A 72089-nucleotide genomic window follows, 5' to 3' on the forward strand; every position below is an offset into this window, starting at 1 on the left:
GCCGGGGGGCTTGGCCAGCCTGAAAACGGCCCTCAGCCCCTCACCCAGACTGGCTAGGCACCCCAGTGGGGACCCCCACCCTAAAGGGGGTGTGACCAGCTGCAAACAGCCATCAGCCCCTCTCCCAGGCCGGCCAGGCACCCCAGTGGGGACCCCCACCCTGATCCAGGACACCCTTCAGGGAAAATCAGCTGGCCCCCACCCATGCACCAGGCCTCTATCCTATATAATAAAAGGGTAATATGCAAATTGACCCTAACAGCAGAACAGCTTGGAATGACTTGTCACTATGACACACACTGACCACTAGGGGGCAGATGCTCAATGCAGGAGCTGTCCCCTGGTGGTCAGTGCGCTCCCACAGGGGGAGCTCTGCTCAGCCACAAGCCAGGCTGATGGCTGCCAGTACAGTGTTGGTGGTGGGAGCCTCTCCTGCCTCCTCAGCAGCACTAAGGATGTCCGACTGCAGCTTAGGTCTGCTCCCTGCTGGTAAGTGGACATCCCCCGAGGGCTGCCAGACTTGCCAGTGGGATGTCTGACTGACAGCAGGTGGACATCCTCCGAGGGGTCCCAGACTGCAAGAGGGCATAGGCCGGGCTGAGGGACCTTCCCAAGGGCACAAATTTTTGTGCACCGGGCCTCTAGTATAATATAATATTAAGTACAAAACAAACATAGCAAATAAATATTTTTAGTAGATAACAAACTTCATGCTCCACAGAGGTCTATATAAATAAAATGCCCACTCAAAATAAACTCGTGTTTTTTTTTACAAAAGTGTGTGTAACTCAAATGCGAATTTAATGAGATTTAGTAGCCAGTTCTACCTTAAATAATTGAGTCCTGCATGTAATGAAATACTAGTATAATTCTATTTACATTGAAAGAGAAAGCCTTCAATATAAAAGTTTTAGATGAAAAATACTCTATAAATGAAACGACAAACTGATTTTCATACATGCCAGTACATTCCTTAGAATCACTTTATCTCAGAGAACTAAACAAGTCTTCAATGGTAGTTTGCCTGGCACTTAAAAAGCATATCAAAACCTTCCATACAATGTGTTTAGTTATACTTTATAAAGCTGTATTAAAGATGCAGATTACCTAGACACATGTAATACGGTGAAATATATTTCAATTAAAAACCTCCTCTAGGAACCAATGTAATAATCTGAACAATAAAGATTTAATTAAAAACAAACAAACAAAAAGAACCCCTCCTCTACACATAAGAACCACCGTGATGAGGTTCTCACCAGCCAAAGGGGATAATTTGAACAGAAGAATAATGACAGCAAATGACTGACAGGATAAATTAAGAAAAGAAGAAAGAAGTCCCAAGCTCACAGTGATAATGAAGGGGAGAAATTTTTTAATTACCAATGGACACCAATGGAGGTTGCTAGGGCACCAAAAATTACTCTGAAAACTAATAAAGAGAAAGGACTAAATATTTATCCTGCCATTCTGTCATATATGTGTTCCATGATAACCAAATAGTGCTATTCATGGATGGATCAAGATTCCTCTATATAAAAGAATTCCAGCTAATAAATACATCAGGAATGATATATTTGGGAAAATCATCATTCCAAACCTTAATGGAATAACCGATTCACACACATGTCATTAAATGCATGCTTTAAATATATTTTATTGATTTTTTACAGAGAGGAAGGAAAAGGGATAGAGAGTTAGAAACATCGATGAGAAAGAAACATCGATCAGCTGCCTCCTGCACACCCCCTACCGGGGATGTGCCCACAACCAAGGTACATGCCCTTGACCGGAATCAAAGCCGGGACCCGAGTCCGCAGGCTCTATCCACTGAGCCAAACCGGTTAGGGCTAAATACGTGCTTTAAAAAATTATGTAAAAATGTTACAGGGGACTTTCCAATGAAGGTGTAAAGGCTTCTTCTGCCATGTGGCCAGTGACCAACCTGAGCATCATTAAAAGGGGGAATATCAGAATTAGGTGTCTCTTGAATTCATCTGACAGAGTACATCATACTAATGTGAAATATTCTTGCTAAAAAACAAACAAAAAACAAAACCCCAGAATCTAATTAATCCTCTCCAGATCTAACTTCCAGCAAGCATGTCAAACTCGACAAGTTTGACATGCTTGTAGGGCAGTGATGGCGAACTTCTGACACACGTGTCAGAGGTGACATGCGAACTCATTTTTTTGGTTGATTTTTCTTTGTTAAATGGCATTTAAATATATAAAATAAATATCAAAAATATAAGTCTTTGTTTTACTATGGTTGCAAATATCAAAAAATTTCTATATGTGACACGGCACTAGAGTTAAGTTAGGGTTTTTCAAAATGCTGGCACGCCGAGCTCAAAAGATTCGCCATCACTGTTGTAGGGTATAGGATATATGATGAACAAGTTAAACAAGAAATAACCAAATTCAGTCCATGAGGCGCTATAGGAAACTCACACATGGTTCCTTCAACAAGTTACTGTGTGTTTGGGGGAAGGGGAACTAATTTAGATTTCAAGACACCCCAAAGACTAAACAACCAAATACATGTGTACACCAACCATAAATACATTTAAGTCACTTGGGAAATTTTTAAACAAATTGGATATTAGATATTAAGAAATCATTATTAATTCTGTACGTATAATACTAACATTGTAATCACATATGGAAATGTTCTTTTTTGATATAGCCTCAAGTATCTAGATAAACTGACATCACATTTGAGATATGCTTTCAACAAAATAAAAGAGGGAGAGGAAAAAAAGTATGACAACATACTGATGGTTACTAAAGCTGGATTACGGGTATATGGAGGTTTATGACAGATATGCTCTATTTCAGCAGGCACTTAGAACTTTTTGTAATAATAAAATAAATCATTCTTTCAAAAACATTCAATACATATAATTGGCAAAGTTTATTATCAAGAACATTAGGTCTTTTAAAAGACGGTTTTGGTTTAAGAATACTGAAAGATGACAATCCACGATAAGACATATACAAACAAGGATAATTAAAATATTAAATACTATCTAAATTAAAAGACCATAATTCAAATTGTTAACAATCTCTGTCTTGTTAGAAGCAGCTGTACAGTTCCCCTTCAAGAAATTCACCCACCAACTCATGACTACAAAGCCTCAATGCACTCAATTATATAATTTAGTTACCAATGCTGAATGTTTTGTGTTTACACATGCATTATTACAGAAAACACAAAATCCTATTTACAGAGTTTTTTTGTTTCTTTAAAACAGGTCTCAAGCATCTTTTAAAGTGCGAGATACAAATATGCTGTGTCCTTAAAGAAAAAGGCTTCTAAAAGAAGTATGAGATAGCTGTCCAACACTGCCAAGAGTGGTTATACAACTAACCGAAGAAAAACCGGCAGTGCCCTGCTGTTTTAGTGTAGCAGCCTCTTCCTTTGTAGTTGGTTGAGTTCTTAGCTCTCACTATACTACCAGCCAAACATGTACTCCATTGCTTTGGATACAAGACTTTCATCTTTTTTTGGCGTCTGTCTGTCAGAAATGACCTGTTTTGAAAAAACACAATTGTTAAGGTTATGTTTTCTTCAGTATCATAGTTAATTCTAGAGTTAATGGCTAATTTAATAGAGCCAAACATTAAAATGCATTTGTAGAAATTAACTGTATATTTAAAGGTTAAAACATGGCTTTGGTTAAACCGTCTGTATGTTTTTAAGAATGTTAAAATCTTATTCCTTTGGCAAAGCAAATTACATCTACTCCTTAAATTAGAAAACTGGAGAAACACAAAAGTTATTAGAGATGAGGGCTTTAAAATATTGGTTAAAAAAAAAAAAAGAAACTAAAGGGAAAAAATGTCACCAGTTCAAGAATTTTCTCCACATTTCAAGAGGAAGTGAAAAGACTAAATCGACAACTTTTTTATTTGCTCTTTTAGAGCCCAGGTCTGTTGCTAGGCAAGTTCAGAACTCCTGCCTTATTAGTTAGGGGATAACATACTGAGTGAGAGTCATAATACTCCTACCATTCTTTAATGAATATAAATAAATTTGTCCTTTAAACATTTTTGAAATGAGAAAATTTGAAATGGAAGCTGGTCAATGTTTTCTTTGGATAACCAAAGGCTATTCCAACAGAACTGAAGGCTCTTCATTTGTGATACCATCAGATTTAGTTATCAATTTAATAGGTTTTTAAATATTCCCTCATGCCACAAGAAAAACTTTTTATATATGCCAAGATAACTTAGAAAAAAACAAATTAGACTATCAAAATGTTTTTTAAAATAGCAAAGAAATTTTTTTAAAATTCAAGATGTTTCTAATTGAACAAAGTTCTCATTTTTAAAATAGGAAATTAAAGAATGTAAAGTGTTAGGTTTCATCAAGTCAATCACTTCAGTGGGAAATATTTAATGGCATACAAATCAATCCAATGAAAAAGTCAAATATGCTAAGTAAGCACTTCAACCTTTAAAGTACATTCTTTTTATCCAATCCTTAAAATACCTGATAGTCACTAGTAGAAGCTTTGTATGCTGTAGCAAGAGGTCTCATGGTAGAAATCCTAGGAGTACTCCCAGGCTGGGATGGTGTTCCTAAGGTTTTGATTGGTGGTGTAAAGGCTAGAGATGAAGATGATACAGCATACCTGTCACTGTTTTCCATAACGCTCTAGAGGGACAAAGATAAAGAACTTCTCTGGTTATAAAAACAATACATTATTACAATCTACTTACAAAGAAAACTTCATTAAAAGATATACTCTATTTGATCTAAGTAATATTTTAAATAATTTTGGGCTTGATTAAACAATGTATGCTTCTTGGCTAGCATTTGAGATCTAATGTTCAGGTATTTAACTTCAATGACTTCAAACATCCTCAAGACAACTACAGACTCACAGGAGTAAGAATCTCCTAACAAACACTATGGAAAATCAGCAAGAAAAAAAAAAAAGAGTCTTTGGGGAAATCTGCGGGGAGGGAAAATTAAAGTCCAGTGCTATTTAGTACCTGTAACCCCAAATTCTCATCTAACCTCTGCGAACATCTGGTACAGTGATCCTAGACTATAAGCACCAAGAACCATGTCAACTTTGTACATAAGTATGTATATAATCTCCAAGCAGTCCCTGGTAGGTAGTATATGTCACATTTATTTATTTAAAGAATGATCAGGATGACTTTAAGACACAAAAACTTTAAGTTGTGCTCAGTATTGTTTTATAAACATATAAATATATAATAAATTTTAAATATTTTAAAATAGAAATAAAAAGCTTCCACCTTTAAGTTAACCCTCATGTGAAATATTTAATTCTGAAATAGCACTATTCCTTTAAAGTAATTAAAGAATTCGAAGCTGCTTTGCGTAAGACAGAGAATGGGTTAGAAGAGACCTAGAATGGAACCGAGGCCTCATTTTTAACAACTCTGGATAAATTACTTAAGTCCTTTTCAACTCACCTTTATCTTTAAAATGAAATAGTTGGGATGGATTACCTCTAAATTTTAAAGTCTTGTGACTAATTATATTTGGCTTACCAAGAAAAGAGTACAATAATATCGTCACAGTTTACAAACTAAGAAAAAGAGGCCTACTGAAGCAAAGTGACGGAACCACCAATGTCAATATTTAGATTTGTGCTCTTCACATGGATTAAGGCAGCGGTTCTCAACCTGTGGGTCGAGACCCCTTTGGGGTTGAACGACCGTTCACAGGGGTCACCTAAGACCATCGGAAAACACATATATAATCACATATTGTTTTTGTGATTAATCACTATGCTTTAATTATGTTCAATTTGTAACAATGAAATTGGGGATCACCACAACATGAGGAACTGTATTAAAGGGTCGTGGCATTAGGAATGTTGAGAACCACTGGATTAAGGCATTTCCCTTACATCAGCAATAACTTACTTTATCTATACATGGTTTTACACCAATCATGATGGACTCGCCAAAAATCTTCCCATCTTTGCTTAAGGCTTTCCGAGCCTGCAGTTTAGATTGATAACGAATATGCATCCAATTTCCGGTATTAGACATCTGCAAAGAATAAAGTTGTCTCTTAAAATGTAGAATATATAAAATCTAAACTCAATGAATTACATTAGAAACTAGAAATATACGAAGATAAATCTGCTTCCACATTTTGATGCACTATAAAAAGCTATATAGTTTAAAACCCATTAACAATAAAACCCATTAAACAATTTCAATAATCTCTATCTAGCTCTCAATTCTCTAATATAAAGAATATGTGAAAAAGATTATCTGAAAGTAAAGTAATTCTCAAAAGATAAGTTTCTAGTAAAAAGTTCTTATCATGCCCTAACCGGTTTGGCTCAGTGGATAGAGCATCGGCCTGCGGACTGAAGGGTCCCAAGTTCGATTCCGGTCAAGGGCATGTACCTTGGTTGCGGGCACATCCCCAGTGGGGAGTGTGCAAGAGGCGGCTGATCGGTGTTTCTCTCTCATCGATGTTTCTAACTCCCTATCCCTCTCCCTTCCTCTCTGTAAAAAATCAATAAAATATATATTTTAAAAAAGTTCTTATCAATACTTGCTATGAAATTTTTAAAACTGTATTCATCACCTGATTTTGTGTAGAAGTTAAATGAAGTCAATCTCTAGTAATAGAAAAAACTTTGTTATTTATAACTTGTGTAAGGCTAAGATAATAACAACAGCAGCAGCAGCAACAACAACGCCCTGGCCAAGTGGCTGGAGCATCGCCCTGTACACCAAAAGGTTTTGAGTTCCATTCCTGGTCAGGACCCATACGGAGGCAACCAACTAATGCTTCTCTTTCTCTATTTAAAAAAAAAATTAATTAATTAAAAAAACACACATATCCTTGGATAAGGATTTTTTTTTTGTTAAAGCTCTCTATAAGCTAAAAAGCCTTGAGAACTCTAAGTCAGGAACACCTTTCTTTTCCTTTTATCCCCAATAAAACAAGCTCAAATTGGAAAACAGTAATATAATATTTGGCATAATTTATGTTTTTAAAAGACTGTAAACTAATTAAGAAAAGGGTAGAAGAGAAGCCTGAAATTCTAGTTCTCTGGCTTATTTTCTCTTTTTGTCCCTTTTTGACAATACTATACAATTTCCAGCCTTCCAGACTCTAACAGCAATAGTCCATGAAACTTAAAAAAAAGTAGGAGCAGACAAAATTCAGCAGCAAAGTTTCCTTCTATTCATAGCTTATCTGTCCTCAGCCTAAATCTTGAAAAGAATTAAGCCTTACCACATGTTTTAAGATATTCCCATATTGTGCAAATTGTAATAATATATAGGAAGCAGATGCCTGAGGAAACCTGAAAAAGAGAGTTGTCCAACAATAAATATGAATGGAAATCACCACACTTAACATGTGTTTCAAAATAAATTCCTTCCACCTGTCTAGAACAGCAATTTTCAACCTTTTTCACCTCATGGCACACATAAACTACTAAAATTCTGCGGCACACCAAGATATGTCTTTTGCTGATCTGACAAAAAAAAAAACCAACAGGCATAAATTTGATTCACAATGGATGGCTATTGTTGTACTGGCTGTTGTCATTTTTTTATTTGACAAAATAAGGGAAAAGAAGTCAGTACCCCTGACTAGTCAGGCATTGCATGCTTTAACAATTCTTGTGGCACACTAGTGTGCTGTGGCACACCTGTTGAAAATAGCTGGTCTAGAACCACAGGAAATCCTTGATCATCCCATTTCCCTCATCAGCTGAATCTATCACTGCCCATCGCCCAAAAGTAAATGTTAAAATTAGTTTTGACTCAGCCATTCTACTATATCTCCAGATACCTTCCCTGAAACCTCTGAAATTCTTTCAATGCCACTATCACAGCCCTCAGAATAAATTTATAAAGTTGCAGTTCTGTATATAATTTATTTTACAAGGGTGGTGTGTGTGTCAGAGAAAAAGAGAGAGAGGAGAGAGAAATACTTAGGTACACTACTGTTGTTATTATTATTTTTAAATATATATATATTTCTTTATTGATTTCAGAGAGAAAGGGAGAAGGAGAAAGAGATAGAAACATCAATGATGAGAATCATTTATCAGCTGCCTCTTGCACACCCCCTACTGGGGATCAAGCCTGCAACCCAGGCATGTGCCCTTGGCCGGAATTAAACCTGGGACCCTTTAGTCCGCAGGCTGACGCTCTATCCACTGAGCCAAGCCGGCTAGAGCTAGGTATACTACAGTTATTAAAACGGAAAGAATTTAAAATTATATAGTCATATCATTATAAACTGAGCACCTGAAAATTCATAAATTTAGTCCTGAAACAAAAATAATAGTCAGTGCCAGTATCAACCGCTTACAAACATTTAAAAGGATGGTTACCAAAATTTTAATAGCCACATACTCTGTATGGGAAAATTCTAAGTGACTTTTACTCTCTTCTTTATCAAGTTCTCTATGATTTGAATATTTTACAAGACATTAATACTTATATAGTCCAAAAAGCTATTTCAATTTGAAAATCTGGTGTTTCCTTAGCCAGGAATTCAGTTATCTGGAGCCAGGATTAGGAAAAAATAAAAAAAATCTGAGTCCCCCAAAATAAATGAGAAACACCACACATTAAAATCTATGTGAGTAAAATACTCACTGCACTCAGGACTGGAATTTTATGTTATACTAGAGGCCCGGTGCACAAAAATTTGTGCACTGGGGGCGGGGGGGGGTCCCTCAGCCCGGCCTGTGCCCTCTTGCAGTCTGGGACCCCTTGGAGGATGTCCACCTGCTGGCTTAGGCCTGCTCCCCAGGGGATCGGGCCTAAGCTGGCAGTCAGACATCCTCTGGCAGCCTAGGAGCCCTCGGGGGATGTCCACTTGCCAGCAGGGAGCAGGCCTAAGCTGCAGTTGGACATCCTTAGCGCTGCTGAGGAGATGGGAGAGGCTCCCGCCATCACTACTGTGCTGGCAGCCGGCAGCCTGGCTTGTGGCTGAGCAGAGCTCCCCCTGTGGGAGCGCACTGACCACCAAGGGGCAGCTCCTGCATTGAGTATCTGCCCCCTGGTGGTCAGTGTGTGTCATAGTGACCAGTCATTCCCAGTTGTTCTGCTGTTAGGGTCAATTTGCATATTACCCTTTTATTATATGCCTGGTGCATGGGTGGGGGCTCGCTGGTTTGCCCTGAAGGGTGTCCTGGATCAGGGTGGGGGTCCCACTGAGGTGCCTGGCCAGCCTGGGTGAGGGGCTGAGGGCTGTTTGCAGGCTGCCCACCCCCCCAGCGGGGACCCTCATCCCATGAGGGTGTGGCCAGCCTGGGTGAGGGGTTGATGGCTGTTTGCAGGCTGGCCATGGCCCCCAGCCACCCAAGCTCCCAGTGGACGCTGGCTGGAAGCAGGTATCTAGGATTTATTTATCTTCTATAATTGAAACTTTGTTGCCTTTAGTAGAGACCACAGCCAGTCAGGGCAGGCGGGAAGCTTGGCTTCCTCCATCGCTGGGGCAACCAAGCCTCTTGCTTACTCCAGCTCCATGGCTGCCTGCCGCCATCTTGGTTGGGTTAATTTGCATATAGTCGCTCTGATTGGCTGGTGGGCGTGGCTTGGGGCATAGCGAAGGTATGGTCAATTTGCATGTTTCTATTTTATTAGATTAGATAAGCCTGAATATGATTTCTAACCCTAAAGAAAAACAACAAATGAGACAGGGTGCCTAACAAATGAAGGAGGAAAATAATGGTTGCATGTGAGGAAGGTACTTCAGAAATAAAACATGATTCTAAGAGTCTAGGACCACTTTGAATAGGAACATTCCAATATCCTGTAAAAGAATCACCCTAAAGCAACGAATGGTATACCATACTGACCCTGATGTATTTCTCTATAAATGATCAAAATATTTTATCCATTAGAAGAAATGTTTTAATTCTTGCAACTAAACTCATAGAGGGTTACTAAAAAATAAAACCAACAGAAAATAAATAGCTGAGAAAGTGTATGTCTTTAAAAAAAAAAAAAGGACTAGAAGAAGTACTTAAAGTAATTTACACAATTACTGAGGAATCTTATAACTGACACCATTACTACTGAGCATAAAAAACAGACTTTGGAGTGGACGTCCAAATTAAAAAAACAGAATTCATGAGAGAACATAAAAATTTAAACAAACACACACAAAAATCAAGTAGCCAGCCCAAGTGTTATGAATAATGAGCTGAGTGCAGGTTTTCTGCAGAACAAGAAAAAGCAATGGTCCTGCTTTTAACTTTTTATATACACAGAATCAGTAAAACATAGAATCTCTCTGAAAGATATACAAAATATAGGTGGCAATTATTGCTTTAAAGGGAAAAAACTGTAGCTTGGGACCAAACTGGGAAGGAAAACTTTTCACTGTATATTCTTATTCTTTTGAATTTTAAATAAACTGAATAAAGTCCACGAACATTTACTGTGCATTGTTCTTCTTTCAAGGAGCTCATGTGATATTTTTATATATTTTTTTTGGCCCTCAAATGAAATATAATTAGGTCTGATATCAGTATGACATATAACACTTTCAGAAACAAATCTTATATAGTACAGTATAAACAATAACAGTTTAAAAATCAGAAGACCTGGGATTTTTGCTGAAGCTTTACTAATAACTAGATATAAACCTCTGAATAAATCAATCCATTTATATATCAGTTTCCTCATCAGTAAATGATGCAATATCTCAAGATGCTTTAAAGTACTTTTTTGATCTACAAATCTATTCAATCTGGAGAATATTATGTTAAGCGAAAGAAATCAGTCGGAGAAAGACCAGAATCACATGACCTCATTCATATGTGGAATCTAAAAAACAAATCCAGACATAGAAGCATAGACCAGACTGTCAAATCACAGAGTGAAGGCAGAGGCGGGTGGGTAGGTAGGTAGAGTTTAACCACAGAACTTATATGCATACTAGAGGCCCGGTGCACGAAATTCGTGCACAGGTGGAGTCCCTAAGCCTGGCCAGCGTTCAGGGCGGATCAGGTTCCCCGCCTCCCCGCCTTCTCCTTCACTCACTGCCCATGTCTGCTGCCACCGACCCCTGGTTCCCCGTCCCAGCCCGGGGCCAGACCGGATCGGGTGATCGGGACCTACTGGCTGGGGGGAGGGGCCAACCACCACCGCAGCAGGCTGGCAGCGGGCCGATAGAGGCCTGCTGGCTGAGGGGAGGGACGGAGGGAGGGACCTTCATCCCCCCTGGGAAAGGGGCCACATCCGCTGCCACCCACCCCCGGTTCCCCAGCTCAGCCCTGGGGCCTGCTAGCCGGGGGAAGGGACCTGGAGGTTGGCCGGCAGGCTCCTGCATTGAGCATCTGCCTCCTGGTGATCAGTGTGCATCACAGCAACCGGCTGTTCTGTTGTTAATGGTCGCTTAGGCTTTTATATATATAGATATGCATAACCCACAGATATAATGTGTGGTGAAGGCCTGGGGTGGGAAGGATGCAGGCAAGGAGGGGTCAATGGGAAAAAGCAGGATATCTGTAATACTTTCAACAATAAAGATAAAATTTTTAAAAATCTATTCAAAATGCATCTAGATGTGTCAGGCACAATTTCTATTAATATTCAATATTCCGTGACTAGAAAGTATATGTATACTTGTGACATAGCATTTATATGAAATTCAATTTGTCAGTTCCAAACTGATAAAGTCCACTATTAAGCAGAGAAACAGTCATTAACCAGAAAGATAGAAAGGAACTTCCTAAGTCTAATGGGGCAACCCTGTTCCAATGTCCAGCAAATACACAGAAGAGAAAATAATCTAAACTCTAGAAAACAATGTGCATGGTGAAGTGTCAGGGTGATCTGTACTGATGTCTGCACCTTACTCTGAAATGCACCAAAAAAAATAAATGTAGCAAAGTGTTAAGTGCAGAATCTAGGTGGTAGGTATCTGGGTGTCTGCTGTGCAATTCTTTTAATTTTTTGTATATTTGAGAAAACTCATTATAAAATGTTGACGAGGGGGTATTATTTTTTTAATGGTAAATGATCCAGAAACCTTACCCGAACACAGTTACCCATGTGTCATCGAGGTGATCTTCAGAAGTCAGAGAATCTCCTTGAGTATAAAAAGGATCCAACTGCGCAGGAGATAATGTTGTCTTTCGTGGTTGACCAATGTTTGCTGGACTAAACATACTTTGCCCTATATTAGTATATTTAGTAAGTTAGTTACCAATATAAACATTTTGGTTATTTTTTAAATCAAAGCTTTTAGTTTTGAAGGAAAAAATATATTAAAAATTGGCAATTGCATAAATAATTTAAAATACACAACTGTTCTGAAATGATAATTTTATACTACCATACAATTTGAGAAGTCATTAATAAGTGAGAATAACTTAAGATTTTGCAAATGTTTTATTAATCTTCGGTTAAGCCTACACCAGAAGGATCTTTAGTCAACCTCAAAGACTTCTGTTGGGTTCATCTTCCAAACCTTTTCTCATGGCTCCTCTGCCTTAAGAATATTCAGTAACAACTCATTACCCACCAGAACAAAATCCAAATGCCCAGGCCTCCACTCTAATGTTCTACCCTTATTTCTCCAATATACTACTAAATGGTCCCTACACTAACTCCTAAGATGTAAATGCAGTTTTCTTTTGTTCACATCATTTCCATCTGAAATGTCTGATTCTTTTCTTATCCTTCAATGACAGATAATTAATGCAAGCTAAATGCTGTCCATGTTCATTTTATCTCAGAGGTACTGTCCTATTGAGACCACACGTTTCTGAGCAGTAGAGAGAGACCATTTGTCTTTAGTCTTTGGAGCAGTAATAATGATTCACTCATAAAGAAATATTTTTTCAGAAAAGAAAAAATATTTTTTCAGTATTAAATATATACCAAGCATAATTCCAGGTATCTCAGATACAGTAGTAAACAGTTAGACTTAAAAACAATAGCCCGGCCGGCATGGCTCAGTGATTGAGTGTCGACCTATGAACCAGGAGGTCACGGCTCGATTCCCAGTCAGGGCACATGCCCAGGTTGCAGGCTCAATCTCCAGTGTGGGGTGTGCAGGAGGTAGCCAATCAATGATTCCCTCTCATCACTGATGTTTCTATCTCTCTTGCCCTCTCTGAAATGAATAAAAAAAAATTTTTTTTTAAAAGGAAGAAGTAAATAAATAAATTAAAAATCAAAACAAAACAAAAAAACAACAGCCCTGGCTGGGTGGCTCAGTTGGTTGGAACATCATCCCAGGCACCAAAAAGGATGTGGGTTAGATTCCCAATCAGGGCACATACCTAGGTTGCTGGTTTGATCCCCATATGGAAGGCAACCAATTGACGTTTCTCTTTCTATGTCTCTCTCTCTAAAATAAATAAAAAAGGTATAAATGGATGAGGACCAAACAACAACAAAAATCCCTATTTCTAATGGGGCTTATATGCTAGTGAAAGAGGCAAATAAGTAAATACCTAATATGCCAGAAAACAGAAAATCCTACAGAAAAAGAAAAAGCAGAAAAGGGAGACAAGGAGTATGTAGGTACATCTGTGAAAAGGTTTAATGAAAAAATTTTTCACTAAAATGCCATTCAAACAAAACCTGAAGGAGATGGGATGCAGAACATGCCAATTTGTGAAGATGTGAATATTAGTTGGGGAAAAAGTGAGCACAAAGGCCCTGATAAAGGACATGGACTGGTGTTTGATAAAGAGCAAGAAGGCCAGTCTTGCCTGGCTGGTTTGGCTCAGTGGATAGAATGTCCGCCTGCGGACTAAAGGGTCCCAGGTTTGATTCTGGCCAAGGGCTCATGCCTGAGTTGCAGGCTCAATCCCCAGTAGAGAGCATACAGGAAACAGCAGATCAATGATTCTCATCACTGATGTTTCTATCTCTCACTCCTTTTCCCTTCCTCTGAAATCAATAAAAATATATTTAAAAAAGAAAAAAAAAAATATATATATATATATATATTAAAAAAAGCCAGTCTTTGCACAGTAATGAGGGAGATTACACAATGAAGTCAGAACAACTATATGAGCACAGAGAGATAACAAGATACCAGGTCACGAAAAAAAACTTTGTAAGCCACTATAAAGACTTAGGCTTTTACCTGAGATGAGTTGGGATGCCACTAGTAAACTGTGAGAAAGGATGACATAACAGGACTAAAATTTTGAAGTGATGATGAATGGTAGATTCCTTTTCCTCAAAACTAAGTTTCATTATTTTTTTGTAATGCAGTAGCAGTTGGAACAAGAGGCTCTAGAATAAAATAATAATCTCCCAACAAAAATCTAATTAACTGTCTAATCTAATCCCCTTACAGTGAAGCCCAATAGAGATAAAGAGCCTCTCAGCCCCTCCTGCCGATGTTAATGCACAGAAATATACTAATTCCAAGTAGCTTTTTAGTGACTCATTCAATAAATATGCCTTCACCAAGAAAGATAGGAGGTGGGAAAAAGAACCAGAAGAAAATAGACAATATGAGCAGGAATAAAAAAGACCAACATTAATCTCACTGGTAAGTTATTACTACATCTATGAAACAAGAATAGAAAGCTACATTTTTAAGTACATTAAAAAAAATCAACAAAAGAAAAGGTTTGTGGGAATTAAAAGGACAAAAAAATAAGAGTTGGAAACTGAGATTGAAGACAGCTCTCAGAAAGTAGAATATACATAAAAAGACAATGTAAGGGAGAAAAAGTAGAAAATTAGAAAAATCTACAGTGCTCATAATTAGGAGGAACTCCAAGAAGAAAGAACAGAGAAAACAGAGGGAGGACAATTATCAAATACTGTACAAGGAAGTTTCCCAGAACTATGGGTGTCATTAAAGGATCCGTCAATTAATTCCCTAGTGAAACAAATGGAAAAGTCCTAAACCAAGGCACATTTGTGAGATTGGGAACACAAACCACAGAGAGATCTTAAATTTTTCAAAACCAGGCCACATACAAAGGCTCAGGAATCTACACTGTAAATAACTTCTATAGAACATTAGAAGCTAGAAGACAATGGAATGATGCCTCCAAAATTCTGATGTAAAATACAATACCTAGCCAAGTTCGCAATTCAGTGTAAAGACAGAAAAAAAGGATTTCAGAATAGGTCTTAAATTCACTTCCCATGCAAGCTTTCCTAGAAAGCTACTCAAATATGTTCTTCACCAAAACATATTATTTTTAGAAATAAACTAAGAATGCATGTCATCTAGGTAAAAGCTAAACTCTAGAAACTTGCTCAAGCAAGTCCTAGGATGATAGCTGTACACCATGCTGAAACAGAAAACAGCCAAGAGAGGCTACGAGAGAGATGGTCTTAGTCGAAAACAAATTTAAAAATGTGTTTGACAATATGAACATTTAAAAAAAGACAGATGTATAACAGCAAAAGAACATTTGCTTAAAAAAAGGGAGCAAATGGCACATAGAAAATTAGACAAATGGGGAAAAAGACAATTATTAACTAAAGAAAAAATTTCACAGAAAGGATAAATTATAATACTTGAATCAGCACTGACAATGCTTTAGATCAGCCGTGGGCAAACTACGGCCCGCAGCCAGATCCGGCCGTTTGAAATGAATAAAACTGAAAAAAAAAAAAAAAAAAAAAAAGACCGTACTCTTTTATGTAATGATGTTTACTTTGAATTTATATTTATCACACAAACACTCCATCCATGCTTTTGTTCCGGCCCTCCGGTCCAGTTTAAGAACCCATTGTGGCCTTGAGTCAAAAAGTTTGCCCACCCCTGCTTTAGATGGTCATAATAATGTAAAAATAACAAAGGAATAAAGTTTGATATAATTATATTGAGATAATGTGGGAGAGATAAGATGTAACATCTCCAAACACCTTAAATATAGCAATATTGAAAACAGAAAAGCAAGAATTAGCAGGAGCTGGCAAAAAAGTCAAGTCAAAGATCCACCAAGAAAGGTCAGAGAGATTCCAAGCACACAAAAGATTTAGCTACCACTCGCTATATTTAAAGATGGAAGGAGAGCCACGAGCCAAGGAATGAGCGTAGCCCCTAGAAGCTGAGCACAACCTCCAGGTGACAGCCAGCAAAACACCAGGGACCTCAGTCTTAACCACATGAAACTGAATTCAGCCAATACCCTGAATGAGTCTGGATGCAGCTCATTCCCAGGGCTTCCAGAAAGGAACATATCCCTATTGGCACCTGAGCTCTAAAGAAAGAACCAACCTGTTTCCAGACATCTGACCTATAGAAACACAATAATAAATGTGTATTGTTTTAAGTCAATAAGGCTTGTGGTAATTTGTCATGGCAGCAATTTAAAAGTAATACATATATTGGTACAAGTGGGGTACGGCTGTAACAACTAAAAATGTGGAAGTGGCTTTGGAATCGGGTGGTGAGTAGAAGTTGCAAGAAATTAGAGGAGCATAAGTCAAGAAAACAGATTCTCCCCTAGAGCCTCCATAAATTAACACAGCCTATGATTGCCTTAACTTCAGCCCATTGAGACCCATTTCAGACTTCCCACCTCCAGAACTGTAAAATAATTCATCTGTATTATTTAAGCCACCTTTAAGTTTGTGGCAAGTTTTTATGGCAACAATAAGAAAATTAATATACCACCCTATTAAAAACTGTAAGCCCTTACTCCCTACTCCCCTTTACTGACTGTCTTCCATAAAATGTATTAGCTTCTAGCAAACTGTATAATTTACTTACTTTATTTATAAATGTAAATTCTGTAAATAAATGCAAGCTCTATAAAGGCAAGGGTTATCTATTTTGTTCAGTTTCTCAGGACCTGGTACATGATCATGTGTTCAATTATTTGCTGAATGAACATGAGATAGACTATAAATATGTAAGAGTTGTGCTAATGATGATGTTGATGTGATAAAAAAATACCATTAATCTTAAACAAAAAACAAAAAACTAGGTATAACCAGTGGCTGTTAGTAGTTAATGACAGATTTATAAATATGCATTAATATCTCTCAAAACACCTTTTATTATTCACTCTTTTATGTATTCTTCTTCTTCCGAATTCCAATGGCCTTTTTTTTATTACAGTTTTTGTTTACTTAGTAGACACTATCAAGTATTTTTTTTAAATATATTTTATTGATTTTTTACAGAGAAGAAGGGAGAGGGATAGAGAGTTAGAAACATCGATGAGAGAGATCAATCAGCCGCCTCCTGCACGCCCCCCATTGGGGATGTGCCCGCAACCAAGGTACATGCCCTTGACCGGAATCGAACCTGGGACCCTTCAGTCCGCAGGCCGACGCTCTATCCACTGAGCCAAACCGGTTCGGCTCAAGTATATTTTTAAATTATTAATATTTTGAATATAATTCACATGTTACTTTTAAATTCAGAGAAGAATCAATATACAAAGTATTTTCTTTCTGAAAGAAATTACTTACATTTGGAAAAGTCTCCAAGTTTGAAATATAAAAGAAATAAAGTTGGCAATTATCAATAAAGGTCTTATATTATCTTCATTCAAAAAAGTAGAGAACGGTCTTTGGTGTTAAAAGGCACTCTTACCTGTTCCAGGAGTAGTTGTCATAACTCCAACAAGAGGACTCTGCATTACTGATATGTTTGGCTACATAAAAACAGAAGAAAAGTGTATAGTAAAAATGCAAAGTTCTAACCATAACATATACACAATAAGTGTTAAAGGGCTTCATTCAATAGACCACTGAATATCTACCTTACTGGAGATGCCTATAACTAGCTCACAATCAAACAGTATTCCCCCCCTTTTTTTTTTTAGTTGAGCAGTATTAATTGAAAATATGCTAGACCATTATCATACCATTTGTTTAAATTAAGTAAAGTCACATGTGGTAAAAAGATACTATTTTTAGTAGGAAGTAACACTGGTATTTGGTTTTAGTTCCTAAGGTATAATATTTGAACTAAACCAGGTAATGGTGATTCTTCAAATCACCGAGCTCACACAGAAAAACAGAAAGATGGCAAAATTTTATTTTTAAACAAACACAAACCATGAAGTATTATAGATTCAAATCAGTCTACACAATAAAAGACAGTATACCTCCGCTGCTACTGGTAGACAGTTACAAAATAATCAATAGTAGTTCTTTTAAATGTGAGAAAATTGAAGTAGCTAAAAGTCCTTCTATAAACAAAGACAACAATAACAAATCAAGAATGACAAGACTCTCTAGAAGTAAATATATACAGATTTTTTTTTTTTAATCTTCACCTGAGGTTATTTTTCCATTGGTTTTTAGAGAGAGTGGAAAGGTGGGAGAGAGACAGAGAAACATCGATGTGAGAGACACATCACTTGGTTGCCTTCTATATGCACCCCAACCAGGGGTGGGGATCGAGCCTGCAACCGAGGTACGTGCCCTTGACCCTTCAGTCTGTGGGCCAACGCTCTATCACTGAGCCAAACTGGGGCTATAAAGATTTTTTAAAAAACAGATTCTGATCGAACTAAGGAAATCTAAAATTTAGCAACCAGATTTTATCATCTAGCATTGAGAACCAAATGTTGAAAGAATTTTAGGAGAGATACAAAATGTACTGTTCAATTCGTAATAACAACATCTTTTATCATTAGAGAGAGGTTGAGCAAAGTCTCAGGAGGCAAATCTAATTTGGGTTTTAACCTAATTATAATATTCTAACCAACTTTCAAGTCAAAAACATTCTCTACAAATTATGATTCATAGCCTTTTAAACATTTTGAACATAGCAATTACTATAAACTACCTTTCTTTTCATGTATTGTCAGAGGAGCAATGAAAACATAAACTTTAAGCCAGTGGTTCTCACACCAAACTGAACATCATATTTACTTACTAACTTTTAGAAAAATATCCCCAAACATTATTTCGGATTTGTTAAGTCTGGAACACTACTGTCCAAATATAACATAAGTCATATAAGCAATTTAAAATTTTATAGTAGACAAGTATATCTCAATTAAATAAAGGACTAGTCACATTTCAAGTGTCAAGAGCCACACTTGGCTGGTGGTTACTGTACTGGAAAGTTGGGCAGGTCTAGAAGTGTTGGATAGAAAATGTAGTTGTCTAAACATAATGCATTATCTTTGCTTTGCTTGACAAGTAGGCCTAATATGCCAGAGATATCAAGCCTATAGTCAAAATTTACTGAAAGATGCTTTCTAATAAACTTTCTAACAACTATGCTATATTTTATGTAGGGAAAGGCATAAAACATTTCTCCAAAGGAAACAGCAGAAATGTCTTTATACAAAGAATGTGTCATTTTAATTGACACACTTTACTTTGTTTGCATGCCCTACTAAGCACAATAATGTGATAGGAGAGAACACATAACTGTAAAAGCTACTAAACTTCCTACTTAAAAGAAAAATCTATACTACCTTTCCAGTGACAGTCAAGAATTATCATGGTAGAATTACAAACACTGGCTCTAGATTTAAGACTGCCTAGGTTGAAAGCCTGGTTCTGCTAGACTAGCTAGCTGCCTTACACTTGACAAATCACTTAAGCTGCAAGATCAGAGCCTGTGTACCATATGTACTTCATCAGTATTAGACACTTTCTTGTAGTAATCAGTCCCATCAAACCAGAGACCTCTATCTTGCAAAATCTATGACTGAATACAACACCACAGAACACATATACCTACACCAAACAAAGCTTTACATCACCATCAGAATACCTACACCAGGAATATACTAAACCAGCAATTTTCTTTTCTCTTTTTAAAAAAATGTTTTCATTGATTTTGGAATGGGAGACAGGGGAGGGGAGAAAGAGAAGAGAGAGAGGAGAGAAACATCGATCAGCTACCTCCTGCACACTGCCCCCTAGGGATGGAGCCCAAACCAGCGACCTCTAGGTGCATGGGATGACATTCAACCAACTGAGCCGCACTGGCCAGAGAGAGCAATTTCAACCTTTTTCATCATATGGCACACATAACGAATTACTCAAATTCTGTGGCACACCAAAAAATATATTTTTGCCAATCTGACAAAAAATAGGTTTAATTTGTAAAAATAATAATAGTAATTAGCTACCCTTTTTGCTTCAAAGTGACTTTTTAAAAAATCAGATGCCTATACTTGTGTATAAGGATTTCTGGTACCAAGAATTAACCAATCAGATGTAACCTTATTATGAGACATGACCAATAAGATGAAACTCTTTTATATGACCTATGTATTTATGGTTCAAAACAGGGCATTCACACTAGATGGCTACTGTTGTGTTGGCTGTTGTCATTTTTTTTATTTGACAATCTAAGGGAAAAGAGGTCAGCCGAAACCGGTTTGGCTCAGTGGATGGAGCGTCGGCCTGCGGACTGAAGGGTCCCAGGTTCGATTCCGGTCAAGGGCATGTACCTGGGTTGCGGGCACATCCCCAGTGGGAGATGTGCAGGAGGCAGCTGATCGATGTTTCTCTCTCATTGATGTTTCTAACTCTCTATCTCTCTCCCTTCCTCTCTGTAAAAAATCAATAAAATATATTTAAAAAAAAAAAAAAAAAGAAAGAAAAGAGGTCAGTGCCCCTGACTAAATAGTCAGGTACTGCATGTTTTGAAAATTTGGCAGCACACTGATTGAAAAATCACTGTACTATACTATCAGCTCATAAATATGCAGGAGGCAGTGTTTTTAGTAAAATTCTTAAACAGTAAATATAGCTCTAAGAGGATAGTGGTCTTACGTTAATAAAATAATTCCTAAAACAAAGATCTCAAATCATTACAAAGTACCCTACATCTGGATAAAACCCTGAATCTTCATTTGTTCTTTCACAGAATTATGTATAAATATTAAACTTTTAAAAGAATTGGAATGACTTAAACCATAAACATTTCTACATGCATATTAAGTACGTTGGGGGCATGGACAGGCAAATGAAGGCATACCTATAAAAACCACAGAATTACCTACATGAAAAAATAATCTGGAGTTCTATTACATATTTAAGTGCATTTCATGATAAACACAATTTAAGTAGATTCTATGATAAATGTCCTTAATGCTTATTCTGTGCAACAAAGTTACACTACAACAGACTCAGAGAAAATTTCAAATTACTGGCCCTCACTGTATAGCCACCTAAAAACATGAAATTATCAATTGTGGATATGAGTGAGGGTATGTGTATTACCTGTCTTCTTGAGGTTAAAGGTGTTGATCCAAGTCCTGGGCTAGAAATGTCATCATATATACTTCTAACTGGTGGAGCTCCACTTTTATCTTTATGAGCTGGTACAACTGGTTGCGGTGGTGACCCACCTACAATGTACAAAAATAATAGGTGAGAAAACAAAGAAGCCTTCCATCTTTCTGATATGATTTTTTTAAATAATCATATTGCTATTACTATTTAACTTAATTTAATTTAATTCTCCTGACCACAATCCTGTGACTTAGTAATGATTGCTATTTAACAACTGAGGAAACTGAGAGACAGGGAGTTGCTTTGCAGAAATTGCTCAGGAGCACCTTGCTAGGAAATAAGATTTTTTAAAAATGTTTTTAAAATACTGACTTAAACTCTTGTCTCCTAGTGCTTCTCAAACTTTAATACACATGAAAGTCAGCAGGAGATCTTGTTAAAATTCAGATTCTGATTCAGGAGTTGTGGGGTGGAGCCTGAGATTATGAATTTCTAGTAAGTTCCTACTGATGCCAATGCTGGTGATCCACACACTGCACTTTGAATAAAAGGTTCCAGAATAACTAAATAGAAATTTTAGTTTTTAGTAAATACATGTAACTTTTGCTTTCTCTAGAAAATGCTTATTTAGCATTTCAGCACAGAACTTGGTCCTATTATTCACTTGAAAGTAGGTATTAAACAACTCTAGTCTGTACAGATTAAATATTATCCCATAATGTGGAAGTTGTCAAAATTAAACAGATCCCATTCATGTTTCTCATAGTAAAAAGAGATTTAAGTACATAATAAAGATATTTTAAAAAGAACCAGTTTTTAGAGACATAAAAATCTCTATAAGTCTTTATAGAGATGTCTTTATAAGTCAGACAATCAGCAATGCCAAGCAGTAAAGTAGCCCGTGTCCCTCTGTAAGACTAATAACGGAGCCTAGACAGTACAGCATAAGCTATTTAGAGGACAGACTACAGAACAGGACTGACCTGGACTTTACCCTCCTGCTCTGTCACTTAGTAACATGTGAGTTTCAGCAATTTCTTTATTGCATTTAGCCTCAGTTTCCTCTTGAAAAATTGAGATACTATCTACCCCTCAAGATTGATGAAAGAAAAAAATAACAAAATACTTAGCATACTTCCTAGCTCTTAAGTACCCAATATATGGTAGCTACAATATTAACACATTTGAAAAATATATACCAAAAAATATATATACCCAAAATCTGTCCAGAATGTTTTTAAGTTAATTACTTCAAATATAATTTATAATTCCCTCTGATCTTTTACATATATATAAATAATATAATCACTTTAAACAAAATAATACCTTAAAGACAATTAAAGTAAGAAGAGTTTATCTTTAAACATCTATGAAAAGAATATTAGCTCACATTTGGAATTCAATGATTTTTGTAGCTAATTCTCACTACTCATAGTCAAAACTTCAGTTATCTTTTAAAATATTTCTTTGTTAAAGGCATCCTATGAAAGATATACGTGGTATTTAGGCAATAACGTTTTGCGCTGACGATTTACATAGCCTGTGTAAAGTTTCCCCAGTTTGTGAAGTAAGTCCTTTCACTAAACATACTATAAATGAGAACCTTAAATAACTCTGACTAGAAGTAGAATTCATATTTACCAATTTTCAAATTACACTTGGTTTGACTGAATATTTGCTATTATTATATTTAAGATTAAGTTGAATTCAGTTGAAGTTAAACGACCATATTCCCTCCTACCCACACACACACACTTTACCATATCTGAAAAAGGGATGACTGATAAAAAAATTGATCTTGGCATTTTATCATATTTGTTCTTTTTTCTTAGTGGTACTTAAAATAATGGTAAGTTTTACAATCAATGGCATCTTAGAACGGATAAAATGTAATATGCATATTTTTTAATGGGTGGTTCTTAGAATTATAATACAGTGGTTCCCCCCCCCTTATTGAGATTTTGGTACTTGTACTTTTAGTTACCTGCAGTCTGGAAATATTAAATGGAAAATTCTAAAAATAAGCAATTCATAAGTTTTAAACTGCGCCCTGAGTGACATGATAAAATCTCACATTATCCAGACTGAAACGTGGACCATCCCTTTGTCCAATGTATCCCAGCTGTACGAAGTTAATAAGATATTTTGAGAGAGAGAACCACATGCAGCATTTATTATAATTGTTCTATTTTATTGTGTTATTGTTAATTTCTTACTTTACCAAATTTACAAACTTTATCATAGATATGTATTTATAGGAAAAAAACATAGTATATACAGGGTTTGATACTATCTGTGTTTTCAGGCATCCACTGGGGACTTGGAACTTAACCCCTGAGGATAAGAGTAGGGGCTACTGTAGTTTATACTGCTTACACCTCTATTCTTAGAATCCTATATTAAAAAATAGAGCTATTTACTTAATGCTTTAAATTAATAAATGGGTTGACAAAAGTGAATGCTGCACCATTACTCTTTTTAAAATTCTAGTACATATACTGACATTACTATGAAACTATTTTAGGCAATTTACTTACCTGCTATTAAAGGTGATCTCATTTCCATTACTCCTACTGAAGGGCCACTAATTGATCGAGGTTGTGGAGTCACTGGCGCTGGCAAATCCCCCATTAAAAATCCAGGTAAGAACTGGGCATTAACCCCTGGTTTTGGAGACGTGGGTGAACCCAGCATCATTGGTTCAGATCCTAAATGAATCAGAAATAAAATAAGGACTTTAATGTTATAATAGCTAACAAAAAGATGCAAGTATCTAGCATAAGTTTGAAAATCTAATCAATATTGTTAATTACTAAAAAACCATAGTTGAATTTATTATTTTAAAAACCAATAAAATTATTTCTAGAAAACTGTAAGAGTATTTTGTATTAACAATATTAATCTTTGACAACTGTTTTCATTAACATTTCACAGGTTTAAGAATCAACACTTATTTTTAAATTTAAGAATTTAAGTTTTTTAAAGTAAAATGTTTATTGAAGGTTCATTCCAAATAAGGAGTGGGCCAGTCAAGAGAGAGAGAGAGAGAGAAAGAATGGCCCCAAATTTCTGCGTTAAAAAAAAAAAAAAGAATTTTAGTTTAAAATATTTATTTTTAAAAATCCCTAATACATACAGGAAATCTTTCCATTTCTGGGTCAGCTACTATGCAACAACCAAAACAAGGACAAGGTACACAAGTTACTTACACAAATCAAACACAATGTTTAGTTTACTATATGTCCCATTTTTTTCTTCCTTATACACAAAAACTGTAAATATTTTTTGTAATAAAAGTATAATCATGTATACATTAGAGCACATATGAAATAATAGTAATGATTAGCATCCCAACTAAGAAACATATTTAAGATATTTGGAAAGGTATTTTTTGGATTTTAAAAAATAATTTATTTTAAAAATATGAATGATCAATAAGTATCCCTGATATAAATCCAATTTAAAAAGAGAACAGATACTTCACAATCATCATTTCAAAATTATTTTTCACAATTTACAGGGCAGGTATTATTATTCCCATTATGGAGATAAGGAAGCTATAACTTAATTCTAATTTCAAAGCAAAATAGCACAATAAGAAAAACATGGGCTCTGGAGTCAGAGATCTGCCTTCAAGTGTCTCAGCAAAATGGGCATAATCGTATCACCCACTCACAGAGTTTTGATTAGAATTGTAGCAAGTGAAGTGCTTGGCCCAGTACTGAATATATAGCAAATGTTCAGCAAATATTAGTTATTATTAACAGTATTTTATAATAGCCAAAACTGAGTGACAAATGTATAAGTGAAGAATATGCAATTTCTACTTATGAAAATTTAATTTTCAACTATGTGACAAGCCTAAATGTGATTCATGGCACTTAGAAATAGCGAACGTTTTGTATGTTATTTATATGATCTTTATTAACTATTACTTAACTTCTAAACAGCCTCAAAAATGTGTTTCTTGCTATCCAAATGCTGTCACGTTTATGCTTCCTCTTATATCTTGTTATAACAGACCTAGATATTAGCAATGCAAGTGCATAAGAGAGGAAAAAGGCAAAGTAATTCAGGAAAAAGATAAAGCAAATACTGAAATAAGGCAGAAAGAACTATAATTACATTGTAATTATTTTCAAATGCTAGTTACTATGTTACTATGATACTATTACATATTTCCAAAGAACAAACACTAAAGTCAAACCAAAAGCATTTTCTGAACAGATATTCAGTAATAAAAGTTTTAAGTAGCACCATCTACCTTCACTCTCCCATTTAACAAAAGAAAAAATATATAGCAATTGTAACAAGTCAAGAAAAAGTTCTGTTATTATGTGGATCTATATGGTGATACAGTAGAAAGCACTAGAGTAAGGGCAAAAAGAACTCTATCAGACTGTCACTAACCACCCTTCAGGCTAAATTTCACTTAAGGAGAGAGCTAGCTTCCATTTCACAGTCTGTATTGCTAAAATAAGTACTGTCGTCTTATTCAGTAGCACTGTTGGTTAAAGTAACGCTTATTTTTTAAAATACATTTTTATTCATTTCAGAGAGGAAGGGGAGGAAGAGAGAGATAGAAATATCAATGATGAGAATCATTGATCCGCTGCCTCCTGCACGCCCCCAACTGGGGGTCGAGCCCACAACCAGGCATGTGCCCTTGACGGGAATTGAACCCGGAACCCTTCAGTCCGCAGGCTGACGCTCTATCCACGGAGGCAAACCAGCTAGGGCATAACGCTTACTTTTAATATGCCATTAGGTTCTGGGAAAATGTTTATTCCTCACCTAGAATATCTGCAATATGAGGACTTGAACGTGTAATATCAGCTAATGTCAGATCTCTGATTAGACAATAAACAGGGAAGGGTTTGGTTTACTCACATTTGTAACTCCAAAAAATATGCACTCCAAAAGTTTTTTGAGTAGAAAACTGTAGAACTAGAGCAGTTTTCTGATCTCTAACATAATGCAAAACACAAACACGTAGGCCAACACCTGTACATAAATTTAAATGTAGCAGAGTACGTATTTGCACTATTATACACTTAGTTTTTTATGACTAATACTGAAACAGTTCACGTTACTCTATTCTAAAAAGAAACTTATTTTGCAATAACATGCAAAGCATTATATACCATTCCAATCGAAAACAACAAAAAAACAAAAACACCCCCACAAAAACTCATTCTGCAGATGCATAACACACTCTTTCCAAACTCAGAAAGTTTGTAACCTAATTTTCGAATATGTCTCTATAGTAAACGGTTTGTTTAAAAAACTTCCACAGGTCTCACAAGTCCCCAAACTCGGCAGACAAAAAGGAAATAGACATCCTGTGGGGGGGTTTTTAGGCTTTTTTAAACGACATATTTCCGCAATGGGAATGAACTTTTAAAAATTCATTACTTGATTGACCTGAGGAAAAGACCTACAACACTGGGCCCCTTTCCCAAGACGAAGGCCGGGAATAAGGTGCGAACTCCGGGCTTCCTTTATTCAGGCCACATCTCGATGGGTGCCATCGTCTGGTTTATTACCGTCGCACGACTCAAGCTCCTTCAATCAAACAGATTCCCCGGCAAAGGCCAGGAGAGGGGTGAAATCCAGCAGGAACCACAAGCGCAGGCGACCCAGGAGCGGTGCTAGGCAACCACACCGCGGGGCACCGCCCACCCCCACCCACGTGTAGGCGGGTAGGTCCCTTCCTACCGACAATGCCCGGATCCTGTCTAGGACGCGGGGGGTGGGTGGCTCAGGTACCTGCACGTCCGGCGGGCTGCCGTTAAGGGGGCACAAAACGGGCGGCCCGAGGGCTCCCACTTCGAGACGGAAACTAGCAGGCGAGAGCCTGATGGCTCCGGCCTTTCAGTTCTGCCCGCTTCCCGGCCTGCGGCGGGGATCGCAGTGCCAGCGAGGAAGGGCAGCTTTTCACTTACCCAACGTGGTTGCCTGGGGTTCCACGGCAAAGGCTGCCATCGCGGCGGCGGCGGCGGCTACACTTCGCTCCGGACCCTCCCGATTTTCAAAAAATGGCGGAAAGTCTCCCGCGGGTAGGGGCGCGCTGCCGGACGGAGTGACGTCACTTCCGGATATGCGCCGTCCTGACGCTCCGGGCGCCGGAGCCGTCCTTTTGGAATGGGGCAAAGGTCTCTGCGCAGACTCAGCAGCTCCCAGGAGCTCCCTGGGAAGGTGGGAACCTGCGTGGAACTATGGATCTCGGGATGCTTCTGCTCGCGCCCTGAGTCTCCTGATGTTTGGTGTTTGAGTTTCAGTGACGCGCGAGTCCTGTTATTCGTGGTTTCTTAACTAGCGTGAGCTTCCCCAAGACTCTGTCATCGGCCAGCTTTTCCGAGTAACACCTGGAAAAGTTGGCTTGGAGAAGCAGTTGGTGCCCTTCCCAATGTCGTTTTCTGGGTTTAGTGCGTGAAGCTCATTCTCCGCGCATATTTGCTACCGTCGCTATGCCATTTTTTAAAATGTTGTGTTATATAGACACAATTTTACAATAGAGCATAATTGGTGCTTGCTGTTTTCTTACATACAAAATATGGTAAATAATGCAAAAGATAGTAAATAATGGGAGCTAACAGTCAACAAACACCCGTGCACCCACCGTACCGCGGAATCCTCCCCATAGGATCCCGACTGTCCTCCTGACCTCCCCGCCCCAACTTTCTGCTTTTCTTTAGAGCGTATTCGACTATCACACACACACACACACACACACACACACATTCTATGTATGTGCGCGCAAAAATAAATTGCTTAGTTTTACTCACTTGCTAACTTTATAAAAGTGATGTGCTACATGTATATATTGTGGGATGTTCTCTGGTTCACACCAAACTGATTATCCTCAAAATAACCCACCCATCCTCCCTCACTGTTTCCTCTGGGATTTCCTGAAATCCAAGACCTGCAAGAATTTTGTAATTTCAGTGAGGCAATAACAGTTCCAGCGATAAATGGAAAGTTCCCAAAGATCAAAATTTAAAACCACTTAGATGAATTGACTCTCTTTTTTTACAGGTGTATGGGTTGAACTGTGTCCCCAAAAGATATGTTCAAGTCCTAACCTTCAGTACCTGTAAATGTGACCTTATTTGGAAATAGAGTGTTGGCAGATGTAATCAAGTTCAGATGAGGTCATACTGAATTACCTCAAAGTTGGCAGCTTAAACCAACACAAATTTATCTTTTACAATTCTGGGTGCCAGAAATCTGAAATGAGTTTTATGGGGCTAATTTCAAGGTGTCAGCAAGACTGGTTTCTTCTGGTGGCTCCAGGAGAGAATGTTTTCTTGCCTTTTCTAATTTCTGGAGGCTAACCATATTTCCTGGCTCTTAGAGGCTCTGTCCTCCTGCTTCAAAGCCAGCTGAGTAGCATCTATGTCTCTGACACTGCTTCTCTCTATTTCTCTCATCACATGGCCTCCTTGTGAGTAAAATCTTCCTCCGCCTCCCTCTTAGGACATTATTAGTAATTACATTTAGAGCCTACTCATACAATCCAGGATAATCTTACCATTCCAATGTCTAGTGGTGGTGATTAAGTTAATAATTACATCATAAACAAGCCTTTGCTGTGTAAGAGAACATTCATAAAGGACCCAGAGGTTAGCGTGGGAACATCTTTTGAGGGCTATCATTCAGCCCACCACACCCAGCAATTCCCTTTTTAGAATTAAGGTCGCAAGAAAGGTTCACCAATGAAGGAGTTTCTATATAAATGTTTATCTAGCCAAGCAAAAGAACATTATGTACCTGTTAAAAAAGTTCAGTTGCTTAGAGTGTTGTCTCATGCACCAAGAAGGTTGTGGGTTCGATCCCTGGGCGGGGCACCCCCTCAGCTATGTGAGGACACAGCAACAAGACTACCATATGTGAACCAGGAAGCCAGCTCTCGCCAGACACCAAATCTGCTGGTGCCTTGATGTTGGACTTCCCAACCTCCAGACTCTGAGAAATAAATTTCTGTTGTTTATAAGTCACCCAGTCTGTAGTATTCCATTATAACAGCCCAAACAGACTGAGGCAGGAGGGTAGGAATGTCCAAAATATACAAATCCACTAATTGTAATTTGCATTATCTGATCTCTATAAATAATGACCAAAGCTATGTCTTTATAAATTAAAATAAATATTACATTTAGAAACATGTTTTTTCCTAATCATTTCATTACAGTAAACAACTGGCAGAAAAGGGGCAGCCAGATACCAAAAGAAGCATCAGTTTAGCTGCTGATTCGCCTGTTATCTTTTACTCAATTAAATGGTTATTACCCATTGAAAGTGAAAAGTAACATCAAAACTTATATAACCTGGGGAGGAATGCATCAGTTTTTTTTTCTTTCATCCTCCCTCCTTTCTAATAAGCAATTTTTTGAATGCCTACTATGGGATACACCTGGTATAGATAAACATCACAGTAAATGATGTTTATCTATACCAAAATCCTCATGGGAGCCCAAGTTTTGGAAAACAATAAAATAAGTATATAGAATTTTGGTGATAATTAGGGCTATGCCATATATAAAACAAGAAAGCTGGATAAAAATGTTAGAGATGGGAACAATTTTAAACAAGGTGATTAGAGAAGGCTTTACCAAGAAGGTAACACTTGATGTTTCTGGGGGAAAGTGTCCTAGGTGGAGGTAACAGCAGATAATGAAGTGGAACCTTAATTATGCATTTTCAAGGAATGCACAGCCAAGAGGCCAGTTTGGTTAAAACAGGGAGAGTGAGGGAGAAAGCAGTGGGCAATGAGTATGTCAGAGAAGTAATGATGTGTGAAGTGGTAGGTGGGTGCTGGATGATGTCTGACTTATCTCAATGATGTCATGGTTAGAATTTTCAAGTAGTTTAACTTGAGAATAATTCAGCATCTTCTCCTGACTTAAAACACAAGGATGTTCTATTGTATTTTCAATGCCAATTTATCCACTGTAATGCCAATTATAATATCTTACTTTAGCTTTTCATTTCTTAAAGTGGCTGGAGCAAATAAATCTTTATAGAACTTAAACATTTATATTGCAAAGTGTATAATTTTGTATCCTGTCAACAGATATTTGAACCCAGAATTTGACAACAGTTGTTAAATCTTTTAAAACAAATAACCTCAAAGAAATAAAGGTATTAAGGGGAAATAATACAATTTATTATTTTATTAAAGTATTTCAATACTTGGAAACAATAAAGAGTACATTATAAATACAGCTACAAAATAAGTCAAGCTTCACTTGAAATAGAAAAGTTTACGTTACTTTAAAAGTATATCAATGGAAACAACCACAAATTTGTTAACTGCAAATGCCATTGTATGTATTGCAAGAATATAAAACTTTAAAATCTTCTGGTTTAAATTCTTAAATAACTACTGAGTAACTAAATATGTTCAGGATCCTTTGGGCAGAAAAATCAACTTTTTAAAATATGTTGCTTTCAGAGAGAGGAAGGGAGATAGAGAGAGAAACATCAATGAGAGAGAATCATTGATTGGCTGCTTCCTGCACTGGGGACCAAGCCCACAACCCAGGCATGAGTCCTGACCGGAATCCAACCATGACCTCCTGGTTCATGGGTCCATGCTCAACCACTGAGCCACACAGGCCAGGCTGCAATAACAATTTTCAAATACTATACTCCATATCCTCTGAAATCTTTAAGTTAATATAATGGTCTAAATTTTGTCCAAAGGAACTTAAGAAAAAGATTTCTTCAGTTTTCCAAAAATTTAAATATTTAGTGGTTTTCAGTTCAAACTATATGACATCACAAACTTATATTAAAGCACAGAGTCAGCAAAACATTAAAAAAATATTAACTTAAAATAAAAAGAATTTATCATATATCCCAGTACCATTTTTCTGCTCATCTTTCTCAAGTTGCTAGGAAGGCTCTATTATTTCTTTCCAATGTTTAAAAACAAATGATACTTTCATTTCCTCTTTCCTTTAAAAAATGGTAGAAAATTCTATTTTAAAATAGAGGTTAAAACTCCTTAAAATGCCGTAACCGGTTTGGCTCAGTGGATAGAGCGTCGGCCTGCGGACTGAAGGGTCCCAGGTTCGATTCCGGTCAAGGGCATGTACTTGGTTGCGGGCACATCTCCAGTGGGGGGTGTGCAGGAGGCAGCTGATCGATGTTTCTCTCTCATTGATGTTTCTAGCTCTCTATCTCTCTCCCTTCCTCTCTGTGAAAAATCAATAAAATATAAAAAAAAAAACTCCTTAAAATATTATTCCCTTTCCTTCAAAACAGATCTATATTTGGTATACATTTTTAAATGTATAATACATGAGATAAAGAATTATAATGATAACATTCCTTTTTATAAATAATCAGGTGTGACAGAGTGACATATCCATGGAAAACATAATAAACATACTATATACATATTTCCCATCATTGCCTTCCATAGTACCCCTAATTTAAAAGAGTGAGTTACATTTGTTGATCTATTTTAGATGTCGCAAACTGCTATCATTTAAGATAAAATAAAACAGATGCTCAAAGCACTTCTGTAGATGATACAGAAGATATGCGCTTGCACCATAACCAGATCACTATAGGCAACAGCTAAGCACACAAAATACAGACATAAGTAACACACTACCCATTATGAACCAGTTCTATTCAGGCTTCAGGTTACAACATTTAATGGCTGAAAACGAAATAGCACCTAACAAAAGAAAATGTGTTTAAATAAATGTTTTCATGTGAATGGAAAAGGTTCACCCTGCAAACCCTCAGCAATACTGACTACAGAGACAACATCAGTCTAATATTTAAGAGGATTCTGTCTGCCTTGGTTGGCTTCAGACAACTCACAGTAGGTTGATTACATTTACACTGCTTCTCAACAGAAGCAGAGTTCATAGTTTTGCACGTGATAGCATCTTATCAAGCTATAAGCAATCTCGAGACATAATTTGCATTTATCACGCCTGTTTGCTCCTGGCAGCACAGGAAGGCCTACTTTCTCAAATGCACAGCTGGGCTCAATGAGCACTTTCCAACTTACATATGGCAGTATACTAGCTCTCTAGAATATGTATTTAAGAAGAGTTGACTTTCTTAATAAAATCTTAATGGCTATGATATTTTCTAAGTCATGAAAGGTTGCTTGAAAGCTATTGAATAAATCATTTTATAATTATATTAATTTTAAGTACATTTTATTTTGAATAAGTCAAAGAATATCTTTAAGCAAATTTATAATGTGGAGGTGAGCCTTGCCAATATGGAGACTTTATTTTTAAAAAACAAACCATTCAAAGCCTCTGGCCAGAGGTAACATTATAAATAATTTTAGGCTTTCTAGCAATATATTTAAAATTTCTTATAAAGCCATAATCCTTGTTTCCTTAAAATATGTTATCTAGTAGGATATTGAACTAGAAAACAGATCATTGAACAAATGACAACTAAAAAACAAATTTTCAGTACAAAATGTTTTTCCACAGATCTAAGAAGATAAAAAAATTATGCCTGGGACCCAAAAAACAGAATGCTAGGGACCCAAGATGAAAAAACACACAATGCAAGAGACTAGATCACCTAATTAAAGAACCATAAGCTCACAATAATGTAAGAGAAAAAATCTACACAAAAACATATAAATTAATGCAGAGTATATAATTAAATTTCAAAAATCAAAATAGAAAGTGGGTACAAAAGGACATAAAAATTTTGTGAATACTGTAACCACTATGTAAATATTGTGTAAACCTTCACATTTTGGTTACTTCTTTTGGAAGGTTTACAGTATTGATTGCTGTTTTTTTTAGTATATATATTTTTATTGATTTCAGAGAAGAAGGAAGAGATAGAAACATCAATGGTGAGAGAGAATCATTGATTGGCTGCCTCCTGCACGCCCCCTACTGGGTATCGAGCCAGCAACCCGGGCATGTGCCCTTAACTGGAATCGAACCTGGAACCCTTCAGTCTGCAGGCCGACGCTCTATCTACTGAGCCAAACCAGCTAGGGCACGATATTGGTTTTTAATCTTAAATTATTTATGAAGAAATTTATCTCCTTCTGAAATGGTAAGTCAAGTAGCATTTCAAGTTTTTTCCTTCCTGGATACAGTTGCTGGAATAGAAAAGTCTTAATCACTGATTTAACCTTTCCATGCTCTAACACAGATTTTTAAATTTAAGCATTTTTTCTTCTACAGAAATCAATTATTGGTAATACATTGTTATTCTCCCTTAGCAAATCAAAGAAGCATTTAATCACACATTATAATACCAAAGAAAACATTATAATTTTAAAAATTATTTATATGCTATCTCAGGACAATCAATTGACCTTCATTTTCACTAAAAAAAAAAAAAAAGGCAAGAGAAAAGGAAGTTTTTATTAGTCTACAAAAAGGGGAAAGGTGGTTATAGAAGCCAATTCAGAAACTAGTTGTCCATCATCTGCTAGAATGTAACTCATGAACTGTTGTCTCCTTCTAACTCCTGTATTTTGTCAGACTTATTGCTTTCTTTGCCCTCTTGATATGTACGGAGCTGTTCCATGAAACCAGCATTTGGACATATGGAAGGCCTTGCATTTTTCACCAAAGAAAAAGCAGTGGCAAATGAGATTTCTTCAGAATTCATCAGGAAGCCTATCACAATTGCAGCTGCCCTGGAAACCCCTGCATTGCAATGGACTAGAACCACTCCATCCTGCAATAAAAATCAAACAAAACTCTTCATTATTAATTTAAGAAAGGTTATTAAATCAATAGTACATTCTTATACTATTAAAAATTATAAAAAACCAGAGGCCCAGTGTGTTGAGCATCTGCCCCGTGGTGGTCAATGCGCATCATACCTACTGGCCAGTTGGCCAGTTGGCCAGTCGCTTAGCCTTTTATATATATAGATATTCATCCAATCAATTTATTCAATTATCAAAATACAATTCATTGCAAGGAAAGAATGGAAAAACTAATCAATCGATCAACCAACACCTCCTCTTTCCAACTGCTAGGATTGAAGTGCTTTGATGAGGTCTTTGGAATTCTGAAACAGTATCCTTTGTTAAACTGAAATAACCCAGTAAAGTACACATATAAGCTTAATGAAGAAAACATAACCATAAACTAAACAGAAAGCCTGAGCTATTCCATGTACACAGAGTGTTCCCATAAAGATAGTGGCATTAGTTTGGAAATCTCTGTGTAAAATGATCAGCAAGGAAAACAATTTTCTACCTTTAGATATATTCTGGAGGGAAGTTGGACAGCAGTCTGGTGATTGGGGGGGCTGAGGTGTAGGAGGATATAGGGGGGATAAATGGTAATGGAAAATATTAAAAATTTAAAAAATAAGCTAAACTTATGATGTAGTAAAATGACACAAATAGCTCATGACAATGTGAAGTAGAAAAGGTAACTAGACGCCAGCACGAGGTCAATAAATGAATAACGTTTCAAGTAGCTTGAAAATGATACTTTGTAAGTGAAAAGAGACACAGTGTAAGACCAGTGCTGATGGGGGTAATATTGCATTAATAATGAATGTGATAGATCTGATGGAACAGCACTGATACAGGTTGGCTTGTTTCAGGCTTTTAAAAAGTTAATGTTCTGAATGAAATGTAGTGAACTGTGGGACACACTACAGAACTAGACATTTTAGTTACTTAATTTCCTGATTCTTCTTGTGGTAAAAGATTGAAACAGAGGAAGGGGGAAAAAACAAAACTTAGAACTAAAAACTCTCTACCCAAAGCATGTATTAGCAATACTATGTTTATAGTTCATTGACTTATTTTACTTTTGCAAGGCAGTTTTCTCAGATTCATAAATCTGTTGCATTGCCTAGATCTGTTGTAACAAATTTGCAAGTGCATCTCATTTCAAGAAATCCATGTGATCCACAACAAAATTAGTTAATATTTTGAAAATCCTCATATCAAAAAGACAATTTCAATTGTTTTCTTATCCTATATAATAAAAGGCTAATATGCAAATTGACTGAACGGTGGAACGACTGGTCGCTATGATGCACACTGACACCAGGGGGCAGACGCTCCATGCAGGAGCTGCCCCCTGGTGGTCAGTGCGCTCCCACAGCGGGAGCACTGCTTGGCCAGAACCTGAGCTCACAGGCTGGTTAGTGCAGCGGCAGTGGTGGGAGCTTCTCTCACCTCTGCGGCAGCACTAAGGATGTCCAACTGACCACTTAGGCCTGCTCCCCAAGGGCTCCTGGACTGTGAGAGGGCACAGGCCGGGCTGAGGGACCCGCCCTCCAGTGCATGAATTTCGTGCACCAGGCCTCTAGTGTGTATATATATTTAAGTCATTTCCAGATATTAACTTTTTGTACAAGAAAAGCAAAACACAAATATTCACTATACACATATGAAACTTTTGTCACTTTGTACAATAGTTCATTTTGATGAGACTAAAGATATTTTAAAATCATAGTGTAATATCTGATAAAAACTTTCAAATGAACTTTTTAAAAAATATGTTTTTATTGATTTGAGAGAGAGAGAGAGAGAGAAAGGGATGGAAAAGGCAGAAAGGAGATCATTAGACAAAATTCAATTAAACTGGAGTCTAATGTTAACTGTCATTAATAATCAGGTGTTCCTGGAGAGTTAGCTTTTCTCTGTAAGTGCTTCTACATTCCCATCTACTCATCTCACATAAAGTTTGTAAGAATTACATGCTGATTAAAAATGATGTCATTTCAGTCGAATTATGGGTAACAGCCAAAGCAGAAGCCCGGCCTGTCAGCGTGTTGACTTGGATCCAGTACCAAGATCGAAGTATTATACCATCAGTTGGTCTTCTATAGCCAGAGACCCAGCATTTTCATACAATCTCAGAAAAGCAATACCCATTCAGTCCTTGGAGCACCCTAAAATTCTATTGTTAAAATGCACAGATTCACAATCCCTACTGTGGCCACAAAAATAAATGCATATTAATTTTCATAAATACACTAACAGGACTAGAGCTACCTCTATCCTACAGTCCACTTGAGTAGCTTACAAATTGATCAGTGGCAGGTGGGTTATAAACTGTCAGAGGAAATCTAAGTACATGGGCATAGGAAGAGGAGAAATTAATTTTGAAAATGAATATATCATTGAGAAAAGAGCAATTAGAGCACTAAATAGTTGTAGGAATTCATGAAATATTGTTTCATAATGGTTCTTTACATATTCACTACAAATAGAATAAAAACTAAGTAATGGACCCATATTTTAAAATTCCTGCTTCTGAAGAACTTTGGATCAAAACCAAACTTACCTTCATTTTTGCTTGTTCAATAAATTCAAAACATTCTGGAAAATAAGACAGGATATTGGTTTCGGGCAGATCCAGTATAGAAATGCTCTTATATATAAAGTCACTGAGGAAAGCATTTTCAACTCCATATGCAACATTGAGAATATGAGTCACCTTAAAGAGGAAAAAAAAAAAGGATGATTTTAAAAAATTCTCATGAAGTAGGTTAATTGAAAAGAGGCTGGGATGTTGAGATTGTAACAAGAATACACAATTTAAGCATGAAGCGTACTTAAATAATAGTTCCTCAAGAAAGCCTGATCTGATGCTTCATCCCTCACCGAGGTGCTATTTCTATATATTTTCATAGCACTCTCTACTTTTCCCATTATAACCCTTACCTCTTAGAGATTGTTTGTCTCCTTCACTGTATTGGAAACTCCACCAGGGTAGGGAGTATGTGTAGCTTAGTCACTATTATTATTATTTCTTTAAATTTAAATTCTTTATTGTTTAAAGTATTACATGAGTCTCCTATTTCCCCCACTGACCTCTCCCCGGCCACCCTCACCCTCAAATATATTTTTATTGATTTCAGAGAGGAAAGGAGAGAGATAGAAACATCAATGATGCGAAAGAATCATTGATCGGCTGCCTCCTGCAAGCCCCCCCGCTAGGGATTGAGCCCGCAACCCAGGCATGTGCTCTTGACCGGAACCAAACGCAGCATCCTTCCATCCTGTGGACGATGCTCTACCCACTGAGCCAAACTGGCAAGGGTACTTACTCACTATTATAAGTAAGCATTGTGAATGAGCAGTGACCTTGGCACAGAGAGTACTTAAAATGTTTGTTTCATAAGTCAATGGATGTCCATATAAAAAACTTAAGAGATGTGTGTCAGCAGCACAAACTTCCCTTTTGATAATTATTTCCTCTTCGTAAGTACATGGTTCTCCAGTATGGATGCACATTCGAATCACCTGGTGAGCTTTTAAAAAATATCAAACCCAAAGGCTCTGATGAATTAGTGTGGGTGAAACATGGGATGGCTATGACAGATTTTCTTTCAGATGGTTCACATAAGCAACCTCCTACTCCATATATACATTCAAGCCCCTTTCCTAGCGCCCGCCAAGCATATGGAAGGAGCCATGGAAAGTCCTTTAAGAGAATCCAAAGGCTACACAGACAAGACAAATGAGTCACTGTTTCTTGTCCTAACATGCTTGTCATTGTATTTATTATTTCTTAGCATATGTCTTAGTTTCTAAAAAAAAAATTTAAAAATAAGAAAATCTTTTTATTGATTTCAGAAAGGAAGGGAGAGGAAGAGAGAGGTAGAAATATCAATGATGAGAATCTTTGATTAGCTGCCTCCTCCATACCCCCTACTGGGGATCAAGCCCAAAACCCAGGCATGTGCCCTGAATGGGAATCGAAACCATGACTTCCTTGTTCATAGGTTGACACTCAACCACTGAGCCACACCAGCCAGGCTGCATCTTAGTTTCACAGAGGAAAGGAGAGGGAGAGGTAGAAACATCAATGATGAGAATCATTGATCAGCTGCCTCCTGCAATCCCCCTACTGGGAAATTGAATCTGAAACCCAGGCACGGGCTCTGACCAAGAATCCAACCATGACCTCCTGGTTAATAGGTGGATGCTCAACCACTGAGCAACACCGGCCAGGCAAGAGCAACGATTCTTACTGGAGGGTGGAACAAAGTGATTTGGGAGAGGCAGGGAGTATCGAAAAGAATGCAACCCTGCCTCTCACCCATGAAGCAAATGAGTGCTAGGCCCCTTTCTAGGTTCAGGAGATACAGAAATGAGCAAGGAGTAAGACCTTTGCTCTTAAAAGAAGATTTTGAGATGAGAATACATTCTCTGAAAGAATTCAAATGAGGCAATGCGGCGAGTTGGGAGGCGGCAACATGAGTCAGGGTAGGCCTTTCTGAAGGTATTACTTTTCAACTGAGACCTTATGACAGAGTAGGCCATACTTAGTTCAGGGCAAGGGGACTGCAAGTTCAGTAATCTATTCCTTCTGGTCCCATAACACTTTGTTCTCCTATAGCTCTTCACACCTCTGCTTTGTATTATTATCCTCAGTAAACATAGATATATATTTTTTTTACCTTGTGCTTTTTCAGTGTATCCAGGTCATGAGCAGCATCTTGTGATCCTATAAGAAATAAAGTCATATCACCTTGAACATGAACATAATCATCCTGACTTTTTATCCAATTTTTGCAACAATTCTGTTATTTATTTATTTGTTTATTTATTTTAAAAACAACGACTTGGGAGGACCTCATTACAACTTTCTGAAAGACAAGTTGGTGATAGCTATAAAAATATTCATCTGTGTATATGATTTCCCACTTCTAGGAATTTGTTCTAAAAGTTCTGGATGTTATAAAGATCGGCTATCAGGATGTTCATCATAGTATTGTTTGTGATACCACAAAAATAAAGCAAAAACCCAATAATAGGCTGTTTTAATCTATGTTTTTTTTTTAAAAAATCCAATAATAGGGGTTGGGTTAAATAAAAGATGGTTCAATTGTGTAGTGAAATATAAACAGATATTAGATAGGGCATGGAAATATATTCCCAGGATATTAGGTAATAAAAGCAGGTTATAGTATACCATCATCCATTTTTGTAATAACAAAAAATGTGTATGCTTAAAATGGGACAGGATGTATATAGAACAAAATGTTAAAAGTGGGGTTACAGGTGATTTTTCTTCTTCTTTCTGCTTATTTGTATTTTTTACAAAAAGATATTTGTTTAGAAATTTAAAAAAAGAGTATCTTTAAAAAGACTTAGTACCAGCTGGTTTGGGAACATCCAGTAGATTAAGCAAGCACTGCTGATCTATAGAATGCCACCCACATTCTATGCACTGCTAGCACTGTACCCTTTTACAGTTTCTTCCTGTCAAAGTTGCTTTCCAGATTTCCCACACTTGGAAAAGGACTCTAGTTAATAAGCAAATTCTTACAAGTGAATAACTCGTTAAAATTAAGTGAAAAAGTATATACAATGAAAAAATAGGATATTTATTATTCAAGTATTTACTTTCCTGAATTAGGTTTTATTTCCATAAACAATGTTTTTCTTACCTTACCTAACGGGGAAATCTGCCAGCTTCTCTGACATGGTTTTAGGTAGCGGAAAGGCCAGTAAGTGGGCTGGTTGGTCAATATTCTCTTGGTAATACAAAGCTCAAAGGCTCCTCAATGAGCTTTATTTTGCTTAAAAGTTAGCCTATCAAAATATTAACATTTGTTAAAGCTGAATGGTGGATACACAATTGCCTGTTATAGTATTGTCTGAAATTTTCTGTGCATTTGAAATAGTCCATAATTTTAAAAAATTCTCAGCTCTCTATCAGAAATCCTTACCATCTCCAGAGTGGGGGGAAATGGGATCAAAAAAATTAATTGAAATGTGATGGTTTAACATGTATTCATTTTTTAAATAATAATTCTACTTTGACAAGTCCCTACAAAAAAAAAGAAAGAAACATGCACTAGAAATTCTTTCCTATTTTCACCCTAAACTGTCATTATTACATTTATCAAAGCTGGATACTTTGATCACTTCCATTACACACAAACACACACACACCCCAAAAGGAACATGTCTATTATATTTCAGAGTTGTCTGCCATATTTTGAAAGTGACTTCCAGAATATGAGTGTGTTGATACAAATTTAGTATCCTTTTAAAAAATATATTTTTTATTGATTTCAGAGAGAAAGTGAATATGGATGAGAGAGAAACATCAATGATGAGAGAGAATCATTGATTGGCTGCCTCCTGCATGCCCCCCACTGGGGATCGAACCTGGGCATATACCCTGATCGGGAACTGAACCAGTGACTCTTCAGTGCCCGACTAACTGAGCCATACCAGCTAGGACAAAATTTTCGACTTTTACAAATGAAGTTCAATTGAAGAAAAGTCCTTTAAAAAGTTGTAAAAATATAATCTGCAAAGCCTTGGACAAAAATTCTCACTAACATCTTTTGGCAACCTGTCAGATAGTCCAAGGGCCTATGTGAGATTTTTGAAAGGTAGAAGCTTGTTTGAATTTATCAACTAACTGAAAAAGACAGGTTATATTTTTAAAAGACAGAATATACTTTAAACTTATATTTTAGAAAGACAGATTATATTTTATATAAATATATGCACTATATTTAGCTCTCCATTGTCTTTATTCTCCACCAAAAACAAAAGTTAATTGGCAGGTAGTGCTGGGTTGGTGTTGTGTAGTTTTGAAGAGGTGAAGGAAGCTTTTGGAGGCAACCTAGAAACAACCCCCATCTCCAGAAAGAAACCTGGTCTGGTCAGAAACAACCCCTGCATCATTCATGTGGAAGAACTTTAGATGTAACCGTCCAAGGTCCCTCAGGAATGAGGCACTTGTAACTAAGCAGGAAAAGGTCCCGCTTCCTCTCAGAAGACAGGAGGTTGTGCCTGATGAAAAGATCCCATTTCCTGGTCCAGAGAGGGGACCACATAAAGTACCAGTTTCTCAAGGCCCTCCAGAACTCTCCCAGGATCCTGGGAAGAATCCCAATGCCATTATGAGAACACTACCTTGATCAGCTCCCTTTGGATACGTCTAGATAAAAAAAGTAATAATAAGAAAAATTTAAAATTTTCCAATAATGTTAAACCATTATTACTGCAATGGAAGCCAAATAACTGAAAAATGTGCCTGGATATATATCCTTTCCTAGGTGTGCAAGTCCTGGGTGAAGTTTCTAGACTATAAACCCACTTAATTTTTCACTGCTGCACAAACTAGTTGGAGATATTTATTTGGTGAATTTAAAGATAGCTCATGTAACAATTCATACAATACACAACACAATCACAACTCGTATGTATACTGCAATTGGTTTGCTTCAAAAATCTTGAACACACAAACAGATACACGTACAACACAAAAGCCCTTTTACAACAACCTCAGAACAACCCTATGAGATAAGCAGATACTGTTACTTCAGCTTTACAGATGGCTTTTAGGGGGACCAGAGAGGATAAATGACTTGCGCCAGTTCATCTAGTTAAGTTAGAGGCACAGCAGGGCTGCAAACCTGGATTCCCTGAGGCAGTCGATATGTTCACAGAGAGCAGGAGTCAATCAGACTTGAGCTTGATGTCCAGCTATTAAATACCAGTGTTTTAACCTTGTGCAGGTTACTTAACTGATCTTAAACCCAGAACCCATCTGTAAAATGGAGCTGATGATCACTACTTCAGAGTTTTTAAAAGGAGTGAGATGCTGTGTGTATCTGGCTATTTCTGACTCCCAGTCCAGTGCTTTCACTCAGCAATGGCTTGGCTGCATAAATATTGACAAATTATTAATCTTTCCAATTCTTAATCTCTCTAGTCATAAATGAAAAAAAATTCAAACCTGAAAAAATTGTTGACTATTTTATTAAGACTACTGTACCATATTCTTGCCAAGCTAACAAGTTTATACATTTATAACTGTGCTTCGTTTGCTATTTGTGGACTAATCTTTGTATAGAAAAATCAGTATTTTCCATAATGCTAAAAGTCATAAAACCATCAGACTCATAGCTATAAAATAAAGTCCACCTTTTCCTTCACATTCTATAAACAGCCACCATGGACAGATGTGGTCACAGGAAGCATGCCTTCCTCATGGTTTGTAACAGCAGAACAGGCAAGCAAGCATTTGACTATTTCAAGTACTATTCTATAACTTTAAATTCAAACTTGAAGTTTTTCCTAATAAAAGCATTTTTTTCATTTGATTTTTAAAAACTATATCCTTTTATAATAATACGCCCCCCTCTACATTAATGTGTTATTCTCCAGAGTTAGAAAAACAGGAAGAAAGTTTTTCCTAAAATTCAAATACCAGGTGCTATGTGCTACTAGAATCTATACTTTCTATGGGCGCAGAAACTCCTCTAGCTAGCTGAGGGAAGTCCCGTGTCCAAAAAAGGAAACCTTTTAACTTTTTCGGCAGGACAGCTGATAATACAAACTATCAATATATTAAGGTAAATAATGATAAAATAATATGATCAAAGGACTCAATGACAAATCGATATACTCACCCAGGAGCAACCATGGCTTAATAACGCCAACTTGCAGGTCCAAGCTAAGATCCTGCACATAACCACAACCACCCCCACTGCTCGGCTCTACTTCTTCCACAACATGAATTCTGGCGTCTTTCCACGTTTCTATAATTTTCTTTCCAGTTAGCGTTGTCACCCTGGTGCATTGCTTCCTGAGATTATTCCGGGAGAACGCTTTAATTTCCTGGTTCAGGGAGTGCATTACATGAGCGGTGACTAGGAACAAATACAAGCAAACCCAGCCAGCACAGAAAAGGGCTGAACTGCTTGTCCCTTCGAGCTCAGGTATGAATGCAGCCCCGGGAGTGCACGGCCCTCCAGGTGCCCGCGGCAGCATCACCCGGGAGACTGACACTTCCGGCTCCTTGCTCCCCGGCGCCTCGATGTAAGACAAACTGTGATTGGCCGTTGAGAAGCGGGCGCCGATTGGATGCCCGTGTCAACCGACAGCCTGCGTGTTTCCTCGTCGGTTCAAGGAATCCGCTAGTGTTCTCTTACTGCCGCTGTTTAAAGCTAGCGTTATTAGTCACGAAGAATGGCAAAATATAAGACTTCATTGGAGAGAGGGCTGGTATTTCGAGCTCTTTAAAAGCAGTGATTTTCGATCTAGGTGGGCGGGTGTCACTTGTAGTGAATGATAGGGGTGACCTGGGTATTGCGCCCGCTTTACAGTGCAAACCTCCCTGTTTCTAGGCTAATCCAGCGGGGGTGGGAGGTGGGCTACAGCAGACATTCAAAGTTATTTTTCACTCTCTGCCCTTCATACTTCCTCTTGTTGCTGTTACTGCCCAGAAGAACGTTTACTACATTAAAAACTATTCGTGAAATAACAATTTAAATCTGCGAAGATATTTTTATTTAAAGTTTTTAAATTGTTTCTGTATGCAGATTGACAAGAGCTTAAACATGTATTTTCTGACTTCCCTCCTACATTTTCACCATCAGTAAAACTGCCGAAGAGCCTTTTATGCAGTAAATATATACACACACTGTAAGAAGCATTGCAGCAAGTCCTTCCACAGAGTTGCAGAAATTCAAGCTTGCATACATCCACATTTACAAAAACAATTATAGAATGATGATTCTGGTTGCAAAAGGATGATTTTTTTTTTCTGCAAAAGAAATCACAAGATTCCTTTGGAATTTTCCTTTCCCCACATTGGATTTAATGAAAACATTCTCCAACACCACACATGAAAATTTTTGTTGGGTTGAAATGCTCTAATGTAAAAATAAAATAAAACAAATTTCTCCCAATTGAAAAGAATGATATATCAATCAGCCCAGGCTATCTACAAGGCACACGCTAAAATGATGAATTGAACAATTTATTTGCATAATTTAAACAATCACAGGTTCATAAAAAACAACTCTAACCACAAATCACTCCATATGTTTATCATAAATGAAAAAAAGATGACCAACTATTGAGCTAGGCATTGTGCTTATAAGTAATTTTTAGATTGTCAGTGTTATCCATCTGGTGTTTAATGATGCTTTATATACATTATTCCATTACATCTCACACAAGCCTATTATGTATTTACTATTATAATCATCTACATTTTACAACTGAGAAAATTCAGATGCAGAGAGAGCAAATAACATATCCTACAGTACCCTGCTCATAAGTTTATAGCCACAAATAATGCCTAGGTTTGTTTCAGTCCAATGCCTTAGCTCTTATTTACTGTGGAATACTGTTCTGCTCCCAAAATAATTGTAGTTAACAAATACTTATTGAGCACATACTAAATGCCAGGCACTGTTATAGTCACTGGGGATATGGCAGTGAGTAAAAACAAAATCTTGTCTTTTGTGGAGTTTATATCCAAGTGGAGGTGGTAGATGGACAGACGGAGAGAGTGTGAGTGTGTGTGTGTGTGTGTGTGTGTGTGCGCGCGCTCACCCACATTGTCATGATTTAAGTGCTAAAAAAGAAAAACTGTGAAATAAGGGAACAGACTGAAAGGGCAGTGTGCTATTTGCTACGGGTTAGTGAGAGAAGACCCTCTGATGAAACTAATTTTGAGCAGATACCTGAATAAAGTGAAGGAGCCAGCCCTGTAGATATCTGTGGGGAAGAACTTTGCAGACGGAAGAAATAGCAAGTGTTGGAGATAGGAGTATACTGGTGAGAGGTAGGAGAAGGGGAAGTTCAAGAAACTTCCAGGTCCCTAATGTGGCTTGTGGGGGTGAGTGAAGGGAAGGGTGGTAGGAGATGAGGTCAGAGAGAAATGATAAAGACTTTGGGTTTATTCTGAGTGAGATGGGAAACAACTGGAAGGAAATGGGTAGCATGGATCCTGTGTTGTACCACCCAGATACTCCCTGTTGTCTGGGAGTGCTTTCGGCTCGCAGAGGGATGTCTTGCGTGAGGTTGTGCCCTTCGCAGGAGAGGCCACATGCATGAATGATTGATGAGGGAGCATAAAGGCCTGGCCATCTTAGCCCAACTTGAAGCAGCTCTGAAGGGCCATTCTGAACCTCGTCCAGCACAGCTAGGAATGAACCTGAGGAGGGGAGGTGAAGGATTAAAGAAAACAGACAAGAGAATACAGTCGGGACCAGGTGGATCACTGTGCCTGGATGAGGAAACAGTGACACAGCCTGTAAGAGGAAGCTTTATTTTATACTCAGATCACACAAAGCAAAACAAGGGCAAGATGTTTACAATATTCTTGCCAGTTTCAAATCTGCTTCTTTCCTGTTGTTGCCATTCTCTGAACTTTATCAAGCCTTGTTTTGGCAGCACTTGCTGCACAAACCCCCCTCCCTCCCCCGGGCAGCCCACATCCCTTAGCTACCTAGGCCTCAGGGTCCGACTATAAGGTAAAGCTTACAACCATAGCAGCTTGGCTAGAATTGTGCTGGGAGGGCTTTGCCCTCCAAGCTGGGACTTGTATGTGGCTTTGCCACAAGTTAGTCTAAGGCTTGATCCTGTCTGAACACTGTAGCCACTCTCCACACCATTCTAGTTCTAAAGGCCAACATGTGGTTGGCCAAGCCTGTCATTGGGCCCGTATAACCTCCTGAATTCTCCATTTGACCAATCCAGACCCTCTCCTCCTTTCCACATATATTGATCCCAAGGACACTCCTTAAAATAGTTCTACATGCTAAATTCTACTTCAGTCTGCTCCTAGGGAAATCCAATTGATGACAAGTGACATGATACTATGCTTATGCTGCAGAAAGATCTTTTTGGCTGCTGTGAGGAGATGGGGTAAAATGGAAGCAGAGAGATTTGTTAAAAGGTACTACAATGGCCAAGATGGAAAATGACAGTGACTTGAGCTAGAAAGGCAGCAGAGGGGAGGTAACCGGTAATCATATTCCAGATACCTGAGAACCAAGACAATAGGATTTATTAGTAGACTGATGAGGGAGATTAGGATAATTCCAAAGTTTTTTGGCCTAAGCAACTAAAGAGTAGATTTGTCATTTACCAAGAAAGGGATGATGTGGAGATGAAAAGTTCAGTTTGGGACATGTTGAGTTTAATATGCCTATTATTCAACCAAAAGGAGATGCCAAGTGGGCAGCTGCACATATGAAACTGGACTTCATAGTAGAGATCTCTGCTGGAGATAAAAATTTTGTCGTAATCAGCTTAAAGCTTCCATTTAAAACCATGAGTCTGAATGAGATGATCTAGTTCTGAAGGTTGATAGAGAAGCCCAATGTGTGCTCTCATTCAGGGGTGAGGAAGATGAGGAGGATTCAGCAAAGAAGACTAAGAAGAAGTCCAGGAGATAGGAAAGAGAAGTCTAAGAGCACAAATAAAGAAATCGTTTCAAGGAGGACAGTGTGATCAGCTGTGTCATATGCTGCTGATAGTGTTGAGTAAGATGAAAACTGAACCTCCCCAGTAAGAACTGATTCTATGTCCCAGCATTATACAAACACTATCGGATTCAATCCTCATGACAACCCCATGAAGGAGGTAATATCTTCTACCTTTTTGAAGAGAAGGACATTTTATTTGAAACTTAAGGACCTAGCATTTGGTCACAGAGTTTGCATTTGTTTGTTAGATTCTACTAATAAGGATAGTTGAACAGAGTTCCTCTTACTCAAAACCCCATGCTTTTAGTACCACATCCTTCTATAGAAGATGTTGCATATTGATCACTGCAGTCCTTGCTGGTAATACTAACATGCCTGCAGTAGCATCAGGCACTAATACACTGATTCTATTCATGGATTCTATCCAACTCAACTCTTCATTTTACAGAAGAGGAACCAAGGTCCAGAGAAGTAAACTGATTTGCCTAAGTCACATCGCTCATTACACATAGTGAAGTACAACAAGTGCTAAATATTGGATCAAGTTGACTTGTATGCTTTTCCAAAAAGCCCTTTAAGGGCAGAACTTCTTTACACATAGCTTGCCTGGATGCAGAGGGGCTGGGAGAAGCATCACTCTCAGGCCTGGAGTCCTGATAGAGAAGAAAGAAGAGGCTAAAGTTATGAGACCCAGGCCAGAGGGAGCAGGCAGCATTCCATCCGTGGAGGAAGCATTGCTTATGCTGGGACATTATTGATAAAGGGTTGTCCTGAAAGAGGGGGCACATCCTTACAAGGGCTAAGGGACCCTAGATCTGGGGAAAATGGGAAGTGAAGTGAATACAGCCAGGAATATGTTCCCATGCCACCACTCTCACACATTTTTCTAACAGATTTAGAGTGTCTATGCCAAGTGCTATGCTAGTCATTTTCCCAAGTGCCACTTCTAATCCTTGCAAAAATCCCACTTTGAGATTAACTGATTGAAATGCAAAAGCTAGTAAACAGTGGGTCCTGGGTTGAACCTCAGGCTAGTTGGATCCCAATGCTTACTTTTATCCCATTATGATACACATTCTGACATCTTACATAATAAAATCATCATAGGAGAGAGTAATCTTCATTAATTCAGATATGGCTTATATGGGTAAAAACATAAATAACCAAGCATATACTTTACATTAAAAATTTTGGCTTAAGTTAACAGTTTCAATTCTGTACCTCACTGAAAATATGCAGACACAGCCTGAAATGAATACAGAAAAAACCAAACTCCTCTCATGATTATAGTACGGCTGCTGTGTGAACGTTTTAAAGACATTTTCAAAAAATTAGTTCAATTAAAGCAAATGTGAATGCAAATTTATGAATACAATGCCCATATGAATTTGTTACTGAAAAGTTTTGATTATACAACATTTTTTGTTTATATATGCATGGTTATGGGAATAATAAAAAAGTAAAAAAAAAAACAGAAGCAGAAACTTTCTATATTTCCTTCCAAATGTTAATTATTTGCATGTCTGTAAGTGATATTTAAGAATCTCACATGGCCCAAAACAAGTGAGATCTTTTCAAAACCTGGAGAAAAACAGCTTAGGACATAATTCAGAAATTTTGAGTTCTATCCTTAATAATACACATTTTTTAAAATAAGTAGGTTCCATATATTTGTCTAATTCTTTTTTCATCTTTTCTACCTTCTCTCAAAAAGCAAATCATTTTTGCTTTATTTTCTTAAATTAGTAACGTGCTAGATAGGTGGGTTACCTTTATTGCAGTCACTTCTGTGGTTCAAAACCATATAACTAGGAAATAAATCAACCAACAAGCACTTATGGAGTATCTACAGTGAGCTTCATACTTGATTAAAGACTGCAACGATGCCCCTCAGAATGGTATTTTATGGAATTTAAGAATATAAGGCATACCATTATTTTATGTACCACCAAGAAAGAAGAAATACTGCCAATTAAACTATTACAATGTTTAAGACATCATTGATTATAAGATGCATCTTGACTTCAAGGAAGTTAATCATATTGAAAAATGCATTTCAGAATTAATAAAATTTAATAATAAATAAAAATAGATTCTGATTTCCAAGAGCTTACAATTCCATTTGGGAGTGGGGAAAATCAACCAAGAAAAAATAAATCAGAGAATAAGAAAAACAGTATGAGCAAAAGCATAGAAATAAAAAAAAATCATATTTGGGGAAACTTCTTAGCTGTAAAGAAAGTACATGTAGGGAATAAAATTTACACAGCCGAAACCGGTTTGGCTCAGTGGATAGAGCGTCGGCCTGCGGACTGAAAGGTCCCAGGTTCGATTCCGGTCAAGGGCATGTACCTGGGTTGCGGACACATCCCCAGTAGGAGATGTGCAGGAGGCAGCTGATCGATGTTTCTAGCTCTCTATCTCTCACCCTTCCTCTCTGTAAAAAAAAAAAAAAAAATCAATTAAAAAAAATTTACACAGTATACTTTCTCCTCTTGTTTGAAAAATTGAAAAAGTCCACTATTGAAAAGTGAACAAAAAAAGTAAAACCAAATTAACTTTATCAGAATATATACCTTCGTGATCATCTGAAAGTGGCCAGTCTTTTGGGAATTTAAGCAACTTAAAATGTTTATTTATTGAAGGAAAGGAAAAAGGCAAAGAAAGGAAAGGAAACAAAATAAAGAAAAAGAAATTATCTAGCTAGCTCGACTGAAAGAGGAAGGGGGAGAAAGACTAGCCAAATAATTATGCCCAATATTATTGAACTAGAGGCCCAGTGCACAAAATTTGTGCATGGGTAGGGTCCCTAGGTCTGGCCGGCAATCAGGACCAATTGGGGCCTTCCTGCTTCTGGTCAGGGCCTTCCTGTGTTCTGCGCCACCCCCTGCTAGTCAGTGCACGTCATAGCGAGCGATCGAACTCCTGGTCTCTTGGTTGAACTCCTGAGGAGACACTTTGCATATTTGCCTTTTATATATATAGATACTTTGGGAAAAATAACTCAAGAACTTTTTTTGTGATATACTCTAGATTTTTTTCTTTTTTACTTTCTTATTTTTATATTTCTACTTTAAAGAGCAGTGATGTCTAAGATGTTCTTGTCATTTATTTTTCAAGGTCAAATATATTATTGGTTTTTAAGCTTGATTCAGACTACTTTACAATGTTTTTTTTATATCACTGTACAGTATTACTTTATTTTATTTTTTTATTTTTATTTTTTAAAATATATTTTATTGATTTTTTACAGAGAGGAAGGGAGAGGGATAGGGAGTTAGAAACATTGATCAGCTGCCTCCTGCACACTCCCCACTGGGGATGTGCCCACAACCAAGGTACATGCCCTTGACTGGAATCGAACCCGGGACCCTTGAGTCCGCAGGCTGACACTCTATCCACTGAGCCAAACCGGTCAGGGCGATACAGTATTACTTTAAAAATGTCTAGAAGTTTCAGGTTCTACCACCATCAAAGATCAGCACTGCATGGAATTTTATTATTATTTTACAAAAAGAGAAGAACAATATAACTTCAGTGTGCATGTGTGCATAGACTCATGTTCATCTATGTGTGTATATGGCTATTTATGTCTTGGTAGCATAAATGACTCTAATTCAAAAGCTGTAGAGTCACACAACATGTGCTCATCTCCATGGTAACCATTTCTAAGATAAATGCATTTCTGAACAATGATCCCAAAATAGTCTGTTACCCATTTTTGTAGATTTCCATTCTAGCAGCAAAAAATAAATTTGAAAACCTTAATCCATTTCTTAACCAACAAAATTAGAGATAACAAACATATATCCAAACCTGCAGAGAAACTATGGTTAAGTGCAATGAAAATTTCTTTAATACACTAAAGATTTTATTCCATCTGATTTTTATCTGATTGGATTATCTATATTTATTGCTTCTCCTGCAACTTTTTGGCTTCCTACATTTTAGCCATTTATCCCTTATGTGATTTCTTTCCTATAAAATGAAGAGGAAGAAATGATCTCCCAGGTCTTTCTTAGCTCTAAAATTTTATGATTTTATGATCTCTCTACTCAACTTGAACCATTATGAGAACATGAGCTTGGGGAATTAAAAACAATTGAAACCTCAGTCAGGCAATCTTTCCCCTTACTAAGTTAGATAAAAGAGAATTTAAAAACTATTTACCACTCCTATAAATTGAAAAGATTTTAGTCTTTTTGTTTTCTTTATTAATGTTGGCTATGAGCCTTTAGAATATCTTAATTTTCTAAAATGAGGACAAATTGAAAGGGGTTCTTATATTGGGGAAATCCTTTCTGTAGTTTTGAAGATGCTCATTTTGCACATCTCCTCTGCTGCAGTTTTAGTGTCAGAATCCAAGGGATGGGGAAAGTGTGCCCCTCAAATGGACTGGGCTAGAACATGTTTCACTGGAGAGAATGGTAAAAAGCAGGGCTGATTCTACCCAACCCTTCTCAGTTCTTGGGAAGTGGAAGGCTGATGGCTTGGCTTTTAATATCTTTGCTACTTTCTGTACCACAACAACCTCTGGGGCCATTAAATTCTCTATGCTCCAAGATTTATAAGGATAAAGAGGAGGTAGTTTCCCTAAATTTATTCAGAAGCCGGCTCTGAATTTGTGACACCATTCTTTTCCTTTGAGAGCAATCCTTACTTTAGACCCAAATCCTTTAAAATTCATTTCCTGCCTTGGGACTATCACATCTTCTCTCACAGCATATCTGAATGCTGACAAGTCCTGCTCTGGGAAATTTCTTCTTTCTCTTATCTGTGCAGAGGTGTTCCTAACAGCACACCCTGCCCAGACCTCCAAGACCATCACTGTTATTCTTGTCCAAACCTAGACTCACTCTCAAATATACTAACTCCTCTTATGCCTACCAATCTAATCCATGCTAACAAAAGAAAAGGAGAGGCTGGAGAATTTGCATCTACCTTTAGGATACAAGTACATTTTGAAAGCAGCCCTTTGCAAGTCAGTGCCATTACATTTTTTGGCTAAATTAAAAATTTAAAAGCATAGAGCAGCACGACAGAATGCCTGAAAAAGGGAGGGTTTTGGCAATGGCCTCTTCAATCCAGGAAAGAGATGGTTTAGGTATTGGGCTCTGAGGGTGCTGCAGATAATAAAAAAAATTTTTTTAAAGTTTTTTTTCATTTTGGTCCCCACAGCCTGGTGAATTTTGTACCTGAAAGGCCTAGCTCTATCAGTCATTGTCCACAGGCCAAGTGTGGCTTGAAACTGCTGTGCCTGCCTTGTCCTGACTTCTTGTCAGGCCAGCAAGATTCCAGGTACTCCTCTCTGAAGGCCATTTGTCTGAATCACTTAATCTTGGGGTGTGACTCTAGTATGTTTAAGGGGCCCAAAAAATAGTTTAGTATTTCATCTACTTCCTCCCTTCTACTATAGAGTCTGAGCTGAGGATAAGTAATACTGTAATACTTTTAATACCAACAGCTTATAGTGTTACTCATATCACATCAAGCTGGTGATCTACTTGGTTTCATTATAGGGCCCAGGCTACCAATAAAGATGTACTTTTTTGTTCTCAAAAGCTAATATAGGGCCAAAAACTTCTATCAAAAGCCCTAACAAGCCCTAGCTGGTTTGGCTCAGTGGACAGAGCATCGGCCTGTGGACTGAAGGGTCCTGGATTCGATTCCAGTCAAGGGCCCATGCCCGGGTTGTGGGCTCGATCCCCAGTGGGGGCCATGTAAGAAGCAGCCAATCAATGATTCTCTCTCATCATTGATGTTCCTATCTCTCTCTCCCTCCCTCTTCTTTTCTGAAATCAATCTATAATAATAAAAATGTAATATGCTAATTAGACTGGACAGCAAAACGACCTTCTGGACATCCTTCTGGATGACCTTCCAGACGAAGCCGGGGCTGCAACGGCCAAAGCAGGGGCAGTCCCAGCGGCTGCAAGGACCGAACCCCTTGCACGAATTTCGTGCATCGGGCCTCTAGTAAAAATATATTTATTTTTTTAAAAAAGCCCCAACAAGAAGCAGGTATACAACAGGTGTCAGTAAGACCTAGATATTTGTATGTTTTTTTCATTGACATGAAACTGCTTAGACCAGGGGTGGGCAACCCCTGGCACACCAGCAACTTTTGCTGGCACGCGAAACCCTCTCTTATAATCTCCCATTTACAATTTTTTTCTTAATATCGACTTCTTTATTTTTCAGATAAATTCAGTGCATCTTAGATAAATAAATAATTTTACATAACAAGTTATCTTAAAGACCATAGACATGGATTGACGAGAGAGAAGAGCAATTTCTATGCCTCTGCCTTAACTCTCCCTGCCTTCCTAGATCCGACCAGTGTTTTGGTTTCATCCACATACGCTTGTGAATCTTTGTTCTCAGTGATGAATTTTGTTAAGTCTCATAATAGGAGTAGCCTGACGGATGAAAGTACTAGCTCATGCATATCTCTGAAGGTCACGAAATATAAACCTGATGTAAAATCTCTGTCATCAGTGATGCAGCAGCAAAAGTCCCACTGATAATATCAAACGGAGTCATACAGTTTTCTGTCGGACTATCAGTGTACATGTATACATTAAAAAATAAATGTATTTTTCATCATCATATACTGTGTTTTTGTCGCTCGAATGAATTTTATTATTTCTTCAAGATTCTTCACATACGTACACCTTAAGAGATATCAAGTAGGCATAACATGTTCTCAAAAAATTAGGGTTGGCACGCAGAAGAATTTTGAGTCAGGGATTTTGCTGGTTTTGGCACGCACTCACAAAAAGGTTGCCCACCCCTGGCTTAGACATTTCTTGGTGATGGTGTGCTATAACTCCTGTAACTATTCTCTATAACAAGGTTGTACTAGTATCTAATCCATGTTATTATAAATAGTACCATTGTGTGCAATTATTTTCTTTTGCTTAGGATTTTTTTCTTAGAGAATATTTCCAGGATTTGAATATTCAAATCAATGTATGTTCATATTTAGAAGGTATGGATATTTTGAATGTTATTTTTACATATGTCCAAATTGATCTCCAAAAGGGTTACAGCACTGTATTAAAGTGCCCTTTTTACCACAAAAACAGTATTTTTTTAAACTTTATTTTTCTTTCTCTTATTTTCCACAGTATAGAGTGTTGCTGCTCTAAATTTGGGGAGACAAGTTTTTCCCCCCACATTGTAAGTTCATGAAGAAAATACAGTTTAGATTTTTTTGTGTGGTATAGAAAGAAAAGGCATTTGATATCACAAACAATACAAAATTAGAAAAATTAATATTTCTCTATTTTATTATAGCTCTTTTCTTACAATGAATCTTACGCTTAACTTAAAATTTATTAAACAAAAATCACATGAAGAGTATATATATATTTTTAAAAATTTTTTTTTATTGATTTCAGAGAGGGAGAGGGAGATAGAAACATCAATGATGAGAATCACTGATTGTTGCCTCTTGCATGACGCCCTCCCTCCTGAGGATTGAGCCCAAAACCCAGGCATGTGCCCTTGACCGGAATCAAACCCTGGACCCTTCAGTCTACAGGCCAGTGCTCTATCCACTGAGCCATGCCGGCCAGGCGTGAAGAGTCTATTAATCAAGCTAGTCTATATAAAAAGTTAAATTTTCCAATGCTACGGCCAATATTGCCAAAATCACTCTTCTATAATTCTTTAGAAATAAAAAAAGAGGAAACTATACTTAGACTGAGTCAATGAAAATGATTTTGAAACTTTTCTTGCCAATTAGGGTAAATATCTCGCAAATGTTTAATACTAACTGAAAAAGTTCTAGTCAATAAAATACTCCACTATGATTCTGAATATTATCTGATCTAAAAAATTGTTTTACTCACACATACCAGCCAGAGAGCTTTTTACATAATCAAATTCCCACAATCAAATTGCCTGAGGTCCTAATAGTATATGTAGCAAGCACTGGGTGAGATTATTATAGACAGGACAGGTAGCACAGGCCTGGTGGTGCCTTCATGCCTGCCAGTCCTCAAAGAAAAAAAAATTGTGAATCACCTGGAAGGAAAGAATGTGGACTGTTCAGTAGGTGATTTATTTTTCTCTCTTTCAACCCAGTGACTCAGCACAGCGAAAGCACTGGGTGCATTCTTCATCTGCTTCTTGAAGAAACCAGCTTTAGGAGGCACTACTCACACAGTCGTGATATTATCACATGCTGTTAGCTTAGCTTCAGAGACATATGTATGCAACTGACCTTAATAAGTTTTTGATTTAGCTATTGCTAGGCATGTCGCTTTGATATTTATTCTAAGTCTCCTCTTTTAAAAATGTTGCTAAAAATTACCATTGAGAAATGTGAAAATAAAATGAACCTCTTGTTAAAAACATTGTTTATAACTCCAGGTCCTTTCGGAGGGAAGAATAAATACTTGTATTTAAAAAAATAATTCAGCCCAGCTAGTGTGTCTCAGTGGTTGAGTGTGGACATGTGAACCAGGAGATTGATGTTTGATTATTGGTCAGGGCATATGCCCGAGTTGCTGTACCCTGACTGCATGTTTTGGATTTGGGGCTCGGTCCCCAGTAAGGGGCCTGCAGGGGGCAGCTGATCCATGCTTCTCTGTCATCACTGATGTTTCTCTCTCTCTCTCCCTTCCTCTCTGAAATCAATAAAAATATATTTTAAAAAATAATTCAAAGTGATCTCTTCCAAGAGTTTCTGGTTATTTATATTATATTATTTATATTTGAATTATTTATTACTTATAGCACAAGTCAATAAATTCTGGGTTAGATTATAGACAGATTAAAATCCTTTACATTCAAGTTTGGAAAAATGTTAAGTGTCAAAGCTGAGTAATGGGTACATGAGAGGCAATTATACTCTTCTCTCTACTCTTTGTTTGAAACAGTTTTTAATAAAAAGTTAATATTAAAAATAGCCTTTCCACTAAAGATAGGAATACCTCTTGAAATATAAGAGACATAAGAAAAATAATTTTTTTTCACATAAATTAAACTAATCTGTCTCCCATGGAGGGAAGAAAAAGAAAATCCCTTAATCCTAATATTTGATTATATTTTTATATGACCTCATTCCACAAAGAATTTGAGGCAGCTTACCTAACTGATAATTGTAGTTAAATCTATTGCTTTGTGTCAAAATGTTAAATGACGGTGGTGGTATTTAATTAATATTTACTTTTTCCCTACCTGGAAAAGCAATAGCAGTGTGAGACATAGGGTCAATTGTATGCTGGTAGAGTGGGAATTGGCCACCTGCCCTGAAGTCAGTATACTCTTGTTTCATTAACAAGAGTATATTGTCATCATTCAAAGACAGACTAATGTCTAGGTATTTGAAAACCTAACCAATACTGGATTTTCTGTAATTCATTGCTTCTTCCATTTTTGTGATCTTTTCATATATTCTATGTCTCTTTCTTCCTCATGTTGAGTTTTACTTCTTATGAATAGGATGTACCAGCAACAGATTTCCAAATGTGCTGTTTTATACATAGCAGCTTTGAAAGCTGAAAAACTGGCTGGCTCTACTCTGGCAGCAGGTTTCTGAGACTAAATTTACCATTTTTCTGCGATTATTCTGAGGCAGACTAACTGCTTTATGTAATATGCAAAAGTCATAGGATCTCTGTAATGCACTGTGCATTTCATTAAGGAGGCAGCCAACCCAGTATTATAGCAGCGATTTTCAACTGGTGTGCCGCAAGAATTTTAAAAACATGTTATACCTGACTAGTCAGGGCTATTGATCTCTTTCCCCTTAGATTGACAAATAAAAAAATGACAACAGCCAATACAATAGCCGTCCAGTGTGAATCAATCAAAATTAAACCATTTTTTTTGTTAGATTGGCAAAAAATATAATTCATATTTTTTTGGTGTGCCACAGAATTTTACTTTATTATTTTTTTAAAATTTCTTTATCGATTAAGGTATTACATATGTGTTCTTATCCCCCCATTGCCCCCCACCCCGACTCATGCCCTCACCCCCCTGTTGTGCCACAGAATTTTAGAAATTAGTTTATGTGTGCCATGAGATGAAAAAAGTTGAAAATTGCTGACATAGCAACAAGAGAAAGGGACATGTAGGCAAATGGTAACTTGTACACAATTCAAAGGCTTAGTGTGAAACATCAATTTCCGTTTTTCTTTTGCGCTGAACTATTTAGTCAAGGTATTCAATTGAAAGTAAAACAAAACAAGTTGAGTTTCCTGCTTTCTGTTCTCCTTCCCATCATCTGTTGGAGGTGCCAAAGGTCTGGCAGCCAGAGGAGGCAGATAGAGAACTTGAGCAGTGGATCCACAGTGGGATATTTAGTCCTGATAAAATATTGGTTACAAAGGTTACCCTATCACTCGTGTGAAAGATTACCATAGAGCTGGTTGTAATGTATTGGACTGATCAGGAAGGAGACACTTTTTACACCTCTGGATGATGGTCTAAAAAGTGTGTTTTTTAAACAGGTTTGCCAGGTTAAAACCTGGACACTTAGCACAGGATTGCTTGGGTATACAATTGCTCCTATTGTTGTAATGTACCCCGCGAATCACAGAAGGACGCCTCAAGAAGTCGAATTAAAGAGTCACATTTATTGCAATCCGGGACTATGAGGGGACATTCCCAAATCTCATAGCAATAAGATGGTGGCAAAACCAGACTTATATAGGCAAAAATCACAAAGGTATTGATTACATCCCAGGGTTTGGAATGAGGCACCTGGCTCGCAAAAAAGCAGATTACAGAAGCAGAATTAAGCATGTTAATTACAGTTTCGGGTCTCGGGGTCACTGAATTGACAGAAATACATTATCTAGAGCCTTTGGGTAACCTGGGTTAAACTTAGGCATGTTATCTAAATTATAGTTCTGGGTCTCCGGATCACTAAGTTGATAGAAACACATTATCTAGAGCCATCGAGGCAATTTAGAGTAATTGCACTGTCCTGGTCTTAGGACCACTGAGTCAACTGGAATGCACCACCTGTGGCCACTAAAACAATTTAGGGTAATTGTGCTGTCCTGTTTCCCAGGTACAGAAGAATGTGCTTCGATAACCAGTAAGATCACAATCAATGGGATGGTCATTCAATCAATAAGGCATTCAATCGAATGGGATGACTTATACAATTTAGAAAATCAAAGTAACCTGTCCATTGTTAAACAAAGCAAATAGGTACCATACTTCACTATTGTGCCTTTGGCTTGGACTTATTACAATTCGGAATGATTTTGAATCTTGGATCTGTGGAGTTTAATAGAGGCTTTATTGAGACCATAAACTCTTTTAAATTACTCTAAAATTTTGTATATTTTTATGGCTAGGATGTACAGCTTCATTATATTTACGTGAGGGTCCATGATCCAAAACGAACTAAGAGCTTTTTAGTAAGAACCAAGAATTAATTTGGCCTATAAAGACCAACAAGTGAAGAAAAAATGATCACAGCTTTCTGTTTCTGCTTTGACTCCTTGGTGGAGGGAGGGGTGGTAGGAGGGATGAGTTGTCCACTTCATTCCTTTCTTCTGATTCAATTCATGACCTTTAATACTATCTCATCCTCTCTGTGTTATTTCCAGAATTGATTGAACAGCCAAGGTTCTTTTTCTAATGTTTGGAAGTTCTATAATTTTTAATCTATTGGTTGCATTTTCTTTTTGTTTTTTAATATATTTTATTGATTTTTTTTTACGGAGAGGAAGGGAGAGGAATAGAGAGTTAGAAACATGGATGAGAGAGAAACATCGATCAGCTGCCTCCTGCACGCCCCCCCCCCCCCCCCCACTGGGGATGTGCCCTCAACCAAGGTATATGCCCTTGACTGGAATTGAACCTGAGACCGTTCAGTCCGTAGGCCGAAGCTCTCTCCACCGAGCCAACCAGTTAGGGCTCGTTTTCTTTTTTTTAAAAAATATATTTTTATTGATTTCAGAAAGGAAGGGAGAGCAAGAGATAGAAACATCGATGATGAGAGAGTCATTGATCTGCTGCCTCCTGCACGCCCCCTACTGGGGATTGAGCCTGCAGCCCAGGCATGTGCCCTAGACCTGAATCGAACCCGGGATCCATCAGTCCACAGGCCAACGCTCTATCCACTGAGTGAAACCAGCTAGGGCTGCATTTTCTTTTTAAATTTATCTTTATTATTAAAAGTATTACAGATATCTCTTTTTTCCCTATTGACCCCCTCCACTCCATCCCCACAGGCTTTCACTGCACTATTGTCTGTGCCCATGGGTTAAGCATATATCTATAATAATAAAAGCATAATATGCTAATTAGACTGGACATCCTTCTGGATGGGATGACTTTCCTGATGAAGCCAGGGCTGTGAGGGAAGCCTGGGTCCTGGGTGCCAGAAGGAAGCCAGTGCTGGCAGCTGGGGGAAGAAAGGCCTACTCTTGCATGAATTTCATGCACCGGGCCTCTAGTATACATATAAGTTCTTTGATTGATCTCTTCTCACCCACCCACCCCCACCTTCCTTCTGAGACTCATAGCAGCAGTCCCTTCAGCATTTCTTGCAGTGCTGGTTGGTGATGATAAATTTCTTTAGCCTTTTTAAAAACTTTCATATTGGTTGTATTTTTAGCTAATATATTAGACTAGAAGCCCGGTGCATGAAAATTCTTGCACTAGAGGGGGTGTCCCTCAGCCCGGCCTGTCCCCTTTCACAGTCCAGGCGCCCTCAAGGGCGGGAGGCCACCCAGTGATCAGGGAAAGGTGATGCCCCCATCACACCTGTGCTGCTGCCACTGCCAGCAGCGCAAGCCTCGGCTGGCCCTGGGCAGCTGACATCCAAGGCTTGCCTGTGCCTCGGGCCGGCCCTGGGCGGCTGCTGGGCTGAGGGGATTGGGGGACTCTGGAGGCAGGCGTGGGGTGGGCCTGGCCTTGCCGTGTGCCTGCCACTCCAGCGGGGCTGAGGGGACTGGACGCCGCCATCTTGTGGCTGTGCACTGCCATCTTTGAGGGTGGGACAGTCAATTAGCATATTCCATCTTTATTGGCTGTGGGTGTGCCATCTTTGCAATGGCATGAGGGTCAATTAGCATATCCCCTCTTTATTAGATAGGATAACAGGACTACTAGCATTTTTTTTAGCTAATCTATTAGATAACACAACTATTTTCTGTTTAAATTGACTTATATGTTTACAATTCAAGAAAAACTATTCTATAATCAAAACCTGACAGAAGTATTTATACATACAAATATATATGCTAAGATTTGATTTAATATATATTAAATATAAAATATATTTAATATATTTTTCAAATTGTACTATATTAAATAACTAATTGATTTAAAAGTAGTTAGGAAGCATGGCTTCTCTCTCTTCACAAACTGAAAATTATTTGTTAATACTATCATTTTAAATATACAAATAAAGACCACCAGAAACAGGATAAATACAAAAAGTAATTTTAGAAAATTTAAATGAATTCTGATTTTAAAGTTTGGTTGTGAAAAGAATAATCAGTTGAAGTAATTAGAAATAAGTGAAGAAATGGTAAAACTTTAACAAGCAAACAACTCAGTTTTAAAGCAAAAATAAAGGGTTTGACAGTAGCAGCTTTGATGGTGGTTAAGTAAGACTGGTTTTGAATTTAAATGGAAACACAAAGTTGAATTTAAGCATCAGTGAATACCTGACTTATTATAAACATTTGAACTTTAGTGATGTTTTAATGGGGAGAAATCATTGTATAATCAGTTTATAATATTTAGCATAATGTATATTTTATAATAAGAAAAAATTTAATATCCTTCACATTTGCACATAACACTTAGAAGCTTAATGGTTATGGTGTGTGTCTAACATAAATAGTGAAAAAGTCATTTTCAGAAATTATTACTTTGAAATAGGAGTTTGCAAAGCAAAGCAATGTTAATACAATTAGGTAGGCTTAAAAAATTTTTTTTTTGTTGAATGCAGCTAAAACACAATGAATTAGCTATATGATTCCCTAACCACTTCATCAGTGCCTTCGTCACTCTCTTTCTATTGCACTTATCTAGAAAAAGAAAAATCTGCAACCCTTCATGTTTTTTGTGCCATGGGCCAATGTAAAAAATCACACAATTGGGCAGATAGGGCAATAATAACAACGACGACAATGCTAAGCAACATTTGTACTCATTGCATTATATAAGGCACAATGCGAAAATTTACTGTAAGCATTCCTCACAACAATCTAGTGAGAGAGATACAATTATTCTATTTAAGGTGAAAAGCTGAGGTTTAGAGAGCTTTAGTCACATGTCCAAGGTCACACCGCTGTAAATGGCAAAGTCAGGATTCGAACTCTATCATTCTGACCCCAGAGCTTAGGCTTTTTTCTTTTAACCATTTAATACATGACACCAAACTCAAGAGAACACTTAACATTTTCTGACAAATGACCTCCCTTTTAGACTGATGAACTATTTCTATTTCATTGAGAATAGAGAAAATGTGAGAAAACTTTATTTTCCCCAAGTCAATTCTACTGATCTATGTCAGTACACGTATCAAGTGGTTAACAGCCTGTGCTCTGCGTCTTACCAATTGTAATGACAGGCCCAATTTCCTTATGTGTTTAATAGAAATGATAATGTACCTACTTCAAGAGTTTGTGATGAAGATGAAACACGTTAATGCATGTAAGGCACTTGGAACAGGACATGATACATTCCAAGTACTCAATAAAAATTAGCCAGTATCATTATCTTGTCCCTCCCTGCAACTCCCAATCAAAAATCAATCTGGTTATATATCATCTGCTTCCCCTCCATCTCTTTTCTTCCTGTTCTACCAAGGCTTCTGCTGCTTTGACTATGCCCTCTCGCTGTGCTGTGTTATAAATCTCTCCTCTCTGCAGTATAATCTGACAACTACCACTGGAAGGAAACAAAAAACCCTCACTGACATCCCCCCCCACCCCCCCCTCCCACCCCCCGGCAGCTACTATATCAGTCTCTAGTCCTCTTCACAATCCTGTTCAGTCTCACTTGCTGGCTCCATTTATTTTTCTCCCCCCACCCCCTTAAAAATTAGAGTTCCTTAGGGCTTTGAACTAGGACTTATTTTCCTTTTAAAAAGTACTCTCTCCATAAATGATCTCATCTATTCCCATGGCTTAAAATAACATCCATATTTTGATGATCCCAAATTTGTATTTCCAATCTAGGCCTCTCCTTGGAGCTTGAGTTCAGTATACAGTATTCAGTATCCTTCCAATTTTTGAAAGATTGTTCACTTTTGGGGTAGACTAAATGTAAAAATGTAAATGGATCTTATGTGTTTAGCTGGAACTTGAGTGTCATCATGGGCTTATCCTATTCTAACTCAAGTTGTGTTCTACCACTGATTTTGCCAATTTTCCATGTAGCATTCTAATATTTAAAAAAGACAAGAGCAAACAAAAAATGTCAACCAATATTTGCATACACTGATATCATTTTCCATCACCTACTATTTAAGTATAAGTCAAAGGACAATAAATTTCTAAAACAAAACCAAAAAACTCACTAGTCCTTCAGACTGGGTAAGAAAATTAAGAAGAATTAAAACTAATCATAAACTGAAATGGTTCATTACATTAGTATTTTTCTGCATAGAAGCAGAAGTTCTTTAAGTGACTTTAAAAGGAAAGATAAACTTATCTTTAGTTTTGCAGAGCAGATGCAATTGAACATGTGTGAAGTGCATTATCACAGATCTGGCAGGCTAAAAGATGAATCTAACTGGATGTGAACAGCAAGATCAAGACTGTAATTAATTTTTCATTGCTTCCTTTTTGAACTTTTCGGATCAGTTCTGTTTCTGGCATCTCTTCTGCTGACTACTGGAGACATCTTATGTTTCATTTAGGCCTGTCCTCCTTACTCCTTTGCAATACCAAGTTGCAATCTCTGGCTGAGTCTTAACTCCTTACTTCTTTTACTACAGATACTGGGACAATGTTGCTCCATCTTTTCCCTATTGCCTTTCCTAATCATTTTTAGTGCAGTAAATTTTCATATCTGGTGGTCTTTGGATGTAGGACAACAGAACTTGAAGTACTGATTTAGCATATATGTTATTGCCTATCCTTTCTATGACCACTGTTAAACAACAGTAAAATCTCCTATTGTCCTTTTCCATAGTTCTTTACCCAAGTTGGTCCCTTTGTTTACATTGTAGTCTAACTTATATACAGTCTTTAAAAGAATTTAAAAATGACAATTCCTTACAAAACTCCATTAATTTCTTATTTACATATGTCTGACCCTTCCCAAGCCTAACCCACTTTTTCTGCATTCAATTTGTCAGAATGTAGCAGTTTCCCAAAGGAGAGATGGAGGACAGACAAAAACAATACTTGTTTACTATACTTATTCCCAGACTGTTTCTAAGAGAAATTTGGTCATACATACCTAGTAGTACCTAGTTTGAAGTCTGATGGGAGAAAAAATGTTGCAATTGTCTTTAGGAGTAAAAGGAATGTTACCTTTGACAGGAGACATCCTAATCAAAGGGCTTTATCCTAAGAATCCAAGAAGAGGCCTTCACCAGTTTTTCTCTCTTCTTGCCTTAAGTAGGTAAGCAACAGCAGGCTGGGTCAGCTCAGTGATTAAAAAAACAAACTGAAAAAAATGTTCATGATTAGCAAAAAGCGTTACAGAAATAATATTCTAGTTTCTGGAGAAAGCAAAGCTAAAGAGAGCCCCCTGAAAGAGCTGATGTATAAGTCAGGGGAAATTATGGCAATGTCTAGCTGTTAACTGAAGAGAATTTAATGAAAGGACTATTTATGAAGGTTTGGGCAGGGTTAAGGGACTCTAGGAGAAACTTCAGATCATGTTCACTGAACGCATGACAAATGTATGCCATCCAACTGGTCTTCAGTGACATCACAGTCATTAAGAGTATGCATCAACTTTGGAGTCTGATTGATAAAGGATCCAATACTAGCTTTACCACTTTCTACGGGTGCGATCCTTGGCAATTAAAAAAACTTACCTGAATTTCAGTTTCCTCACCTGTAAAATGAAGATGATAATATTTCAAAGGGTTGTTGAGACAGGTAGATGGAAAAATATAACTTAAATAGTGTTAAGCACCTGACAGTGCTCAAACACTTGAATGTTAAATTTAATTATTATTCCTGAATTTATTTTTAGTAGTGGTAATGTTGATCAAAAAGCTATTATATTTATAATCAGGTTTTGCTGTAATAAAAAATAAAAAAAGCTTAAGTAGAAATTTTTCTTTCATACAAAATCCAGATCTAGAGAGGTCAGGTTTGGTATGGCAGTTCTGCTCTAAAAAGCCCACACACCTCCTATGTCTATGTTTCATCATTCTTAGTAATTGATCCTTGTCCTCATGGTCCAATGTAGTGGGCAGTTCTGCTCTAAAAAGCCCACACACCTCCTATGTCTGTTTGTTTTTTTTGTTTGTTTGTTTCCTATGTCTATGTTTTATCATTCTTAGTAATTGATCCTTGTCCTCATGGTCCAATGTAGTGGTCATTGCATCCTTGTTACATGTGGCAGAATTAACTAAATGGAGAAGAATTGGCAAAATGAGAGTAGCAGCACTCTTAAGGAAGGTTCTTGAAAGCTTATATTCTATTGGCCAGAACATTAGTCATATGGCCATACAAGGAAAGCTAGGAAATGTAGTCTTTATTTCTAGGGGAGAAAGAGACAATAGATACCTAAGGATAATCCATATTGTAATCCTTGTCACAGTCAGGAACTATTTCAAGTTATCTTTATTATCCTCAAGTCCTCCAAAGTCACCTTTTATTCTCCCATTTTTTTCTGTATTTCTTCTTCCCCACTGAATTTTCTCCCTGCCTTAGTCTACATATTTTCTGTTCCACTTCTCTTTTTGGCTTTATTTTCAGTTGTTTCTTTCTTGTATGTAATAAACATTCATATTATTTTCTTTCACTTTTCTACTATTCTGCAATTACTAAAGTTTACCTTCTGTCTAAAATGTCATTTTCTACAAGTTTGTAAGTCCAAGACTTCTTATTCAAAGCCCAAATGTAAATTATTCTAAAAGGGCCCTCAGAAACTGCTCTCTCTAGAACAGTAGTTCTCAACCTAGCCCTTTAAGTACAGTTCCTCATGTTGTGACCCAACCATAAAATTATTTTCGTTGCTACTTCATAACTGTAATGTTGCTACTGTTATGAATCGTAATGTAAATATCTGATATGCAGGATGGTCTTAGGCAACCCCCGTGAAAGGGTCGTTCGACCGCCAAAGGGGTCGTGACCCACAGGTTGAGAACTGCTGCTCTAGAACTTCTCTTTTAGACTTGTATCTCAGGGTGACTTATATTAGACTTCCTTATGTGTATTCCTATTCTCACCAGGATATGAGTTCAAGGAGATAAAATCTGTATCTTATTCAGCTTTGTATCTTCTTCTAGAAAATGGTACTTTGCACATTTGAAGTATCTGTTTAACTGAAAAATATTCTTTAAGTCCAGGATTGTTATTATAAATGTTTGAAAGTTTTATAATACCTAGATAGAAAGCTATATGCCATAGATTTGTTTCTGAAAATCTGTGAGTAGAATTTTATAATTGAATTATTGTAAAATATATTTGAGGGGCACAAAACATAATTATATTATAAATTTTTCTATAAAGCTGACCTCACTCTTTCTCCTATTTAAATATTTTCCAGATTGCATTTTCAAATGCTTACTTTCCTTACAGTGGATACCATTATACTTGTCTCAACAAAAAATAATTATTCAAACATAGATATATAACTTCTACTGTATATAAATTATATCTCAATAAATTTGACTTTTATAAAGTTATATATTAATGTTCACACTTTTTTAGACATACTGGTCTATACTAGTTAAATTTACTAGTTAATTTTCTAAGACTACTATAAATATGAAGCTATCATCTACTTTCTATATTTCTCTGAAGGCTTATAATAATTTTAATAATCTCTGAATATGTTCTAGGGACAAACTTCTTAACTGAAATGAAACTATTTGAAAATCTTTATATAATGAAGGAAATAAAATCTTCAATTATGCTTTTTAAAACTTAGTTTCCTAATCGTTTCAAACAATTATGTTTTTCTGGAAAACTATACCAGGAAAAAAAATCCATAACAGAAGCAACTTTTCATAAGAACTTTATAGGATGATTCACATGGTATATTTTCAAAGACTGAAAAACATGAAGGAAATATGAAATGACATATTCATTACAATTGCCATAAAATCATACATGCATAGCAAAATATATGATTATTGCTCACATATTATAAGACACTCACAATACATTTATACTACACATACAGGCAAACTTCAAAAGGGTTGGATCTTAATAACAAAATGCTTTTTGATGTAAAATGTAAAGAAATGCAAAAATTGTGAATTTTTACCTACTTTCCAGACCTAATTTATTTTGAAAAATAAATTTTTTATTTTTAAAATATATATTCTTATTGATTTCAGGAAGGAAGGGAGAGGAAGAGAGAGATAGAAACATCATTGACGAGAGAGAACCATTGATTGTCTGCCCTCTGCAAGCCCCACAATGGGGATCGAGCCCACAACCCCGGCATATGCCCAGACCGGAATCGAAGTGTGACCTCCTGGTTCATAGGTCCACGTTCAATCACTGAGCTGCGCCAGCTGGGCAAGACCTAATTTCTTTTAAACTTAAATAGACATATTCCAATCAGTGTAGGGCCAATATGTCTAAAAATTAGTTGCAATAAAAATTGAGTAATGAGACCACTATCTACAGTGTTCTCCCTCTATTGGGGACTGAGTTATAAGCAGCAGAAGCATTCAAGTTTACATGAAAACATGATGGTGGTCATAGTTGTATTCAAATTATAATATGGTACTATTTTCTTGTTTTCTCTATACAGCACTTTTGAAAAACTAGAAAACGATATAACCTTTCATTGGTGAAACTCTGTAATTCTTCCTTTAGTAATATATCTTTAAAAATATGTCTTTATTGATTTTAGAGAGAGAAGGGAAAGAGAAACATTGATCTGCTACTAGAGATGGAACAGGTGACCTCTCCTCTCCGTGCATGAAAGGACGCTCAACCAACTGAGCCACACAGGCCAGGGCTAGTTAAATTTATTTTGATCCCGGAAAAGAGCACATTCAACACCTTCCAGTTTTCTTGCCTGGCTGCCCTGAAGTCCTCATGAAGCCTGGCTTTTCCAGATTTGTTTTCACTGAGCTCCAGATGCTTGCTTCCTCTAAATTAAAATCTTAACCAGCAGGTTGGAAAGTAACCAGATAAATTAACCCCCCCCAATGTGTCATTGACTTATAATAGCTCAATAGATGATCTCTCTAGTGTATTTGTATTTTTTAAAAAAAGAAATCTTTAGGCATAAAGCCTTCGTACAGGGTGATGAAGTTCTAGAGAACCTCAAACACGAGCACAAGGCCAGGAATGACTGCCTTTCTGGCGCATGTAGGACTCTTTCAATCAAATCTATTCAGCCCATTACCTTTCTCTCTTTGGGCTGGTAAAATGAAGATTTCCACAGGAAAAGTACATACACTAGCTTTTAAGATGTTTTAAAAACTCTTCGTCACAATTTCCTTTTCATAGAGTGTTTTGATCAATGCAATGATAGCTTATTTACTCTCAGAATGTCTTTTATTGAAGGTGGAAAAACATTCTGTCACTCACTTAAAATCCATGAAAATAATAGAAAAGGCTGGCACATCGAAGGCAATGAAAGCCCAAAACATCAACGCTTGAATCATCTTGGCTGGAATTCTTAACTCCAGTCGATTTACCCAAATCCATGGTTTGTTAAACACCTTTGGACCCCGTCTGATCCGTGTGAGCAGAGGGAACAGCCTGTGGAGCGTGGCCGGGAAGAAACAGGGGGAGAGAACCGTGAGATGAAAAAGTAGTAGAATGTTTCCAAGAAGGGGTGGGGTTTAGGGTGGAGGCCAGAAAAGAAAAAAAATGGAATTGCCCCTCCGTTCATTGAACGAACATTTATTTTTGCCTCCCGCACGCCTGGGCCTCCCGGTGGCGACCTCTCCGGATGCGCGCTCCCCGCGGACAAACGCCGGGCTCGGGTTATCTCGGGACCCGGAGCCGCCCGGCTTCCGACCTCCGGCCTCCAGCCGCCCGGAGCGGGGGAGTCAGGGCGGGATGGGGCCGGCGGAGCCAGCCGCGCCGAGCACAGCATCTGCCGCGTTCAGCCGAGCGTCTGTCACTCTGTGGGCGGAAACGGGCGCCGAGCGCCAGCCCACTCCCGGGCGAACCTCTCCCGGGGCCCGCGCCCCCCCCCCCCCGCCCCCCGGCTCCCTTGGGGAGGGGTGCGCCCAGGCAACTTTTGGGAACTAGGAGAGGAGCGCGGGGCGAAGCGGCACGAGCTTAGAAATGTTACTCGATCCCGGTTCAGGACTCCAGGTCCAAAGCGGGCGGAGCGGGCCGGGCCGGGTGCCGAGCGGCGGCGGCGAGGCGGGGCGGGGCGAGGCCCGCAGGTGCAGTTCCCCGTCCTGCCTCGCGGGGGCGCCGGCGCGGCCGATCAGGTGACCGAGCGCTCGTCCGGGGCTGCGGGAAGCGGCCTCGTTCTCAGCCGGCGGAGACGCCGCCGCCGCCGCCACACCTAGCGGAGGAGCCCGGGAGGGCGGCCTGGTGGGGGCTGGGCGGAGAGCGCCGCGGGTGGGGGCGGAAGGGCGGCGGGCGGAAGGCAGGAGGCGGCCGGGGCGCGGGCCGCTGCGGGGAAGGGACCCCGAGGCTCTGTCACCCGCGCGGGCTTGGGGCGCCAGGGCCATGGGCGTGCTGCCCTGAGGCGGCGGTCGCGGGCGGGAGGGGAGGCCCGAGAGAGCCTGCGGCGGCCGCGGGCCGGGGACCGGGCGCGAGGAGGCCGGCGGCGGCGCCACCCCGGGCACCACCATGTCGCGCTCCGTGCTGCAGCCCAGTCAGCAGAAGCTGGCGGAGAAGCTCACCATCCTCAACGACCGGGGCGTCGGCATGCTCACCCGGCTCTACAACATCAAGAAGGTGCGCGGGGCCCGCGAGGCCGCGGGGGTGGGTGGGGGGGGCGGCCGGGGCGGGGGCGGCCCGGGGAGGGGCCGCGGGCGGCGTCCAGGGCCGACATCCCGGCGTCGCCGCGCCAGGCCCGGCCCGGGGTCGCGGGGATGCGCCGCGGCCTAATGCCGAGTCCCGGGCGCCTCCCCCGGCGGCTGGCTGGCCTGCGGATGCCGAGAGAAGCCATTTCCCCGCTCCCAGCGGCGGATCCGGCCGGGCCGGCGCCCGCGCCCCGGAAGGGGTCGGCGGGGGAGGGAGGGTGGGTGGCCGGGCTCGGGGCGGGTAGGAGAACTTGGGGGTTCGGTATCCGAGGTTCTGAGGGACCTGCCATCGCCAGCTTGGCCCTCAGTGTGTGGTGTGAGTGCAGGAATGCGGAGGGAATGGCCCCGGGATGGTGCGCTCCGCACCCCCGCGCTCCCGGCTTCCCGGGGGTCGCTGAGCAGAGCGCGAGGCGTGCGGACGCGGAGCAGGTACCTCCTCCTGCAGGTGGGGCGGAGGCGGGTGGACCAGGCTTCTCCTGAAATACTCCGGCTGAGTCACTGGAACCGGAATAACCGCCTCCCTCCCTCCCCTGCGCTCCGCATCCTAGTGTTCCGCCCTGTCTAGCAGGCCGGGCACCATTTCTTCAAGTTCGGCTTCTGTGCAGATAGAAGCGGTGAATATGTGGCTGCTACCACTGATCCAGAGCACATTCTGATCATTTCAGTCGCTGTGGCTGATAGGCCCATGGAAAGTCTTCACAGAGCTGCTCACGTTAAGGGCTAGTAGCCTGAGTTGGAGTTAAGAAAAATAGATGTAACGAAATAACACACACACACACACACACACACACACACACATATACATACATACATATATATACATATATATGTATGTGTATATATATAACTTAGGAGAAAACAACCAAAATCTTTTTCCTTGTAAGACAAGGTCGGTAAGTTTAAAGAATTTGGTAAAGAAAATTAAGTGTTTTGGGTACGCTATAGAATCTATAGATCCTTGGAGTTTCCAATGTGTACTTAATGTCATATCTCCATCATTATTGTTGGCTTTTTAATATATCACGAATATTTCCTTTTAGTTTAATCATAGCAATAGATTACAATGCTTAGGGCTGCTGAAGTAAGCATGTATTTTTTGAAATTCGTATCATGGGGTTCAAGTATAAAACTGGGTTATTTCAACAATTAGATGCAGACACTGTAATTCTAAAGGAGAATACGGCCTTGGCTTAATGGCGATAAATTTTGTCTAAGGATCGCTCTGTTGCAGTGCTCACCTGGGTGAAAGGATTGGCTGCCTCCCAGTCGGGAGGGTAACATGCCCACCAGTTTGTTACATTTTATGTGGCAGGGGCTCGGTGTTATTACAAAGAAGCCCTCTGCATTGACCAAAGAGCCTTGGTTATAGATTAATGTAGGGTGGAAATATTTAATTTTAGAGATAATTACTTACAGGTTGCATTTACCTGAACTTTTCTGCGAGATTGCATTCTTTAACAAACTTGGAAATTGGTTTCTATATGAGCTTTATCCCAAAACACCAAGCAAGTCAAACATTTCTAAAAGTTACTAGACCTGTGGTATTGTGGTTAAAGGAAATGGTTATGATGGTTTTCAGAAGAGGAAGTGAGAGTAACATCAAAAGTGATTTGGGTATTTGGGCAAAATACCTTTTTTTTTTTAAAGCATTCATTACACATTTTTATAGTATAAATACACCCTAACTTTACATATCCCACTTTCATAAGTTAAATAAGATTAAACTAAATTCTAGGCATTTGAATTTTTATAATTTCAGTTAACTGCTTTTTCTCAAAAGCGTATTTTCTTTCACTTCCTGTTTTGAGAAACTTCAGGCTCTTGTATTATTGAACTAGTAAAATTTAAGATGAGTTGAATATAATCATTATATCCAAGTGTCAGATATTTTGAGTTACTGAAATGTTAAATATTTCAGCACTTAACATTTATAGTTTGTTGAAAAATACTTTGTCTGCCTTGTCTGATTGTGAGTTCCCTCTGGGCAGGGACAGTGTTACTCATTTTTTAATTACTAGTACTTTGGGATTTATCAGGTCCATGAGACCTTCAAGGCCTTGTTGAAATGAACGACTACAATATCTGATATATGTGTATATATGTGTGAGTGTCTCTATATATGTATATATAATCTTTCTCTAGTTTTAATAATAAATTTGGGTTTGCACTCATGTAATTTTGCATACAGATACATCAGATAGATTTTGAATCTTTCAGCTGTAGATGTGTCTATAAGACTGGCTAAGGATTGAAACATTTGTTCAAAAATCTTGCCAAAAAAAATAAAAAATAAAAAAAGTCAGATCTGTTCACCATGTGTTCATAAGGCTTATGCTTTCTGCATTTTTATGACAGTGTAAACCACATTATCGTTTCAATCTCAGTCTCTTACAGTCCTCAAAAAAACCTTCCACCATATAATATATGTCTGCCAATCAGTTATATTTTTATTAATGCGTGTGTGCATTAGATTGTCTATCAGATCTGATTACTTTGCTCTGTTTGCAGGTGTGCAATGGAAATATTTTAGTGAGCATATGAAAAATACTTCAGTGACCTATAATCAAGAATGTGCTTTAATGCTCATTAGGGGGAATGTAATATGGTTACTGAAAAATGTTTCCCATATTAAAAAAATATTCATCAGTTGTGAAATTTTTGAGATCTTAATATGTACTGGTTATGGAAATTTTAGAGAACTTGTCTAATCAGGGATGTAGGAACATATAAAGGAGGATTTTAGGGAAAAGACATGAAAGTGGTAGGTACTTTCACATTTAAATTTTATTTTTTCTGAATTCCTTAAAGTTTTGTTTTTTATTTTTATTATTATTTTTGTTTGTTTTTATTGATTTTTGAGAGGAAGGGACAGGGATAGAGAGGTAGAAACATCAATGATGAGAGGAAACCATTGATCGGCTGCCTCCTGCACGCCCCACACTGGTGATCGAGCCTGCAACCCAGGCATGTGCCCCTGGCCAGAATGGAACCTGGGACACTTTAGTCCGCAGATTGGCGCTCTATTCCCTGAGCCAAACCAGCTAGGGCTAAAGTTTTATTTTTTATTAAAAATATGTCTTTCCTTTTCCACACCTAATAATACCACTCACTTATGTAGTGATTTTTCATATTTTTCAGGCTACTTTTAATATCTGAATGTGGCATGGCAGGCAGTTTGGTGATGGGTGGTAGAGTACTGGACCAGAACTTGGGAGATCTGCATTCCAGCATTCAGTCTGTCACTGTTTCTGTAACATTCAGTAGGTGCCATGACTTCCCTGAGCTTCATTTCTCCTCATCTATGAAATGGGAGAAAAATAACTGTAAAAGGAATGCTAAAGTCGATTCCAGCTCTGATTATGTTATCTTTACAAGTTCATTGTCAAGTAGCAGGGTAGAAGTTATGGCTCATTTTAGATAGTAACTTGAGCTCTAAGTTTAGTTTTCTGTAATAAGGGATGGTAATGCTCTGCCTACTTCACTGGATTGTTTGTGAAGATAAAAGACTAACAATGTGAAAATTGTTTAATAAAATGTCTAGGAGTGTAAGGTAGCACTTATTTAGAAGTCTCAGCAATCTTTTGAGCAACATGTTTTTCTGAAATTTTACCATTATTTAGCAGACACATTCCCAAATCCCAAAAGAAAACATTTTTTTTTTTTGCTGAGTTTAAAAAAT

The 72089-nt window shown here is 38.0% G+C and overlaps 3 protein-coding genes across 8 annotated transcripts in view; 1 reads left to right on the plus strand and 2 right to left on the minus strand.

The window, feature by feature from the left end:
* Positions 1 to 1644: 1644 nt before the first annotated feature.
* NUP35 (nucleoporin 35) lies at positions 1645 to 27201 on the minus strand. 5 transcript variants are annotated; one of them, XM_070422622.1, is made up of 9 exons: positions 27084 to 27201; positions 23676 to 23846; positions 21127 to 21254; positions 17522 to 17582; positions 12022 to 12163; positions 7250 to 7319; positions 5914 to 6042; positions 4499 to 4663; positions 1645 to 3535 (listed from the first exon to the last, which is right to left on the minus strand). In XM_070422622.1, the coding sequence occupies exons 1-9, from the start codon at positions 27121 to 27123 to the stop codon at positions 3458 to 3460; spliced, it is 984 nt and encodes a 327-aa protein (XP_070278723.1). In that variant the 5' UTR covers positions 27124 to 27201; the 3' UTR covers positions 1645 to 3457. The 5 variants fall into 5 exon arrangements, with proteins under 5 accessions (XP_070278723.1, XP_070278726.1, XP_070278727.1 ...); XM_070422625.1 differs by lacking the exon at positions 27084 to 27201 and adding an exon at positions 26685 to 26713; XM_070422626.1 differs by lacking the exon at positions 27084 to 27201 and adding an exon at positions 26580 to 26646.
* Positions 27202 to 30339: 3138 nt separating this feature from the next.
* On the minus strand, positions 30340 to 42865 carry DUSP19 (dual specificity phosphatase 19). Of its 2 annotated transcripts, none has more exons than XM_070422627.1 (4): positions 42520 to 42865; positions 38539 to 38585; positions 36417 to 36569; positions 30340 to 33834 (listed from the first exon to the last, which is right to left on the minus strand). In XM_070422627.1, exons 1-4 carry the CDS (start codon positions 42743 to 42745, stop codon positions 33595 to 33597), a joined length of 666 nt encoding a protein of 221 aa, XP_070278728.1. In that variant the 5' UTR covers positions 42746 to 42865; the 3' UTR covers positions 30340 to 33594. The 2 variants fall into 2 exon arrangements, with proteins under 2 accessions (XP_070278728.1, XP_070278729.1); XM_070422628.1 differs by having other exon boundaries at positions 33746 to 33834; positions 36417 to 36451.
* Positions 42866 to 68031: 25166 nt separating this feature from the next.
* The window catches only part of LOC139015180 (nck-associated protein 1), a 71182-nt gene continuing 67124 nt past the window's right edge, over positions 68032 to 72089 (plus strand). Inside the window, exon 1 of the mRNA XM_070422629.1 lies at positions 68032 to 68342. Coding sequence (XP_070278730.1) covers positions 68235 to 68342 — 108 coding nt within the window. The 5' untranslated portion in view covers positions 68032 to 68234. The remainder of the gene's footprint in view (positions 68343 to 72089) is intronic.

This window comes from Myotis yumanensis, unplaced genomic scaffold (genome assembly GCF_028538775.1).
Source record: "Myotis yumanensis isolate MYYU_CA2020_CCGP unplaced genomic scaffold, mMyoYum1.0.hap1 SCAF_8, whole genome shotgun sequence".
NCBI lineage: Eukaryota > Metazoa > Chordata > Mammalia > Chiroptera > Vespertilionidae > Myotis > Myotis yumanensis.

Excerpts from the sequence above, each read along its gene's own strand:
- DUSP19 (XM_070422627.1), bottom strand. The coding sequence starts at position 42,745 with ATGCACTCCCTGAACCAGGAAATTAAAGCGTTCTCCCGGAATAATCTC. Across the intron at positions 38,586-42,519 it reads TAAGCCATGGTTGCTCCTGG|GATCACAAGATGCTGCTCAT; the intron begins GTGAGTATATCG and ends TATTTCTTATAG. Across the intron at positions 33,835-36,416 it reads TTGAACAAGCAAAAATGAAG|GATGGAGTGGTTCTAGTCCA; the intron begins GTAAGTTTGGTT and ends TTTTTATTGCAG.
- NUP35 (XM_070422622.1), bottom strand. The coding sequence starts at position 27,123 with ATGGCAGCCTTTGCCGTGGAACCCCAGGCAACCACGTTGG. Across the intron at positions 17,583-21,126 it reads CTTTAACCTCAAGAAGACAG|CCAAACATATCAGTAATGCA; the intron begins GTAATACACATA and ends GTTTTTATGTAG. Across the intron at positions 12,164-17,521 it reads GACAACTACTCCTGGAACAG|GGCAAAGTATGTTTAGTCCA; the intron begins GTAAGAGTGCCT and ends ATACTAATATAG.